We start from the raw sequence: 60,948 nt of genomic DNA, 5'->3' as shown, positions 1-60,948 counted from the left end.
TTATGTACCGCAGGTTGGATTTCAATTCATAAATTCTCCTGCTTCAGCCTTCAGAGTGTTGGGCTTACAGGTATATACTACCATGCCCAGCACTCAATTATTTTTAATTCTCTACCTCTTTCCCCTAATGAAGAATAGCCCACTTACACTACTGCCACATCAGAGCATTCCTTTTGGCTTGTATCTTCACTCCCTATCCAGGGCTCACACCATATATGCCTTAGTCTGCTCAGGCTGCCATAAATCATTATCAAAATTATGGAAGCTACTTAGTGCTGGTAGTCTGGTAATCTGGTCAGCTACTTAGTGCTATACACTAAGAGGCTTAAATAACACCAGTTAATTTTCCCAGAGTTTTGGAAATCTGGAAGTCCAAGATCAAGGCATCACTAGTTGGTTCCTCCCAAGGCCTTATATTGTGGGGTACAGAGGCCTCTTTCTCTCTGTCACCACTTTGGCTTTTCCTCTGTGCATATCTGTGTCCTGATTTCCTTTTCTTATAAGGACACCAGCCTTATTCAACTAGGACCCATTCTAATGACTTTATTTTAACCTTAATACTTTTAAGGCCCTCTCCATAAATACAAGCACTCTCTGAGATTGAGGGGGTCAAGATGCCAACATATGAATTATAGGTACACAGTTCAGCCCATAACAAACTTGACTTTAAGGGAGCCCCCTCTAAGGGCTTTACTCCTCTTCTAACCACTGCCCCTAAATTCATTTCTCATTCGTCTTGTTCAGAGACAGGTTTCTTGAAACAGGATCTCAAAAAAGAAAAAAAACACACATTAGGCAAGACACAGGAGACTAAATTGAAGAATAATCTCTCTGACAACTCATGAGCTTGTTTGTTTCCTCAGCATTAGGACTCAGTTCTTTGTGGGGCACTTGCAATTGCCATTGGACAAGGAGACTGCATTGGGCCCTTTCAGTGACAATCATGGTGCGATTTTCTGAGAAGCTGGAGGCCCAAGTGAAGAACTGCCTTCCATCAGCAGCTGCCAACAAGGACAGCTGATGATACACAAAGTATTTCAGTAGTAAAGGGGAAAATAAGCACTAGTACAAAAATCCGAACAAAAGTCCTTGTTTTTCCTCCTGGTTGAATCCTAGGGATTACAGAAACCCAAAGCTGGCAGCGGCTGGCTGGATCCCTAATTGAGGCCATCCTTCAGGGTCCACATCAGGTGTCAGCACCTGGGGTGCCTACCTGCATGAAGAATGGCCTTTAGTCAGGGCTGTGCCGAGTTATTTATGGCTCTTTTCCCTCACATAATGAAGGTATTCATGGGGTTGCGTCATCCCAGGGCCCACTCTGAGGAGCAACACAAGGCCTTTCAGCCCTTCCTTTCCCACCTGTGTGATAGAATTCAGCCACTGGGTGCTGGAAAGGGAGGCTCCCACCACACCACTCCCCTTTCTTCACTCACCACCCTCACTCCACACTAGGCTCTTCTTAGAATTCAAAAAGTATAAGGTGAATTCTATTCACTTTCATTTCCTCCAGTCAGTGACTGCAGCAAACTGAAGTGCTCCTTCACTGCCTGCAGAACCAGGACTGGATGGCCGTCCTACACACCCTCCTTGAATCAGGGAGTCAGGGCCATCCCCTAGTTTCTGGTCAGCTACTCTACTTCATGACACATCCGTAACTGTTCATTTTCTTAACTGTTCAATCTTTTTGTTGTTGTTGTTGTTTTTGTACCTGGGTTTGAACTCATACGCATCCTTAACTACAACAAAGAAATGCTCCTGTCTTCTCTCATTCTCCCTGAAAGAAAGGGTAAGATCTCTGTTTCTGGGAATCCTTATAAATAGGTGAGGAAATCATCTATTTGAGTAGAATAATCTGAGACTCCACAGAGAAAGGTCTCCTCTGGCCCACTGCTCTCCCAGAGTGAGGTGGACAGCAATGATCACCACAACTGGGATTCTCTGTACTGACCATAGACCATGTATACTAGGTGTGACTCGCCTGAAGTCCTGGACCTTTTCTCTCTCTTCAGCACCTATCTAAAATCATGACTGAGCTGTTCTGGGAATGTTGAATGCTATGATTTGAATGTGTCCCCAAAACATTCAGGAGTTGGAGCTTAATCCTCAAATTAATATGTTAATGATATCGGAAGGTAGGGCCTTTGGGAGGCAATGAGGACTACATGAGGCCATGAAGATAGGGCTCCCATGGCTTTTGTGGCTTTTATAAGAGAAAGACTGAGTTAGCATGTTTGTTCTGTATCGACATGTGATGCTCTCTACCATGCTTTGATACAGCAGGAAGACCCTCGCCAAATGCTAAGCAAATTCCAACACCACACTTTGGGACTTCCCAGCCTCCAGGACCTCTAAATAAACCTCTATTCTTTATAAATTATACATTCTGTAGTATTCAGTTATAACAACAGAAAACAAAGACATGGGCCACATGCTTTTTCTCAGTTACCCATCTGCTAGATTTCTGAGATGCCAGTGCTCTGGGTTCATTTGGAATGCGCTCCAAGGCCTGTGGGCCCTCTTAAGGAGCAGCATCAATACTTCAAAACTGCACATTAACTCTCTTTCAGATCTCCCATTGTGATCTTGCCCTGAGGTTCCCTTCCCAACCATAATACTTGTCAAAAACCATCTTTTCTCAGCCCTGACACCCTTTTAAAAATCACTTTATCATTCTTTTGCCTTTTATCACCAACTGCCTGCCTTCCCTCCTTGACCCCTGAAGGAGTGAAAAAATTTCTTTCTTCAGTCATTTCAAGGTTTATGGTGGAGACCCCTATAATAAAAGACAGATTAACAAGAGAAAAGTGTAACTGATTTATTTAATAAAAATTTTATGTGGTACAGGAGGCTTCAAAAAACTGGGAGATCTGTGCTCTTTTTTAAACCCCCTCCCACTGCACCCCCAAACCAGGTCCTTGTACATGTTAAGCAAGTGCTCTATCACTGAGCCACACCCCATCCCAAAACCTATGTATTTTTATGGCTAGTCATGCAGAACTATGATTGGAGGATCAAATATCTGATCAAATGGTAACACAATAACATAAGGTCTATTAATTCAAAATCTTATTTCCACCCCATATGGCATTCTTTCTCTTTGGGCATAGGGCAGGACACCTGTCACTTTGGGGGAGAAAAGAGGAGAGGTTACATTTGTTTCAGAGAAGAAAGGGAAGGGAAGAGTGACCTTCCCCCTTCTGCTGCTTTCTAAAATGCCAAGGAGCCATATTTTTAGGTAACATGTCTTGAACTCCTTAGTTTCTTCTGTACCCCTTCCACCTGGTTCCCACCCACAACAATCAAAATTGTTAACCAGTGAGTCCATTTCACGAGTGAGGTGCCAAAGGAATTGAATGCAAGGCCTGGCATCATTGTGATCTAAGAGTTTCTGGCTCCTGGGGTGCAGACCAGGACAGGTGCAGAAACAAAAACAAATCAGCACATTCCAAGTGCAGTGTGGTGTATATTATGGCTGAGCTTTAAAGATGGGCAAGATTTACCAGAGCAGGATGAGAACAGCTTGAGCAAAAGCCTGCAGCCAAAAACACAGGAAGAATTCTGAAAACAGTAGTCACAAACATCTGAGCAAAGGGCACAGCAAGGGATTAGAGTGAAGCAGAAAATTGGGAGCAGGAAGGGAACCATACACATAAAACGCCTGGGCCAATCTTTGTGAGCCAGTGCACATTTCTGATGGGACTTGGCTGTTCATCAGAGTGCAGAAACACGTTACAAATTTGGCCTTGTCTCTAATGTTTCTACTTATCAATAATAAAGATACTCATTAGTACAACTGCAACATACTCCCTCAAATTCTGTGAATTAAGTATGAAACACAACCCGCTTTCCTCTGTAAAATGAAGTGAATCTTAGGGTGAGGGGTTGGTTATTTCTCTAGCCCACTCTTACCTCTCAAAAATTTCGGAGCTGCTCTAGCAGTGTCAAAGGGCCCTGAGGTCACCCATCCCATCCCTGTCACCAATTCTATCCTCGTGGGACTTTTTTCTTTTTCCTTGTGGGACTTTTAAGAAAACTGGGTCATCATGTAACAATCTGGAAATGGCTGCCAGGGAGGCTTCTTCCCCAGAGCACACAAGCACTTGCTGCTCCTGGAAGGCAACCCCGGTGAAACGGAAGGCCTTGGAGATAGCAAACAATGCCGTCAGGGGATAGCCGTCTCCAGCTAGGGTGGTCAGCCTCAGGTGAGCGCTGAAATGTCACACTGCCTTGGCACATTCCAATCCTCCTGTTTCAGTTACGAGATACTTTTTCACTTATTTAAAGATATCCAGCTATTGCTAGCCTATATACATCTCTCTGCTGGGTAAGAGGATAAACCTATGTATTTAAAATATGTCTGGATATCCTTTTGGTCCCCAAATCCAATGGGATGGCTTTTCAATTATCTGATAATTGTTTTGCAGAAAAAAAATTATGGTATGTTATTCTATTACTGCATTGTATATATATAAGACATTTTTCCTAGCAAGCCCATGTACTAGCTAGGGTTCCTAGGATAGATCTTTTGTAAGCAAGCCACAGACTGAGGTCAGGAACTATAAATTTCTCTTGGTTGTCTAGAGTCCTTAGTTTCTCCTACTGAAAGTGGGATATATATAATGTCATGCAGTGAATGAAGTAAGTCTGAAAAGTATTTTGAGACCCAGGTATGAAAATTATTAGGTCCAGAGCCAGAAGTAACTCATCTTAACAGAAAGATGCATCTTTTCATAGTTATGTATAACCTAATTTTTTTTCAGGGTTAGGGATGGAGCCCGGGTCTTGCACATGCTGGACAAGCACACCACTGCTGAGTCGTATCCCCAGTTTCTGAATTTTCTTATTGAACCAAAGGATCTCATAATTTATAGGTTCCTTTTAGTGAATATATTCATGAAATGATAAGGTATTTTGCCCTCTCAGAAATGTCTCAACCATTTGGATTTTCGTAAAACAAAATTTCAATACAATGTAAGCTGAAATGAACTAAAACTATCCTTTATCCTGTCAACCACTCATTAAATTAGATGACTCCTTGTTAGTGTGTATTGAACTCTCAAGTCTGATATTGTGCTTACTTCAGCAGCACATATACTGAAACTACAGTCTAATATTAATTGCTTATCTTCTTCAACTTACGACTCTAGTCAGGCCTGTTCCTCTTTGGAGCTCATAAGTACTTCCAGGAGAGGAAGAAGGGACGGTCAGTGAAAATTAAATGAGTTAATTTTGCTATTTTTAGTGAATTGAGAAATGAGATGAAAGAATAGCCCAAATCAATTATGGAATTATATTTTATATAAATTATTACTGCTGTCCTCAAACAGGATAGGAAAATATACACATTTAAATACCCCATTGAGAATAATTATTCTCCCACCATAATACAGTTTATAAAGATGGTCCGTGAGTTCTGGCTGGGAGAGTCACAGAGGGAAGTTCTGGGCCCAACTCTGCCTGCAAAGGACAGCATCTGTCTAACAGCAATCCTGGAGTCTCAGCTCTTTTTTGCTTCTGTGGTTTTGCTTGAATGAAGGGCTTTCATCTGTCTGGAAGAGATGAGGCTTTACCTATGTTAGCTTTAATCATGGAATTACTCCACTTTAGATTTATTTGATATATGGAGGCACAAAATCTTTTCTTAATTACATAACAGCACTTTGTATTTGGCATTTACTCACCGAGTGCTTGAGAAAACTGTTTTAATGCTGTCTTCAAAAATTTTAACAGATTTTTATGTAACTATCGACCTTTAGCTTCCATTTTTTTGTTATTCCCTCAGCCCTTTCTCTGAGTATCTCATCAGTCACCATGATGAATATTTAATAAGGTGAGTTTCCACATTTCTAATGAGATTTCCACACTTCTAATGTTTATTACTATTCCTTCAACTCTCATAAAGGTTGTGCTTTTTCCCAGTACTAATTTAATAACTCTAAGAACAGTCAACAATATAAGCAAAAATCCTTAATTGGCTCTATAAAGAGAAAATGCATGAAAGCCACTGTTGTAACATAACCACAGAAGCATGAAGGGCAGGCAGTTCTAGCAAAATGAAAAGAGCATGGCTGGCTTTAGAATGATCACTCTGCCACTTTCCACATGTGTGAGTTGGAACCTTAGTTCCCTCATCTGTAAAATGGAGATCATGACAACTTCCCAGACTTCAATGAACATTAAACATATATGAATGAGTTTTGTATACTATAAAGTGACATAAAGTGTTACAATATTTATATCTCTGTAACTTTTAAAGTGCTTAAAAAAGAAGTTGAGGGTCTAAGAGAGAAGATTATGAGCCCAAAAAGAAGGTGGGTGCTGAGCTCTTAGTATTGCTAAATATAAGCTGACCCCAGAAATCTCTAACGTGTATGAAGAATAGGCACCTAATTCCGTGGGTCAGGGTTCTGTGTGTAAGACCCAAACATTCCCATGCCATCCAACTTCTTAAGTCATTTTTATATTTAATAGCAAAATAAAGTAGCTTACCGGGGATGTAGCTCAATAGTAGAACACTTGCTTCCCATCCACAAGATTCTCGAATTTGATCATCAGCACATGTGTGTACACACAGACACAAGAGTCTAGAAAACTCTCTCCTATTTCTCTAACATATTCAAGAGCAAGGGGATTTGCTTTCTTAGCCATACTATTGTTGACTTCTTGGCTGTTTTCCAACCATTACACCCAGCCTCTGCTTGCCTTCCTGAAAATAATAGGATGTGGCCCTCTTCCTGCACCCTGGGAACTGCTAACACCGGCTGATGTTACTGAAGCCTTAGGAGTAGCAGAGGGAGTGCATACATGGTGATCAACACTTTGAAATGAATATCAGATATTACCGATTTCTTAACATCTAGGGTATTTCCCACATATAGAACACATTATATCCATAGCTTTCCATAAACTCTGGATTCCTATCACATTTCTTGCCAATCCTCCCCTTCCTTGTCCTTTTTAGCTCTTCTTCAGGATTCTAATAACCCTCTTGAAATGCCAGTGGATTTTTGTTTCTGTGTCATGAAAAATGATTTTATCTGGTTTTTGTTTGTTTGGTTTGGATTTTTTGTTGTTGTTGTTGTCTGATCTTCTACCATCTTGATCATTCCAAAGAGAGACGCTTGCCTTTCACAACCAAATAGGGATGAAGGATGGGTGAATGAATTTAATGAATGTGATGCTCAACAGACAGTTAAAACAAGCTTTCCAAGCAGAACCGGAGTAGGCACTCTGCTTGTTACAGGAAATAATTAATGTCCAGCAGTGGGGATTTCTCAGGTCATCATCATAGAGGTAGTATCTCAGGCAAGGGTGATGAATGCCTTTGCCCAAAGAGAGCTGTCTGAGCTCTGTGCTACAGTTACAACTTTGGGAAAAACTCAGATTTCATAGATGATCCAAATTTCTAGATAAACACAAACTAGGATGAAAACTAAGAAAATACAGTATAGCTTTAGAAATAGTTGTCAGAATAGAACCCAGACAAGTTTAGGAAATAAATGAGAGATAAAACAGTAAATCCAATACATATATTTGACCTGCTACATTATTTTGTGAATCATTTTCAAAGCAAGCATTTTAAGAAAAAGCCAAGGAAAGGAGAAAATTCTTTTTACTTATTATTCTATTCCTATAACTGGTTTATTCAGAACTCTCAACTTATTGGGGCTATAACATAAAATGGTTTCACTGTAGTTGACACCAGTTCCCAACTATTTTCTGTGGAATTTCCATTTCCCACAGGTAGCAATGATCAGACTGGCATGATTTCACAATTTTCCTTCTTGAGAGAGAAAGCAGTACTATGGATTAAACCCAAGGAATGCAGAGCTACACTCTTACCTCTTTTTATTTTTATTTTTTTTTTTATTTTGAGACAGGATCCCACTAATTTGCCAAGCTGGCCTGAAACCTCCCTCTCTGGCTAGGATTACAGATGTGTGTTCTCATGCCAGGCTCCTAATTATTTTTTAAAGGAAAAAAAGCAAACATTAACAAGGATATGTAGACATTAGAACATTCATACAGGGTTGGTAGGAATGTATGACAGTGCAACCATGGTAAGAAACAGTATTTTCCACTGGCAAATACCCAAAGCCACTGAAAGCCAGGACTTGAACAGATAGTTGTATACTCACGTTTATAACAGTATTATTCACAGTAGCCAAAAGGTAGAAACAACCCAAATGTCCATTAGTAGATGAATTGATAAACAAAATGTGGTCTATATGTACAATGGTATATTATTCAGCCTTAAAATGCTACAAGAATGAGGATGAGGTTAGGGTGTAGCTATCAGAGGGCTAGCCACTACTGTTTGTTGACTGTGCAGTAAGCCCTGAGGGGATACGGTTAGCTAGTTCCTGGTGACTTTTTCTTTTTTCTTTTTTTCCTCTTCTTTCTCTCCTTCCTTTCCATCTTTTTTCCCTTCTCCTCTTTCCTCCTTCTCTTCCTGGTTTCTTCTTTCTCTACTCCCTCTAACTCTTGCTTTTCTCTTCTTCCTTTTCCCCTTCTCCTACTCCCCCTTCTCCTCTTCTTTTTTCTTTTTCTTTTTTTGTGATGCTTGGGCTAGAGTCTGGACCTTGACGTATCCTCAACCATCCTGGTGACTTCATGCCTTGGAATGTTAAGAGATGTACTGGGAGACGAGAATGTTAAGTGCTTGGTATTGGCCTTTAGGTTTGATTTGGTTTTCTGTTGCAATTTTAAGATAACAGGAAAACTGCACTTAATGTTTTATTGTTCACGGTACATGGGAACATTTGGTATGATTTCCCCTTTCTTTTCCTATTGTCTTTGCAGAAAGACAGAGTATGCTTATTTGAATCATATTTACCAACTTAGAGAATGAAATAAAATAGTTTAAGCATCTCAAAGAATTATCCACGAGGGTCGCATATGCTCCCTACCAGTGAAGCCATTCTGGGAAATACAATTAAGACCTCATGCCTAAGAGCCACATCACATCTACAGGGTCGGGTCCGAACAGTAAGGCAGACCTAGATCTCAGTAAAGTAGTGGGCAACTATCCTGACTCTGCAACACAGGCCTAGGAGCTTACTCAAAATGTAGGAAATGGGATTAAAATAAATGAAAAGATTTCTGCACAGCAAGGGAAACAAGTGAAAGACATCTTACATAACACTAGAAAATCTTTGCTAGCTATCCTTCCAACATGAGATTAACATCTAAAATATATAAAGAACTCAAGAAACTTAACACCAAAAAAAAAAAAAATCAAATAGCCCAATCTTAAAATAGACACTTCTCAAAAGAAATACAAATGGTCAATATATAAAAAAAAGTTTACTATACTTAAGCCATTTGAGAAATACAAATCAAAATAACATTAAGGTGGTGTATGCCTACAGGAGGCTAAGGCAGGAGGATCCTTGTAAGTTCAAGACCAGCCTAGCTACAAAGTAATTTCAAGGCCAGCCTGAACTGCATAGCTAGACTCTGTCTCAAAAAGACAAAAACAAACAAACCACCAAAAACATTAAATTAAGGTTCCATCTCACCCCAATCAAAATGCCTATCATCAAGAATTAGAAAAAAGAGAACATAAATGTTGGCAATGATGTGGGAGAAAAGTAACCTTTCTACATTGCTGGGGGGAATATAAATTAGTATAGCAAATATGGAAATCAGTATACAGTTTCTTCAAAAAAATTAAAAATAGAGGGCCAAAAGGCTGGGGATTTAGCTCAGCGACATAAGCACCTGCCCTGCAAGCAGGCAGTTATGAGTTTGATCCCCGGTACCGGAAAAAAAAAAAAAAGGAAAAAAAAAAAATAGAGGGCCAGGGATACAGCCCAACAGCTCAGTCCCTGACTGGCAAGTGCTGAGTTCAATTCCTAGTACCAAATAAATAAATAAAAATAAACAACAAATTGATCCATCTATACTACTCCTTGATATATACCCAAAATAATTAAAGTCAGCATAGCATATTACTACCTGCATACCTATTTATTGTGGCACAATTCACAATAGCCAACATAAGGAGCTAGCCTAGGTGCCCACCAACAGGTGAATGGATAAAGAAAATGTGGTAGGGTTTGGGATTTCGCTCAGTGGCAAAGGCGCCTGCTTTGCAAGCAGCAGTCATGAGTTTGATCCCCAATACAAAAAAAAAAAAAAAGAAAAAGAAAAGAAAATATGGTAAATATACAAAATGGAGTATTTTTCAGACATAAGGAATAAAATTATATCATTTTCAGCAGTATAAATGGCACTGAAAGATGTCATGTTAAATGAAATAACAGGCACAAAAAGACACAACACTGCATGCTCTCATTTGATACTTGTCAATATTCCCCCAACCTTTATTGAGCTATAAGTTCCATGTAGGAAGTTACCTCTGCTGTGCATGGCTGTGTCTCTGAGATTCTACCCAGAGGAACACTTAACAAACAGACCACAAATAACTTCAGCATAAAAAATGAATGTAAAGTTCACATTAGCTGTTGTCTTGTTTTCAAGTCTTTATTTTAATAGCTGCATAATAACTTAAACTTTTCCCTTCTTCTGGATATTTTGGTTATTTCTATTTTTCCAATAGTATATAAAAGGAGACATTATACATCTTTATGTATGAATCATTGTTATTATTTCCACAGGAAATAGACTTTTAGTCAATGCACATAAACATTTTAAGCTCTTGAAATATTTCAAAAAATTACTTTCTCATAAAGTTGTATCAACTTATTCTCAGTAGCACTATATAATATTGCCTATTTCATTACACTATGTCAGTACTGTATATTAGAATTTAAAAATACCAAAAAAGAATTTAAAGATATCTTTGTAGTTCATTAGGTAAGAATAATGTAGATCATTTAAATTTTTCCATTTTTAAATTTATTAGGTATTCCAACATTTTAGAATATAATCACATTTTTGTTGTATTTTACTATCTTCAAAATTAAAAAGAATATAATCACACACAGAGAAATTTACTGGACATTCTCATTTAGTCATTAAGAAAAATTTCCCATTGAGCTCTTAAGAGTTTTCTTATCAATTTGTATATATTCTTATTCTAACAATATACCTTTGCTGGTTATGATTGGTTCTCTGAGAACCTTCCCATAGTAACACTTGGCACATAACAAACCACAAGTAATTTTTTCATGAAAAATGAATGATCCTAAGGTTTACACGACAATTAAGAAATACATTGCTGGGGCTGGGGATTTAGCTCAGCGGCATAAGCATCTGCCTTGCAAGCAGGCAGTCGTGAGTTTGATTCCTGGTACCGATAAAAAGGAAAAAGACAAAGAAAAATGCAAGAAATACATTGCTTTGTAGTTTGAGCTTTCTTTTAACTTTTACATTTTTGTTCTGCTTTTGTTTGGCCTTGTTTTCTTTGAGGTACTGGGGATTGAACCTACAGCTTCACATCCTAGACAATGCTTTAGCACCAAAATACACTCCCACTAGATTTTAAATTTATTGTATTTTCAGTTGTCAGAATTTTTAAATTTTAATGTAATCTAATCTAATGGTTCTTTCCTGATTTTATCAATTATCTTCTTTCATCTTGAGATCATAAACATTTGCCTAAATTTTCTCCTTGTTTTATAACTGTTTAATGTAGTTTGCATTTCTTTCCGCGAGTGATGAAAGGTAAAGGCTTACCTTTATTTATTTATTGAATATCCCCTTTTATTGAATATTTATTTATTTATTGAAAATCCCCTTTTCACTTACCTGGAATGATTTATCACACATTAATGTACATGCTGCTGTTTTCTGAGTTATACTGTTCTATTCTTATATCTTTTCATCCTTTTGCCTTGTAGATGTTATAAATATAACTAAGACAATTCCCATATTTATCTTCATTTTCATAATTTTTAACAACTCTTCTCATCTATTATTTTTTCTGACAAAATTTTTTTTTTTTCTTTTCAGTACTGGAATTGACCCCAGTCTCTTCACACTGAGCTACACCCCCCACCCTTTATTATATTTTAAGACATGGTCTTGGTGATGACTAGATTGCCCGCAATGGGCTTGAGTCTCTTGCCTCAGTCTCCAAGAAGACTAGGATTATGGGCATGTACCACTGTGCCACGCTTGTTCTGAAAAGCTTTACAATAATTTTGTTTTACCCTCACAGAGTGATAATAGCCTTATACAGATAAGGAACTGAGGCTTACAAAGGATAAGCGACTTCAGACAACACATCTAAGTAGAAGAATCATACATCAAAATTCCATCTTTGTATCACCTCTTTTAGCCCCAAAGTGCTACAATTTTTTAGTTAAAAAACAAACAAACATGAAATTTGCTTATTAATGACCTTCCCTTACCAGTCTGCACCCCTCTAATGGCCACCACAAATATTACAGTCTCCTAAGTCAATTTTACATAGTAATAATCAAGTGTCATTATGACAAATGACAATTTACAACTTGATACATCACAGAAGTGGGTCATTAGGCGATTCTGTCACTGTGTGAACATCCAGCACGTACTTACACCAAGTAGGGCAGCTACAACTTAGAAGATCAACTTATGGCAGTACAATCTTATGAGATCACTGTCAAACGTGTCCTGTTGACTGAAATGTGGTTATGTGACATGTGACGACTGCCTTATAAAGTAAAAACATATTTAATTTTTAAAGCTTACTTTAAAAATTTTAAGTAAATTAATTTTTAATTTAGTCAAAATTCAAACAAACAACTAATATTTGGGATTCACATAGTGGGTTAGTCACTTTTCTGTTACAAATAGCTGAGATAAACCTGCTAAACGGGGAAATTTTATCTTAGCTCACTGTTTTTGGCGCTTTCGGGCCACAGGACATGGGCCACACTGCTTCTAGTCCTGTGGTGAGGTAGGACATCATGGTGAGAGCACACAACAGAAGCACCTGCTCACCTACCCGGAAGCACAAAGAGACAGGAAGGGGCCAGGTCCCAATATCCACCCCCCAGGACTTGCACCAGCTTCCGTCAACTAGGTTCTACCTCTTAAAGGTTCCACCTCCCAAAGGTTCCACTTCCCAATAATACCACAGGCTGGGAACCAATCCTCTCATTCGCGATTCTTTTGAGGAACTTTCCAGGTGTCAATTTTATAACACATATCAACATTTTCCTAGCACAGATCACCTTCAGAAGGCATGTGGTGGTCACCTGGAATCTAGGGGTGTAGTTCTGCGGCAGAACATGTCTAGCCTGTATCAAGCTCTGCATTCAATTCCCAGCACTGGCGGGGGGGGGGGGGGGGGCTGGGCCAATTGAAGTTTGTGTATTTCATGAGTTTTAAAGCAGTAGCAATTCAGTACTATATACAAAAACTCCAGAGGTTCCTTTGTTCCATTTTTCCTCCCAATGCAGTAAGTACTTTTATGAATAACTATCTTTAAATCCCCCCCCCCCAACCTCGTATTTTAACCTCATTGTGTGAGGTCCTTTCTTTCAGGTATTTTTTGTTTGTTTGTTTGTTGTTATTTTGGTTTGTTTTTTGGGGGGGTATCCGGGATTGAACTCAGGACTGGGTGCTTGCAAGGCAGGCGCTTATGCCACTGAGCTAAATTCCCAGCCCCTGTGTGTCCTTTCTTGACACATAATCCCTTTCTTGTGTTGTGTGTTCACAAAAGTGCCTTGGCAAGGTGTGCATCGAGATTATGAGTCAGTCTGTGTTCAGTAGTTAAGCTGGGTCCCTGGCTAGGTCTGCATCGGCTCCCAGGAAAAACCACCTGATTGTAATTCACACAAAGAGTTGGTGTGCTAACAGAGGTGGCCTCATTTCTCCTAATACCTCTGGGTTGAAACTTCTCTTCTGAGCCTCATTTCTATCCCTGTTCATTCACTCTCCCCCTCTTTTCCTTTTTCTTTTATCCTTCTTCCTAATTACATCATTCTTCAATATTTCTTCTTTCTTACTTTTTCTTTGTCAACAAGAAAAGATGCCCATAAAAGCTTAACCAATCAAAAAGAACAACAATAAAACAAGAAAAACAATTCTGGGAAACACCAAAATGAATTTTATTCTCAATTCAAATACATTTTATTCAAAGTGCATTTTATTCCGATGAAAATTTGAATTCCTAAGACAAGAATTATTTATTATTACTCTTTACTAATTCACTTCATGATAAGCTCATCCATAATAAATATACTATGGGACAAAAATTTAAGAGGGGAAAATACAGTCAAAAAGCTTAGGTTTAGCATTTCGCCAACGATTAGGGAACTGATTCTGTCCTGGATTTGGTTCAGAAAGAGGGGGATAATAATACTTGCCTAATTAACTAGCATGTTGAGTAGATTAAAGTGCTTAGTAAACATTAATTAAAGATGCAGGGAGTTAGGTGAGGCCAATATGTTATTACAGAAAAAGTTTTCTTCCCTTTAATCAGGTATCTGTTCCTGGGGAGGGCAAAGAAATGATCTAAAGACTAAGGAATTGGGCTCAGCCCTGAAAGATGTCAGTGACTCAGTCATTCTCTGCAGCCAGCTACTTCCTTCCTTAGTTTTCTGTAAAATGAAGTCAACACAAACATTTTTAGAATAAAGGTCGTTATAATGTTTGCCATTCCAGTACATTGCAAACCCTACAATTAATAAAATCCCTTATATCTTGCTTTCTCCCTCCCTGGTTCCACCTTTCTGAAACACTGCTAACGTTAATTCCCACCCACTTACAAAAGATTCCCACAACTACTTATTAACCTTATTAGTAGATATATCCACAGTGATAGAGATGAAAATAACAAGGAGGGGTTCAAAAACTCTCGAAGGAGTTTCTTCAACTCTCTGAACCCCTGTTTACTCCGCTGGAACATGAGGATAAGAAACCAGAGGATTCAAAAAAGCTACGAAAAGGGAGTTTTAATGTTTTCACCACAAAGAAAAAATGGTTTAAAAAGCTAGCTATGCATACCCTGATTTGAACATTAGACACTATATACATGTATCCAAACATAAGATGGTACCCCACAAATATTACAATTTTTATGTGTCGGTTTAAAAAGACACTATGGTTAAAACGGAAAATAAAGAAGCCATAAGATTGTTTTGCAAATTAAAAGAAATGATGTATGTATGTAAACAGTCAACGAATGGTAGTTACTGTCCATTAAATACAAAATACAACTTCTCCAAAGCTAATGACGGGGTGGGAAGAGGAGCCTCGTGTCATTCCGAGCTCCAAACGCAAATCCGCGGGGATCAGAGGTGGGAGCGATTGTCCCCAATGGGGACCTCTGAGAGGCGGCCTCTGGGACACCCGGGACGCCGGGGCCTGGCCCTTTAAGTGGCGCGGGCGCGCGCAGCGCGTGTCCAGGAGTCCGCGTCCCGGCGCTGGGAGCGCGCGGCGGGCGGCCGGGCTGGCGGCGAGGCGCGCGGGCTCGCGGAGTTGTGGCGCGAGGTTCCCGGCCGTGGTCCGCGTGGGCACCTACTGTCCCCGGGAGGGGCTCCCGCTGGGTGAGTGCGCTCCTCGGACCCTGGCGGGTCCCGCGCTGCGACATTCCCGCTCTGGTCGCGCGGGGTCCAGGGGAGCCGGGCGGGGAGGCTGTGCCGCGCTCCGCGCCACGGTCAGGAGAGCCCCGCGCACCTGCGGCCCGAGTGGCCGAGTGCGCCCGGGTCTCGGGGTCGGGGCGTTGGGCACCGCGCGCTGGTTCCGACGCGGGTTTCCCGGGAAGAGTGGGGCTCAGGGGTTCGTGGCGTAGTTTGAACTTCGGGAGCCGAGCGGCCCCCTGCGCCCTGGTTCCCCGCGAGACTCTCCACCCGGGACCGCGGTCGCTGCGCCGCGGAAAGGACGCGGGTCTCGTGTGGAGGGAGGTGGCCCCGGCATTTGTGGAGCCGAGGTCCCGCGCAAAGGGTTCAGGAGGTGTTCCTCTCCCCGGCCCGGCAAGTAATTGAATCGGGCAGGAACGTGTGTACAAGTAAACCCGGGCGAGGGATTAAACAAGTAAGAGAAGAAAATGTGGCGACAAAGGCCAAGCAAGTGAACCCCAGTATTCCTCCAGGGCTGTGAGATTTCCCGGTATTGTTTTACGGAGCCTAAATTTAAGCATCTAGCTTTTGAGATTTTTTTTTTTTTTTTTTTTTTTTTTGTCTTTCCTAACCGCAATACCCAACCTCAGAAAACTTTTCTTTGCCTAAACTTAGTTGGTGCAAAGCAGAAAATCTGAGGAGAGTAAAGAAAAATGATTTTGTGCGTCTTTTTACGCCTTAAAAAGAATAAAACACTAGAGATTGTAGGAAGGAGAATCCATCTGCTCCTAATTTTAATGAACTTTTAAAAAAAAATTTTTATTTCAGAAAGATATAAAACACCAAACCAGTGTAAATGTGCACTGGAGGAAAATGCTCACAGGAGAAACTCTTTAAATTTTTTAAACTTTTTATTTTTTTTAAGTAGTATATACTTAGGGCTCTAGTATGCACTAAAACTTTGCCCTCAGAGTTCCATGTCTGAATGTTGCAGATTGTTTTTTTAGGTGGAGGAGGTGTTTTCCTTCATGCAGCCAGTGTGGAAATACAAACAAATGCCCTATTTACTTGGGATTGGGTGGGAAGGATGGAAGTTGTCTAAAATCTTTCTTGCCAGACCTGACAGCATGTGTATGGAGAGATCTTGTATGTTTTCTTGTCCAGACTAGTAATACTCACTTATAAGTGACTGGGTATATTCTTTGGTAAGCAGCCCTTGATATGAACTTCTCTTTTGAAAATTTTGGATGCTGACAATTTAAAAGTAACACATTTTCTCCATGACTAGTGATAACTGAGAAGAAACTAGAGAGAGGAGTGATGATGCTCTTGAGAAAAGTTGAGTATGTGTGACTTGGCAGCTCTTTGTTGCAGAGATAGAGTGGAGCCTGGAACCCTGCAGCTGTGATGTGTTCATTAATTCATTTAGCAGTTTATGAACTGTTTGACCACTTACAATGTGCTGAGTCCTCACTGGTCTTTGGACATACAAACATTTCCAGATAACAGCCATATGGCCCAAACTGACTAAAAGGAGATCAAGTCAGCCTTCCTGTCAGCTCCGAAAAGAAGAGATGCCTGGCCCCAGTTTCACAGTTCTCAACACCTAAGGAGCCTGTAGTTGGCACCCAGTGTGGATTCTGAAGATCAGTTCAGATAACTCCAGAGATAGAGTGGAGCCTGTAACCCTGAAGGGAGAGAAGTGAAAGTCTTGGGTGGAAGAAAGTTAAGCACAAGGAAGCCTGCAGAACACAATTGCAATTGCTTGTTATCAGTAGTGTTGTGGGACCACTGCCAGTGGCATCAAGGTCGTTTGGGAGGTGCCAGGGGAATCCTGGGAGCATCCCAGAACTCAAGCTCCTTCCTCTGATGGTGAAGGGCAGCATTGTGTTTCAGTTTCCACTGTGCTTTCTGGTGTTGGTGGGGGTGGCTCTCTCACTGCCTGTGCTAGGGCTGGGCTCTTCCCTGACAGACTGTGGCAGTCTCCTGTCATGGAGTGAGCCTGCTGGCCACTCTCAGAAAGCCTCTGACTACACAGGCACTGCCCTCTACACCTGTAGTGTCAGCATAGAGACATCACTGGTAACAACGTGTCTGAGAAGGACTGGCAAAGCTGCCTCCCTAAATAATGCTCTCATCTCCATGCTGGGCCAGCAGCATTAATCTTGAAACTGAAGAGTATTTTACGAAAAGTTTATGCTGAGTTTATTGTCTGTGCAGGGAGGAGAGGTGGTAAAGAATGTACAGGTTGACCAGCTAGCCTTATTGGAGAGGGATCTGTGACCTCCATAGGAATGCCCATCTTTGGGCTTTTTGTTGCTTGTTTTGTTTTGCAGTGCTGGGGATTGATACTCAACCCCCATCCTCATCCTAGGTAAGCACTCTCCCACTGAGCTACATACCCATATTTTGAGATAGGGCTCACAAAGTTACCCAAGCTGATCTTGAACTTGTGAGTCTCCTGCCTTAGCCTCCCAACTGTCTGTGGGGATTACAGGGCTGCCTAATTGTAATTGTGCCTGGCATGAATGCATATGTCTTCATACTAAATATTTCCAAAGACCTAGCGCTATGGGGACTTGACTCTTATTTTTTCTTGGAGCAAAATAACATAAAATTGACCATTTTAATGTGCACAAAGCAATGACATTAAATACTGTATATCCACAGAGTTCTCCAACTGTCATAACTGTCTACTTCCAGAACTTTTTATCACCCCAGGAAGGAACCTGTAACCATTCATCACTCACCACATTCCTCCATTACCCTAGCAACTACTAATCAGCTTTCAGTCTCTGTCAATTGCTTATTTTGGATACTCATATCAGTGGAATCTTACAATATGTGGCCTTTTCTTTCATTTAGCATGTTGTTTTCAAGACTCATCCATGTGGTACCCCCTATTGGTTCTTTATTCTTTTTAATGGTTGTGTGATATTCCCTTTGTGTATATATCACATATTTATATTTTCGTCTCAGTTGATGGACATTGAGTTGTTTCCACTTTTGGCTATTGAGAATAGTATTGCTGTGAAAAATCATATTCAGTTTTTTGTTTGAACATCTATAGTCAGTTTTTTGGGGGGGTTGGTACTGGGGATCAAACTCATGACCTCACACTTGCCAGGCAGGCACTTACCCTGCTGAGCTATATCCAGTCAGTTCTTTTGAATCTACACCTAAGAGTAGAATCCTGGGTCACATGGAAACTGTTCAACTTAAGGAACTGCCAAACCGCTTTTTCAGCATCATTGTCCCTTCTCACCAGCAATGTATGAGGGTTGCAGTTTCTCCACATTCCTGCAAACACTGGCTATTTTTCATGTTTTCTGGTTGTTGTTATATTAATTATGGCCTTCCTAATAAGTGTAAAGTGCTGCCTCATTGTGGGTTTGACTTGCATTTCCGTAATGATTGATACTGTTGACCACCATGCATGTGCTTGCCCGCCATTTATTGGTATAGTTGGCTTCTCCCATCTGCAGTTTTGCCTTCCTCAGTTTTATTTACCTGCATGGTCTTGAGAGTGCCCTGAGCAATCAAAGGTATTCTGAAAGTGAGAAGCACATTCACATAGTTTTGTTATAGAATGTTGTTACTAGTCATTACTGATTCCTCACTGTTTCTAATTTGCAAATGAAACTATCATGATATGTAAATCTAGGAAAAAACATACCGTATGTAGGGTTTGGTACTAGGCACAGTTCCATACATTCTCTGGGGAGTCTTGCAAAATATCTCCTGCAGATAAGAGGGGCAATCAGTGTATATGTCTTCTGTAGAGAAATGTCTATTAAGAACTTGAATTTTAGTACTAGATTTTTGTATCACTAAAATGTTGCTTTGCATAGTGAGGTTATTTTTATAGGATTTGTTTGTATTTTATGTCCCTTTTCAACTCTGTTGTCTTGTGTTTTTTCTGCTTTCTCTTTTAGGCAGTTGCTCCAGGAGGCCAGTTGACTGATACTGTGAAATATTTAATATTCTACCTGTTTTCATGATCCACAATCCTGAGTGTGCATTGGTTCACTCAGCAAAATCTGTAGACTGTCTGACTACCTGCCATGTGCCAAACCCTAAGTAGTCATTGGGCATAGATGCAGATGTGCACAGATTATGTTTTATTTTTTAAACTGACAGGTTAATGGGTCATGGAGGAGAACCATGGAATTGAGCGGATCTGCCTAAGATTTCATGACTGGATAGCTGTGACCCTGGGGTTGACTCTGTTACGCTCTGGGGCTTGGTTTCCTGGGCTGTAAAATCTGAGAGCTAAATGACTTTTCAGATCTTTCTTAGACCTTGAAACTGGTGATTGAAAATTAATGATTCAGGGGCTGGGGATTTAGCTCAGTGGCATAAAGTGCCTGCCTTGCAAGCAGGCAGTCGTGAGTTCGATCTCTGGTACCAATAAAAAGGAAAAAGACAAAAAAAAAGAAAGAAAATTAATGATTCACTATAGCTCTCCTGTACAAACCCCGTTCTCTGAGTATTTAAAATAGTTTATTTTGCTCAAATTATAGTGGTACCTTGGTTTGCAAATGCTTTTGTTTCCAAACAGTTTGGGTTGTAAACAGAGGCATTTGACATAATTTCTCATTTGCAGACTCTGCATCATGACTGTAACTATATTTCCCTCATGAACAAGAATGTAGCCATCTTTTCCAGAACTGTGGAGCAAATTAAGTTTGTGAACTGAGGCACCACTGTACTTAAAGGAATTATGTTGTGTGGGGAAAAGTCTTCTTCTGTACTAAGACTATAAACAAGTATAGTTGGCACATTGCAGCCTCACCAGATGGTCATTTGGTATTTCCTGTATGAAGATGTGGAAGGCTTGTTGTCATGCTAGACACAATTCAGAAGAGGCATGGTGCCTGCTTTAAGAAGTTTCAGTCTCATAAAAAAAGTTAGATATAAAAAGGTTAGATATAAACAAAGAAATCTACACAGGGCAGAGGGTGTTCCTTTCCGAGTTGTCACAATAGCTATTGCAGAATCTAATGTTGGAGCTGGACCAACTGAAGGGAGAAAATGAGGCTGAGCCTGTGTCCTTGATTGTCATGCTGAAAGAGGTTAGCCTTTAATTTTGGGCACTAACCAAGGAAGGCATAGGAGTAGAGCAGTAACAGCAGATCTTGGTTTCTGGCTTTACTGTGGCATAGACTTTTGCACAGGGAGGGAGTAACAAGCAAAATATTCAGGAGTGAGGAGGAGAGGTTGGAGATGTAAAGATACAAAGGTGAGATGGCACAAACAAAGGGAAGATACCTGACTGAAAATGTCAAATGTTGAAGAGTTCTGAGTGCAAAAGTAGTTCTAAAGGTGTAGTGCTCAGGTAGAGAGCTCTAGAAGCAACTCTGGGAATCTTGTCGCAGATGGTATGTACCCTGTTGTGTGTGTGATAAAGATAAATCATCCTCTGTATACACTGCATGAGCAGTGACTCTATTGATTGAGCTCCTGCAAGGTAGGCAGGTTTTCTGCATCAGATTCTTTGTTGGTGACATAAATATTGTGTTCCTGGGGCTTTTTTCTTGTTGACTACTATTTTGACTTAAGAGATACTTTCTGTGGAAAAACTTGTAAGTGTCAAAATGAATAAAACCATAAGAAACACTTCACTTTTTTACAGTGCAAATTATCAGTTTCAACTCTACAAATACTAGATTAACCAAAAAACAAAACAAAACTGATTCAACTATGTCTGAATCCATCTAGTTGTTAGACATCCTCTTTTTGACTATTCTATTAAGAATTTAATATCTGATGGCATGGGCAGCTATTTCAAAGATAACAAGAAGCCCTTTTGGATTTACTATTGTTATGTTTTGAAGTCCTTTTTATTGTGTTCATTGTTTTTCTTGGTTCTATCCTGTTGTGTTTTGTTTGATTTTTACTGTGTCCAAAGATATGGGCAACTATTTTGAAGACAACAAGAGGCATTATAGTAACCATTGTTGATTTCCTGTTATCTTATTTTGAAGTCCTGTGTCACTTATACTGTTTTGTTTTGATTGACTTTATTCTGTTTTATTTTGCTTGGTTTTATTCTCCTTAAAATAAGAATTACAAAAAAATTTAAAAATTCTGGGCCAATTACAAATATGACACAGTGTATTAATTATATTAGAAACAAAGGCTTTCTTTGGAGAGTAAAAAAAAATGGAAATTTTTCTTTAAAAAAAAAAAGAATTTAGTCAGTGACTTTTAAAATTCACAAAAAAAATGTGTATTTAAACCTTGTATTTCTTAGCTGAGTCTCATTTCATGGAGAGGTTGGTTTTGATTTTGTTTCCCAATGTGTGGACAGGTTACAGGGCTGATCCTCCGCTGCCAGCTGACTTTTTTCATTATTTCAATAATTATCAAACTCTACTCTTGCACTTAATGGTGCCGTGTTTTCTTCCCAGAGAGATTGGCAGGCAATTTTTGAATTTACAGAATATTAATATCTGAACTATTGTTTGAAGTCACCAGTTTTTTTCAAACAAACATTTGATTGGCGCTAATTTTTAAAAAAATACTGAGAAGAGATGGGCATTGTGGTGCATGCCTATAAATCCCAACATTCAGGTGTTTGAGACAGGAAGATCATTGTAAGTTTCAGGCCATCCTAGGCTTCATCTTGAGTTCAAGGCCAGTCTGAACTACAATACTGAGACCCTGTCTCAAAAAAAAAAAAAAAAAAATGCCGAGGACCCTCAGTCTCCTTCTGATTACTACTGGGGTGTGTACAGAATTTCTGCCTCAAGGTCTGGATTTGAGAAATTTGTTATTAAGTTCCCAGAGGAACAGGATGAGCCTGAAGAGCTGAAGGAACTTCTGTGTGTTCCATCCCCAGGAGAAATCTCATTTCCAGCCCCTGAGCAGGGCCGCGGAGAGGTTGTGAAACTTATGGTAAGAAGTTGGATGCAGTGAGCTGATCCAGCAGGAAGTCTTGTATGAGCTTTGCTTTCCCCTGGTTTTCATTTAAACCTGTTGGATTTGAGATAAGATATGTAAATGAGATCACTGCTTCTGGTCTAACCAGGTGCTATATGAACATGAACTAAGTCCCTTTTATTTTCATTGTGAGGATGAATGAAAAATTCAGCTAAGAATTTTAAGCTTCCCAGACAAAAAGGCACTGTAAACCTATAAGATGTAATTAACCACCTCCATGTAAGAAATACTTACGATCATACCAGTGTAGCATGTAGTGCGTACTTAGTAGTATTTGCTGAATAGAAGTACACAGAATAGGGCTGGGGATTTAGCTCAGCGGCATAAGCACCTGCCTTGCAAGCAGGCAGTCGGGAGTTCGATCCCTGGTACCGATTTTTAAAAAAAAGTACACAGAGTTCTTTCACAAAGAGAGAGTAACTTAAACTGGAATTTTCTTCTATTTTTAAAAAATTTATTTAGAAATCTAGAAATAATGCGGTTATATTAAATACCATTTTTTTTGTTTTTTGTGATGCCCCAGGCTATAAAATGAACTGATCCTCCTGCCTCAGTCTCCAGAGTGCTGGATTACAGGCATGTGCCATCACACACCAGTTTAAATTTCTTTCTTTTTTTTTTTTGTCTGTTTCATTTTTATCGGTACCAGGGATCGAACTCACGACCGCCTGCTTGCAAGGCAGGTGCTTATGCCGCTGAGCTAAATCCCCAGCCCCTACCAGTTTAAATTTCAATTTTTAAAAAAAAAGAACTAAAAGTAAAAAATTTTCAATGTGTCTGTTTTGCAAAAGTTTCATTAGATAGAACTTTTCTCACTAGGTTTTCATTCTTGCTGATAATTTCCTGTTTGCTTCCTTGTGAACCATTACATACTTTTTGTTAGTACGAGCTGATCAGACATCAATCAAAGTATCTTCAGGTGATATTTTACTCTAGAAAAATCTTATTTTCATATCTTAATTCAGTCCCTGAGAGACTGTTAACCATGCCTACCTAGATGAATCTCCCTGCTAAACTTGTTTGCTTAAGTGTGGGTGAATCAGTTACTTCTCTTTGGTATATATGGCATTAATTAAATTGTTGCCTCCTATTAATAGTTGAAGCTGTTCACAATGCAGTTAAAATAATCCCTGTTTTTCTAGCTTACTCAGAAACAACTTTAAAAAATCTAAATGAAAACACCATCATGTTTCCAGAGAGGTAAAATTACTAGCCTGTTAAATTTTGAATTATGTTTAATATCCTTAATTGCCAGTTAGAAATTAAGGTCCTAATTTCTTATATTTCAGAAGTAAGGGAAAACCTACTTTAGAGAAAGAGAAAGGAGCTGATAATGGAGCCCAGGGGTGAAGCATATCCATCATGGCCCAGACTCCAGTGCCCAATACCAAAAAACAAAAAGAACCCAGGAAAGGCAAAACCATACAGAAAGGATGCTAAGCCATTGACTGCATCAGCATTTTCAGACTCCACTCCCTGAGTATCCCAGCAGCGGCCAGCTCCTACTTGAGGGAGGTTTTCGCTGACCTGCAGTGCTGGTGTACACTGCTGGTTTGTATAGAGAGTATGTTTGGAGATATGCTTTTCTTTTCAAACTATTTATTTTTTAAAATAACCAGCCCAAATTAAAGAATAATTACAATTTATTTGACCTGTTCATTTGTGTGGAGGCCCATTTTGAGATTAACACAAATTATTTGTGTTGATACACAATACATTCATATTAACATTTTTACACGTTAATATTATGTGGAATGTGCATCTATTGAAGGCTTCTGTGTGTGTGTGTGTGTGTGTGTGTGTGTGTGTGTGTGTGTGTGTATGATACAAGGGATCAAACCCAGGGCACTCTACACTGAGCTGTACCTCCAGCCCTCTTTATGTTTCATTTTGTTTGAGACTGGATCTTGCTAAGTTGCCTGGGCTGACCTCAACTTCACAATCTTCCTGCTTTTACCTTCAGGTAGCTGGGATTACAGGGATGCATCACTGCCCATCTTTTTAATAAATTGTTATTAAGCTAAGTATATCCTATATTGCTGTGTTAAAAGTTACTTCCCTTATATTTCCCATTTGCCCTTGATTGAAATTCATAATGTAATTAATTTTCCTTAAATTTGAAGGATTTGACTGTAAAGATAATAGAGGGACAAAGAATGGTTATCACAACAGTGGTTTTTGTTTGTAAGTTTGAAAGTGCTGCAGAGAATTGTTAAGCTTTTCTTTTAGATCAAAGGTTTGTTTTTATCATGCTTTAATTTTTTTTCAAGGAAAGTGACTTTAGAGTTTGAAATACAAATTTTGGTTAAGTCATGAATATTGATTAATTTATGACAAGTGGTATCCAGAATATTGTAGCTATATTTAAACAAAGAACTCGGTCTATAAAAAAGTTTGTAATCTAACTGAAGAAAAAAAGAATTACCTGCAGTAACCTGATGTGATCAGTTGCATCACAGTGACAGAAATGGCATCTTGTAGTTACCAAGTGGTGGGATGTAAACAGCTAATCCCAAAGCAGCCAGGTGCAGAGCTGGGTACTGGAATCACAGAGGAAAGGATTTACTGATTCATTCTTTCTGAACTACAAAGGCTAAGAGAAGGACAGAGGGGAGGCAGAGATGGGCACTAGCAGTTGAGGGGGACATTAAGGTGGCCTGGGCTAGGTAAAAGGGTTTATTTGTGGCAAGTGAGGTAGAAGAGGTGAGATGAAGCCATACTGTAGAGAGATGGTTTAAAGCCTTGTATTCCTACAGGTGAGTTCCTTGGCATTATAGAGTGGAAAAATAAAAACTCTGCCATTTGCGGTACCAAAAGCAGGTATGGTTTTAGGAAGTCAATTTAAATACCTGGCAATTTACTGCTGAAATGTTCTATTGAGTATTTGTTTTATTTTTTAAAAAGTTTTTGAAAGTAGAAATACTTAGAAGAAGTGAAATATAGGACCAGCAACTGCTTTTACCCTTCTGTCAGGCCAGCTTTGTAGGCTTCTGTCTGCATGTGCAGCTTTGGTGAGGCAAGGCACAGGCGGGGACAGCCATGCGTTACAGATGTAAAGTTGAAGACGAGCAGAAAATTGTGCCCAGTGTTCTCAGATGGATTGTGGTAGCTAGTATAAAACCTTGTCTTTGTGGAAGTAGTCTATAAGTTACTTTTAGGAAAAGAGGGAATGATTAATTTAGTATAAAAATGTGTTTAAAGCCATAATTAAATTGAGTAAGAAAAAAAAAAGATGGTATTCAGTTTCCTTTTAACTTATGAAATGATAAAAGTGAGAGTCTTGGCATCCTTCATAGCTTTATTTTCTAATAAACTTATAAAACTCATTTTGGGGTGTGGGGGTAAGTTGTAGAACACTTGCCTAGCATATGCAAGGCTTTGGGCTCAATCCTAACACAGATATTTAGATGCAAACAGGAGTTATCACAGAATAGTTTGAAACTATAAAAACGGGACTCCTATCTTTGAGAAAACCGGAGCAAAGTGCCTGTCACTTAGAAGTCACTCAGTGCATGTTCATATGAACAAATGTTATCGAGCCATGAGAGGACAGACCCACAATGACAGTTTTGTGTTGCCTGATCTTTTATTTTCACCCACTGTTTAACTGTATGAAAAAGCCCACTCATGGTAATGAGCTGTGGTGGTTCAGAAACAGTTCCCACTGCAGAGCTCTTTGATTTGGGGTGTTCTTGAAGGTCATGAAAAACATATTTTCTAAAATATGTTTGGCTGTTAAATTATTATATTGTGATTTCTCAGGATGTAGTTTTAAAGGTCATTTCTTTGCTAAAATAGTTTTTTCCTAGACTTTGGAACAGGTCTTCACAAAATTCCTACGAATAGAAATGAGAGAATGATAATGACAAGGAAGACCTGAGTGACTGTCAGTTCTGCCTCATCAAGAAGTGTACACCTTGAACCTGCCCCACTCTGCTGAAGTTTTTCTATTTGCCTCATTGATGTTCCTTGTTTTTTTTGTTATGTCTATTCCACTTACTTTGTTTTTTCCTAACTTAAATTAGATGCTTTGTTCACTAAATTTTACATGCATAAATTTTAGCCCCATCCCATAGGTTTTGATATATAGTGTTTCTATCATTTGTTCTAAAGGTCTTCAGATTTCTAAACTATATGTGTGATCATGTCATTCCTTGAGTATAACCCACCCCCTTGGCTCCCTGTCTCCTCCAGGTGAAGTTTAAGGTTCCATCTCCTTTGCTCTGGTCCAGTTTACCTCTTCTCTGCATTTGTACTTCTATCTGCCTGCATTCATTCTGTGCCTTGTACCTTAGCTAAGGTCAGTGCATTATTCTCTCAGTCTCCATTATTCAAATAATTCAAATACCATTATTTTCTGTTCTCTGTTTGGGATGCCCACCAGAATTTAACAGTGGTCTCCTTAAATCTTAACCATCTCTCAGAGCTTGGCTTAGGTGTTCTTGTTTGCTGTGAAGTCTCTGAACCCTCCAGAAAGTGTTAGCTCTCCCTCCTCTGCGCTCCCATTTTTCCTGCATTGGCTCTGAACTTAGTTACACATCTGTCTTCCATTAGAGTTGATTAGTTATAAACACATATGCCCAGGCTTTGCCCCTTAAATGTACTCAGTAGATCTGGGTCAGAATCCCAAAGAGCTTCTGATACATTGCCTCGATGAAGAAGAGTTCTCCCATTTATTCTTGACTGTTTCAAGTACCGACTCTGCTCGGTATGAGGTAGGAAAATAATAAACACCAAACAGCTTGCTAAGGCTAGAAAGGAAGAGAATGTTCAGATTGAAACAAGAATTGATCAGTATAATAAAACTTCAATTCTGGAGTGGATTGCTGGGAGTGGATTAAAGGTGGTTGCCTAGGAAAATGGTGTTTTGATGCTAATTCAGCAGAATAATACAGTGAAAGTATAAAGACTTAGGTGGTTGTGGCAACGCTGCAGTTAGGTGGTTGTGGTAGCAATGCAGGCAGGAGACAAAATGGTTCTGCCCTGTGGAGTGGTACCAGAAAGGAAGTAGATACAACTGGCATTGTACAGGGAGAATCTGAGGGCTGGCAGCTGGGTGAATGTGAGTGGTGGGAAGAGGATGGAGTCCTTGATGTCTCCAGAGCTTTGTGTGATAAGGCCATAAGTCCTTAGGCCTATCGGCATCTAGCATAGATCAGCTCTGGGATTCAGCAGCCCAGGGATTTCAGGTAAACAATGAGAAGATGCACAATAGTTACTTGGGCTGTTCTGTACACCTGACTAGTGAGTTGGTTGGCCATGGTGGAAGGAGGGCTTTATGCATGCTTTGTAGGTCATACTGCGTTCTTCTGGAATGTCCCGGGGAAGATGAAGAAAAGAGTACCTTTCTCTTCTGGCTCCTGCCCAGTCATTTCAGGACAAAGCATAATATTTTGTAGTGGTTTAAGTTTTCATCTTTCATCAGAGGGTCCATTTGCTTCACTGCCACAGCCTAGTGGGTCATCTGGGATCTTTCTCTCCTGTGAGTGCTGTCCTCCTGACCAGACATGCTGGACAGACGCAGGATCACAAAGACTGGGACTTTGTTCTCTTTATTCAAACAGTAAACTAGACTTTACCCCCTAAAAAATGATGTGTCTAGGAAATAATGTGAAATAAACACAAGAACAGTAAAAGAATTAAAGAAAGCACATGTGCCTCATATTTGTGCCTTTACAGTGTGAATTTGTGATTTCTTGGTGAATCTTGTTCTCTTCCTTGGTAGCAGTCAGTTTCTTCATCATGAGACTTTCGAGGACTAACCTCAGTCTTGCTTTTGCAATGTGCACCTTTTAAAACCCAGAGTAAACCTTTGATTAGAGGAGGAGAGTGAATATTTTAAAGTGGTAATGACCCTCATGGATGCACAGCTGGGGTGGGTACCGCCAAGCCTGCTTGCTGTGTCTCCTGGGTCCTTTTCTAGAGAAGACACCCGTGTTCTTGCCCTATCCCTCAGAAAACTGTGCTGGGCAGTGGATCTCCTGTGCAGTTCTGTATTTTCATTTCCTAGCAAACCACAAAATCTCCATCCATTGAGAGATTACAACCACATCCTGAGGTTGTAAAGGATGTGAAACCAGGATTTTTATGTTCTCACTCTCCACTCTTACCTTCTGGAGGATCCTGGTTAGATTCCTCGTATTCTTTCAAGGAACTTATATATAGCAATCTAAATACTATAGCTTTACAGCTCTTAAAGTTACAACAACACAGGATAAAGATGTACTCTCAAAAGGTTGACACTGAAGGTCCCCACACACTGCCAGATCCCCAGCTCCAGAGCTGTGTGGGTAAATCAGCACTCTCTGCATGCTCCTTCTCACTGGGGTGTGGGCAGGGCAAGACTTATTGTCCCATAGCCCTCTCTTTTCCCCGGGAGTGATTAATTATGAAAGTTGAGTCAGTGGGTGGAAGTTGGCAAATCAGGAAGAGTTTAAGAAGCAGCCTGTCTTTTCCATGTTACCTGTCCCACCTTACACTGGCTCTTCTGGGACCCAGAGACATAGCTGCACTGCCTCTATCTACTTTTGCCAGGCGTTGGTCTAGCCAGTGCTGTCACCATATTTGATATGACCACAGTGAATGTATTAGATTCATTTTAGGCATTTAGTTAACATTTTAAGTCTTTCTCTCTTTTTACTATTTGGAATAATGATAACTTACAAAAAGTATATATCCTCAGAATGTTGTGATTCTATGACTTTGCTCTTGTGCTGCCATTTGACCGGTACTGATTCTCCTGAAAAGTAAAGAGGGATGAAATGAGGAATAGTTTTTAAAATCTGTTTTTAAACCAGGCATGGTTAGTGCATGCCTTAATCCCAGCACTTGGAGGATGAGGCAGGAGGATCACCATGAGGTTGAGGCTAGCCTAGGCTACATAAGCAAGTTCAAGGCCAGCCTGCACTGCATAGCAAGACCCATAGTAAGACCCAAAAATAAATAAATAAATAAAAATGAAATATGTTTTTAGAGAGATGTCTGCAGGGTTTTTCTAAGAAAGTTTTCATAGGGTTAAAGAGTTCCCCTAAAGGTGTTCATGTGTCTATTATATTAATCAACAGGAGGTATTCATTTTCTTTGGTCTTCTAGAATGTTCTGCCGAACTCAATTCAGGAGCTGAACTGAATTTCCTGCTATAAAGGGATCAGAGAAAAGTATGAATCTAAGGAGCTTAGAAAGAACACTTTTGATGTCTTTGATCCTGGAAGTAAAACAGATATGAACGTCCTGATAACTATTAACTTAGGGTCCTTTACTTTTTATGTGGAAGTTGCGATAGCATCCGGTGTCCAAAGTCCTCAAGCCTAAAGGTGTCAGACGTCCAGTCCATTGGTAACTTAGTTTTTGTCCCTTTCCCTTAATTCTGAGCTGCAGTGGGCTGGAGAAAGAGCCAGTTTTGTGGTGTCTGAGGTTGGGGGAGTCTGAGTGTGAGCAAGCATGAGAATGCAGAACATCATTCCACTAAATGATGCTAAAGCACCCTAACACATCCGTCCTTCCTTAAAAATTATTCCTACATCTTTAGAATGGGTAGCAAGATGAAGGTGAAACAGAAACCAGCACCCCTAAACAAGTTATCTTCCTGTTTCCTGATTACCTTTGCCATTATGGTTGAATATGTCAATGCAGATGAATACTGCACAGGCTGACCTGTTTTCAATGAATAAGGCATCTGTGCTATTTAATCTTGATCATTAACTTGGACTAAGAGACTACAGGGAAGGTAATTAGATCATGAGGTCACTACCCCATCAATAGGTTAACCCACTGGCAAGTTCATAGCAGAACGGGGTATGAGGAGATGGGGCCAAATCAGAGGAAGTGAGTCATGGGGGCATGACCCTGGGGCTAGATCTGGTCCCTAGCCATTACTTCTCTGGCTTTTCTCCTATGTTCTGCTTTCCCACTGCCATGAAGTGAGCACCTTTCCTCCCCACCACCCCTCTGCCATAATATTTCTGCTTTGGAGCCAGTGGACCATGAACTAAAACCTCTGAAACTGTATACCCAAATATAAACCTCTCTTCCTTCAAATTGTAGGTGTCAGCTGTTTTGTCCCTGTGACAGAAAGCTGACCAACATAGCATTTTACTGGCGAAGTTCACTAACTGTTGCCTTTCCGTGCTTGATTCTCCAGAAGTACTCTGCTACTTCAGGATGGGATACTGGCTGCCACCCCACTTCCTGTGAACAAGCCAGCATCTGAGTTGTCTGTGGGGATGCCTATCAATCACCACAAGTCAGACTCTTTGGAGATGGACTCTGACATGTCACCCAGCTGCCGACTCAGTGACTTGAGCAGAGGAGGGAGTTTGGAGAGCCGGAGCAGCAGTTCTCGCTCCAGAAGTTTCACTTTGGTAAGTTAGGGTTTTCTTTAATGCTTTTATATTATTTGGTCAGTTGATTTTGCCACAATGCTTCTCTCCTTTAAGGAATATCTTACAAAATTCTTTTGTGTTAATAATTAGCTCAATGTTTTACAGTACTTTGTGAAATGGCATTTGTCTTTTAATTATCTTAAGTTGTACACAAACACTAGCATTGCCCATAACAGTGGATCTCTTGCTATAATCAGCAATGTAGGAAAACTTAGCACCAGAAAGAGCCAGACCTGAAGGCAGTAAGAAACCCAGGCAGGAACACTGCTGCCTTGGAATTCAGATGGCTGAAACAAGAGAAATATCTCAACGGATAAAAATTTTCACTCAAAAGCAACTTTATAAGTCCTTTTAGTCTAAAGAGAACCTTTTAGAGATGAGTAACCAAACTGCAACCCAAAACCCATTTATTTATCACAAATTGTTAACACTGCAATCAAACCTAGACACTGAGGTTCAGTTCAGTTCATATATTAATATCTTTTGTCTTAAAAGAGAAACAGAAACACCCATAACATGGGTCCACTACCCCTGATCTAGAGCCTTACATAGCATCAACTAGCTGGGGAATTTCAGTCTTCAGCTATAAAAAAGGTGAGCTTTTGTAAACCCCTCCCTGTAGGATATTCATCCTCAGGAGGGAGAGAGACATTGTACTTACAGAAGGACGTGCAGGAGGGAACTGACCTTCAGACCCCACTAGTAACACACATCTCAGACCATCCTCTTCTGGTGGGAGCATCAGTAATAACAATTCCAGGAACTCCTGCTTGGATATTTTCTTTTTTTAAACCATCACAGTACTATGTAATAAATTTTATTTGATTCACTAAAAGAAAAATTTATAGCATTATCCTCTGAATGTCTCAGAGACTAAGAATACATAAGAATGGACAGTCTAAAACTAATATTTTTAGGGCCTAGGATACAGCTCAGCAGCACAGCATCTTCCTGGCAAGCACAAAGTCCTAAGTTTGATTCCTGGCGCTGGAAAAAAAGCAAAAAAAAATAAACTTTTATATGCTGGGTACAAAGGGATACACCTGGAAATCTCAGCTATTTGGAAGGCTGAGAGGCAGGAGGATCACAAGCTTGAGGCCTGAGCAACATAATGAGACTGCCTCAAACACAGAAACAAAAAAACCCAACTTTCTAATTTTCAAAAATAATATAAAGAACTTTAAAAAGCATATTATAAAATATAAAGAAAAACATAGATTAATATTCCATAGATTAATATCATGGCATAGTGTCTCTAAACATAATTTAAAAGGACACCTGCTGTGACATAAAAAGGTATTTCAGGCCGACATGGTGGCATACTGCTGTGATCCCAGCACTTGAGAGGCCGAGGCAAGGAGGAGCAATGAGAGTCCAAGAGCAGCCTGGGTTACAGAGTGAGTTTAAGAACAGGCTGAACTGAGTTTAAGAACAGGGTGTACATCCTGAAACCTTGTCTCAAAAAGATAAAAAAAAAAAAAAAGAAAGAAAATGATATTTCAAAACTTGGTGAGGCTAAAAGACTGTTTTGTGCATATCATGATGAAACAGAATTAAAAATTTTTGTCAGATGACCTTTGTATCTAAGTGAATGTGTGTAGTGAATTAGGTACAGGCAAATGGGTATAAGGTCTGCCACACGGTCTACTGTCAAGATGTGCAGTACATCTTCAGAGACTATATCCTTGTTGGAAAGGAAGTCCGTAAAGAAGTTTCAGCTCCAAAGTCACAAAGAGAAATGGTTTAGCCTAGAACTTTTTGTGCTTTTTTTTTTTTTTTTTTTTTTTTTTTTTTTTGGTACTGTGGATCTAAGTCATGGCCTCATGCTTGCCAGGCAGGCGCTTATGCCACTGAGCTAAATCCCCAGCCCATCTTGACTTTTTTTTTAATAATACAAGAAATCGCATTAGGTTGAAGATGGGAAAGACCACAGGCTTCTTCCTTAATAATTGTCAGAAACAAAATGAGACTAGCACTGTGCTTCTTAGCCATTGTGGAGAGTTACTTTGAGCTTTTGATTTAGGCTACGTGTGTTTTACTGTGGGCTGAGTTAAGTAGCATCAGAGAAGCATCTAAAACAAGCCCTTGTACATTTTAAAGTTGCCTTCTTCTTTACTGACCAGCTCGTATCCTGACATGATAACTAGTCAGTGTCTTGAAATGAGCTCAGAGTAGTAAATAGCACAAGGATACTGAAGACAGTCTCAGGTTCTTTTTTTAGGAAGGTGGGGTACCGAGGATCAGACTCATGACCTCATGCTTGCCAGGCAGACCCTTACGCCACTGAGCTAAACCCAGCCCAGTTTCAGGTTCTCATCCAGATCTGTGTACCATTGCAAGAGCCCATTAGTTTGGGTTTTTTTGTTTTTGGTACCGGGGATCGAACTCACGATCTCATGCTTGCCAGGCAAGCGCTTTATGCCACTGAGCAAAATCCCCTGCCCATGAGCCCATTACTTTCAGCTTTACTTTTCATATTAGGTAAGAAAGGGGGCAGGTGGGGTGATAACTCTCCCTCAAGGGCTGTCGTAAATCTGAACCACCTGGTACTAAATCAGCCCTTCATTCCAGCTTTCCTTTTCCTTTGTCTCCGCCTCATCCCATGCTCAAGCTTCTCTGTAGATGCTTCTCACTAGACTCTTTCTTGTATCAATTATGTCCAACATTATTTTTCTTTGACCAGTAAAGGTTAACACGGTCAAAGGAAAGTATTTCGTATCTTATTTCTCAAGAGGGTAATTGTGAGCCAGGTGTGATGGTGTATACCTGTAATCCCAGCATTCTGGGAGACTGAGGCAGGAGGATTAAAGTTTAGTGACTTAGTGACTTAGCAAGACCTTGTCTCAAAATTTAAAAAAAAAATTAAAGACTGGGAGTGTAGCTCAGTAAAAAGTTCAGTGAAATTTTTAAAAAAAATTTTAAAGACTTGGGGCTGGGGATTTAGCTCAGCGGCATAAGTGCCTGCCTTGCAAGCAGGCAGTTGTGAGTTCAAACCCTGTACTGATAAAAAGGAAAAAGACAAAAAAAAAAAAAAGTAAAAAAAAAAAAAAAATTTTTTTAAAGACTGGGAATGTAGCCCAGTGAAAAGTTCCCAATACCACCACCAAAAAAAAGAAAGTGTGCAGGGGTGGGGGCAGTAACTGTGTTTATGGATTTTTAAGTTTTCTTATTTTTCTTTAAAGATTTCTTCTAAACATGTTGTAAAAAGCTATAATTGGAACTGAAACCAACTGGCCAAATCTTTGGTTACCTGAGTATGTTTTTACCTTTGAAATTTTAAAGACAGATCTTTATTACAAATACAAAGCACATTCCTTTACAAACCTGGCGCCATGGTTGAAGAAGTTACTGCCTTACCAGGATGCAAACCCAAAAGGTTTGAGAAGAATTTAGAGGCATTCACAGATGATGGCTTTTTAGTGCTACTGAAGGAAGCTTTGATGTTAGGCCATCTGTACAAATGTTTAACCTCTCATGTTGAGTCTCAGATACTCATGCCATTTCATAAATCACCCTGGTGCCACTGCCAGGGGCAGAATGCTGTCCTCTGCCAGTATCCTAGATTCTTACTCTGCATTCCTAAAGTCTATCCTCCTAAGGGTTTACTTGAGTCTCTTCTAGAAAATAATGTGACCTAGCTGGCTGGAAAGAATGAGCAGCTCTTCATATTTATAGTTAATTCCTAAGGAATTTAACTCACATATTATGTCTACTTCTTTGCGTGTCGGTTGGGGACATCTTAACCATACTTCCTCTTAATTTTTATCTCTAATTTAGGTAGAAACCATGATCCAAGTTCACTGGTGAATTTTTGGATGTAATATTCATTTAACTGTCTTCACCACACACCCCACCCTCAGTTCTCTCTAAGCTGATAAATGCTGTCTCTCTAAGTGTGTCTCTTAAACTGCCCCTTCCTTCTGCGGTACACTTTAGGTCTTTTTGCCTCACCCACTAGTTCTAGAATAAGGAGGTAGAACAGGCAGTAGGGAATGCTTTCCTCATGGCTAGGTTAGGCTTAAGTCCAACCAGTGTACTAGAAATTTGGTACACTGCTGGCCCAGTGATTTGAAGAGGAAAAAACCAGGGAGTAAGAAAAGAGAAGCTGACTTGTTGGTAAATAACTCTCTCTTTTCAGGACTGGCTTTGTACCCAGCACTGGATGCAATGCTGGAATCAGAAACTATCCTGGTTAAAACAACAATTTAAGATATAACTAAATAGCTACTGGGAAGGTTTCATTCAGTAAACATTAGTAAATACCTGCTCTGTACAAGAACTGAATAAAAAGCAGTTTAATCTGTTTTAGTACTTACAGTTTCTTGACTTTAGCAAGATAGACCTGTAGAACTAGGACAGAGTCACACAGCTTACAAGACTCAGCATCTACAATGCAACACATTTAAGATAATTCTGCCCTCAGCAGGATCTCTTTACAAAAGATGTGATGATGGCTGGGGTGTAGCTCAGTAGGAGAGTGCCTACCACTGGTAAGTGAGAAGAGATTTCACTGTCTAAGTTTCTTCTTTCTGGCTTTATTCCACTTCAGCTTTTGGATCGGGGCAGGGCATCCTCTCATCAACTTATATTATTGAGCTAAGCATTGCTCAGATGTCAAGGAGATCATTTTGGAGTCTATAAAAACATATGCAGGCTGGGGATATAGCTCAGTGCAAGCATGAGGTCATGAGTTTGATCCCTGGTACCAAAAGAAAACTGGGTATAGTGGTGCATGCCTGTAATCCCAGCACTTGGGAGGCTGAGGTAGAGAGATTGTTACAAGTTTGAGACCAGTCTGGGCTACAAAGTAAGCCCAAGGCCAGCCTGAACTGCATAGTAAGACCCTGTCTCAAAACACACACACACACACAAAGTCATATGAACATCAGATCATACATTGCCAAAATAAATACCTGGGCCAGTGACCTAGGATTTTGGGGTGAAGTCAGAGAGGGGGAAGAAGTGTTGGTGCTTGACTCATCAAGAAATTGTTTTTAGTCATCATTTTTGTAATTTTGAGAAGGATCTAGAATACAGGTAAATTTTGCTGGTTTCTTTTTTAATACCTCACAATAAGTTGCCACTTTTGTCTTAGTCTGTGGTTACAGTAAGGTCTGTGTTTAAAAGAAAGCCAAAAAGAAAAATCCTGAGAACTTAATGATGGGAAAAAGACTTAGTTTTTCTTTAAGTAGGGATTATTCCAGTGTGTGTACCTTTGTCAGGTCTCTCGTTAAACTAAAGGTTTTTGGTTTCTGGTCTTTTTCTTCACTCTTCACTACCCTCCGTTCCTCCAAAAAATGCCTTCTGTCTGAAATCTGTTCCAACATAGACATGTCTGGAATAGCTGACATTTGCAAGTATTGTTAGGATTACTTTTAAAAGTTTATCATCAGACTTTTAATCTAAATCATCTTCTCACAGCTTGAACTGGGATAGAAAGATCTTTTTCTGCTACTTTTGTGCAGAAGAGATCAACAAGTATTTTTCTCTTCCTGGGAGGCTTATTCAGTGTGCATTCTGATTATGTTAACCTAATTAGCCTTTTATGTTTTCTGGCTTAAATACACTAGAAATTATTTCTTCAAAATGTGATGACAGTATGCATATTAGGGAAGAAATATGTTTCTCACATCCTTGAATATAATGTCTCCATCAGAGACTTGTAGACAATACCTGAAGTGAGGGCAGTCGGATAGAATAGGAAAGGTATAGTTTTTTCAGTAGCTTTTTAGTGGCTGGAGATTTATAGCTCTAAAAGGATTTTTTATGCCATGTATTTATGTATTAAAAACACTGTTTATGAAAAGGGATTTTTAAACATTTCTGCTGTCAATTGGTAACATCCAAATTAATAGTGCTAAACATTTTTTCTAACTCATTCTTTCCTTAGAAAGCTAGTGTTTCATTTGTCCCCATTTCCTATCAACTTAGTTCTTGGGAGCTAAGTGAGTAAATAGCACTTCCCAAAGAACCACCAGCCATGTAAGGATGACTTTATGGGCTCCAGCTTTCTGTATCCCACCCTCCCTACCCCCCACAAACATATTGAGCCACTGCCCTTGCTTTTTAAAAATTGTGATAAAATCCACACACCGTAAAGTTCACCACTAAAAGTATACCACTCAATAGTTTTAGTATGTTTACAGTTGTGCCACTCTCACCAGTGTAAATTTTAGAACATTTTCATCCCATCCTAATATCTATTCTATTCAAGATAATCTACACATTCATTGTGAGCTATATCAAAATATCAATGATATTTTTCACAGAACTAAAAAAAAATTCTAAAATTCATTTGAGAACATAAAAATCCTGAATAGCTAGAACAACCTTGAGCAAAAAGAACAAAGCCACAGGCATTACACTACCTGGTTTCAAAATACATTATAAAGTTACAGTAATCAAAGCAGCACAGTAGGCCTGCACAGCAACTGCATCCAGCTGTGCAACCTTGGCACCTTGCTTGGAATCTGGTAGGGCCCTGCCCAGTGTTTCCAATCAGCTCTGGACTTTCAGGTAGGTCCCTTGGAGCCTGGTTGGGCCCTGCCCATTGACTCTGAGTGGCTGAGGAATCACCTGCACACAGTGGCGTGAACTAAAGGCCTACATATCCCCATCCAGCCGTGCAACTTTGGCACCTCGCTGGGAACCTGGTAAGGCCCCGCCCAGTGACCACAGACAGCTGCGGAGCTTTGGTATGCACATGGCATGAGCTGAAGGCTTGCATAGCATATTCCATATAGCTGTTCAGCCTTGGAATGCCACTCAGAACCTGGTAGAGTTCCACTGAGCAACCACAAGCAGGCAGGGAGCTTCAGAATACCACATGGGGTATACTGAAGGCCCACCAAGCATACTCCCCACATTTGAGAAACCTTCATGTGTCACTGGGGACCTGGTAAGGCCTGACAGACCACCTCCAATCAACTGGGGAATCTCCCTGCAGTACTGCCAGATATCCTCAACTGAGACCTTGCATTCAGGAGAATACAGGAAAATGACAAAACGAAAGAGCAAAATGCAATCTCAAATCTCCAGCCCATCCCAAATAAGCCTAGGAGACATAGACACAGAAGAAAATGTAAGCCATACACCTGAAACCTCTGAAATAACAACTGAAGTAAAGAAACAACTCCAGGAACCTGTAAAGGAACTCAGATTAGAAATAATCTCCCAGACAGAAGAAGAAATGAAAAACGTAATAAAAGAAATGCTGAACACATCTAAAGAAGACATATTTTAAAAAATTGAGGAGCACTGCAAAAAGATGGAAACCTTGAATGAACAATATAAAAAAGAAACAATGCATGAAACAGATTCAAAAGATATCCAGGAAAGCAAAAATTCTGTTGAAAGCTGACAAAACCACCTCAATGAAAGTGAAAATAGACTCAGACCTTGAAGACAAGATTGCAGCTAGCCAATAGGAAATTTAAAATATTTTTAAAATAACAAGGAATCGAGAGACTCTGGAGAACATGGCGGACAGACAACAGCAACTACTGAACGCTCTCTAAAGGCTCGGCTCAGAGGCCAGGAATGAAGCGGACTAAGGAGATACGAACCAGTAGAGATATGCTCTGCTGACTCAGGAACGAACTGGGCTGAGAGAATCCAACTTGGAATACAGTCCTGGCGCTAAAATAGGAACAGAAAAATCTCGGTGTGGAGGCTCGACTCCGCGCCATTGGAAACCGCGGCTTGGATTTCCCGCCGCGCGGCGGCCGGCTACCTCCACAGCGGCTCAGCAAGGAGAGACGCGACCCCCGAGCTCTGGGAACGGGCGTCTGGGAACGGTCTCGGAAACGTGACGGGCAGGAAGGAAGGCTGACTGGTGGCGAGGTGAGCGAGGAACTGACTCCCTACCGTAGTCTGACTCCAGCGGAGGATTTTCTGGGCGCGGGCAGTCCTGTAAGAGCAGGGCGCGGTGGCAACTGCAGCCGCGCATTTCCCTCTCGGACGGGATTGGTGAAAGGTGCCTGGCCGGAGGGACGCTGCTCGCGGACTCCCTAGGCTGGCCTAGCCCAGATCCCAGAGCCTGACGGTGGCCCGGAGGAGCGACCGACTTCCGCGTAGGCTGCCTCCTCCGCAACTCCCTGGGGCGCAGCGGTGAGCTGGAACAACTAGCCAGCGCAATTCGATCAAGCTGTAGCTGACAGGCAGGGAAGCCGGGCCTCCTGTGTAAGATTACATTTTATAAGGAACAGAAAATATGGGGAAGGGAAGCAACAAAAAAGGCTCCTCAACCCCCAATCCTGAGAATCAGGCAATAGTGGACACTGTACCAATATACATTAAGCGCCATTTAGAGAGCCTCATAGACCAATTCAGGAATGAAGTTATCAATGACCTGAAGCTAGAAGTATGCAGAATAGTTAGAGAAATGCTAAGCACCACCCAGGAAAAAGCAGATGGTGGAGTGGAAGAACAGAAAAAGAGGGGAGAATTGCTTGATGGAGAAAACAGAGAAAGCATTGAGTATGTGAAGCAGGTACAAAGGGACTATCAAGAAATCAAGAAGTATACCCAAGACTGGCATAACAGCTTGAAAGAAACTAAGGACAGACTATCTGAATTGGAGGGCAGACTTGAAACATGGGAGAATGAAATGAAAAACTTCTTAAAAATAACAAAGAAACACACAGCAATAATACAAAGACAAGAAGATGATAAGAGGAGCCATAACTTAAGGATTAAGAACATAAAAGAAGAAGTAGGGACACAAACAAGTGAACTACAAAAGCTACTCACAGAAATAATCCAGGAGAATTTTCCTAATTTAGCAAAAGGTAAAGATACTCAAATGTATGAGGCATACAGGACCCCAGCTACCTACAACCCTAACAGAGAAACACCCAGGCATATAATAATAAAAATTCCAGAAATTCAATACAAGAACAGAATATTAAAAGCTGTAAGAGATAAGAAACAGATCACTTACAAGGGAAGACCCATCAAAATTACAGCAGATTTCTCTTCACAAACCATCAAATCACGAAGAGCATGGGGAGAAATAATTCAAGCTTTGAAAGATAATAATCTCCAGCCAAGATTGAGATATCCTGCACAACTGTCCCTGGAAATTGATGGAAAAACGAGGTGCTCCCAAGATAAAGAGGAACTGGGGGAATTTGCAACCACCAATCCAACCCTACAGAAAGTATTGCAGGATATTCTAAAAAAAGAAAAATACAAAGAACCCAGAAATAGGGGCGGGGAGGCCACAACGAATAGAGCAGAGACCAAAACGAAGAAGACAAACTGACAGCTACTGACAGAAAAAGAGCTCAACAGAAATGAGACAGAGAAGATTGGATGATAGGAACAGCTTTTTTTGGAGAAAATGACATCTTAATAGGTAATGCTGATTTAGTACCATCTTGTTTTGAAGTCTCATCTAGCTTTTGTTCTTCTGTCTCCAATGGTCTAAACAGGTTGTATCTTATTGGATTTTACTATGTACGATAGTATAAGAAAAAACCTTTTAAAGACAAGGAGATTATACAGAGACCATTGTTCATTTTCTGTTAGTCGATTCTAAATACTCTATAATGCTGTTATTCTCTTAAATGGATTTACATTGTTTTGATATACTTAATGCTACAGTATATGAAGTTGTACTCAAGGACTTCAGGGAGGGAGTCAATATGGTAACTATTTTTGGGTCAGGATTAGCTGGTGGTGAAACAATATTCTGCTTAAATGGTTATGTTTTGATCTGCCCTGTTTCGCTGTTATGCCCTCTTTTTTTCTCAATCTCCACTCCATTATTTACTTTTTTATTTTTACCCATTTAATTACAGGGAAAAATATAGCAGGATATAATATAGTAACCCACTTTGACTTTCTATTATCTCGATTTGAAGCCCTGTATTACTCTCACCATCTTGTTTTTGACTGAGGTTCCTATATTCTGTTTTGCTGGATAGTATCAGGTTCGAAAGTTTAGGCATCAGCTGAGAAGGTAATGAGATTCATTATAACGCCCATTCTCGTTGACTTTTATCTACTTTTGAAGACCTACAATGTCTCCAATGTTTTGGTTTTGTCGGTTTTATTCTTTACGGTTTTGTTCAATTGTATTACAACTAATGATATAGGCAATTCTATTAGAAATAGCGGGAGGCATTAGGGTAACCATTGTTGATCACCTTGTATTATGTTTTTATATTATCTATTATGTCCACCCTTTTGACTTGACCGATTCTGTTCTGTTATGTCACATTTGGTTTTACTCTCCTCCAAAAAAGCAACAAGAACCGTGGGAGCAATGAAACCCAAAATGTGTAATAGTCACTGTACAAAAGAGAGGAAAAGAAAGTGCTCTAAACTATATAACTGCATGTATATTTAAAAGTATAAGATAGAAAATGATATCACAGAGTTTTATTGGATCATTGAACAGAACTGTTTGCAGTATCATTGGTGGAATGTCCACTCTACAAGCTTTAATTTTGTGACTTGAACAATTATTTCTAAGATGGCAATATGTAATCCATTAACTAGTGATTCCTACTGCGCATTTTTTTATTCTGTAAATCTGTATAACTTGTACCCCTTCACTGTTTTTTTTTCTTTCTTTTCTTTTCTCCTTAAATAAAAATTAAAAAAAAAAATAACAAGGAATCAGGAAATAACAATTCGACAATTACAAGATGATGCAAAGAAAACAATGTAAGATTGATAGGGTAAACAAAAGAAGTGACAACGCAAATGATATCAAAACACTGGGAAAGGAACTGACATACAGATAAGTGAAGCATATAGAACTCCAGTTAGCCATAACCAAAATAAATGTATACCCAGACATACAATAATCAACATCCCATAAATTCAACATAAGAGCAGAATATTAAAAGCTGTTAGAGAGAAAAGACAGATCACCTATAAAGCCCATCAGAATCATAGCAGACTTCTCAATACAAACAATGAAGTCAACAAAAGCATGGAGGGAAGTATTTCAAATTCTAAAGGATAATGACTTCCAACCCAGATTGATGTACCCTGAAAAACTGTCCTTCAAAATTGATGGAGAAATAAGATACTTTCACAACAAAGAATAGCTGAAGAACTTCATGACCACCAAAGCAAACCTGCAAAGATTACTGAAAGATATTCTAGATAGACATAAAAATAACTATGACTTCAAGAATAACAACGGAAAAAAAAACACTAAGCAAGGTAAACAATTAAGCAGGGGAAAAGTAAAGAACCAATAGCAGAAAGATAACATGACAAAAATAAGCCAGTATATATCACTTATAACCATTAATGTAAATGGCCTTAATTAGCCAGTTAAAAGAAACAGACTGGCAGACTGGATCAAGAAACAACATCCAACCATATGTTGTATACAAGAAACCCATCTAACCCAAAAGGAAACTCATAGGCTGAAAGCCAAACGATGGAAAACAATACTACATGCAGCAGGAACAACAGCAACAAAAAAAGGCACAAGTAGCTATTCTGTTTGCAGACAATATGAACTTCAGACGAAGAATGATCCAAAGAGATAAAGAAGGTCACTACATACAGTTAGGGGAAAACTTCAAGAGGAAGAGATAATAATGTTAAATACATATACAACAAATACAGCAATACCCAGCTATATAAACAAATATTAATAGAAATGAAAACTTAAATAAGCAATAGCACAATTATAACAGGAAGCCTTAACACCCCATTGACCCAAAGAGACAGATCAACTAGAGAGAAAATCAGCAAAGAAATAACTCAATCAAACTTGTGAAGAAATGGACTTAGTAAAACTGTACAGAATGTTCCACCCAACATCAAAATATACATTCTTCTCAGCTGCACATGGAACATTCTCTAAAATGGACCATAGACTAGCCCATAAAATGTGCTTAAGTAAGTGCAAAAGAATTGAAATTATATGCATGTTTTCGGGTCATAGTGCCATGAAACTAGAAATTAATGACAACAAAAACAGCAAAAACTCCATAAGCACGTAGAAATTAATTAATACAAGTCTGAACAATTAGTGGATTGCAGAGAAATTTTAAAAAATAATACCTACAAGCAAACAAAAATACAAATATAACTTACCGGAACCTGTGGGATGCAATGAAAGCAGTCCTCAGAGGGAAATTTATGGAAGTGAATTCCCACATCAGAAAAATAGAGTGAACACAAATAAACAATCTCATGCTACACATCCCACATCTAGAAAAAGCAAGTCAAGCCCAAAGCCAAAAGAAGGGAGGAAATGATAAAGATCAGAACAGAAATTAACACAATTGAGACTAAGAAAACAAAAGAATTAATGAATCAAAGGGTTTATTTCTTTGAAAAATAAATAAAATTGATAAGCCCCTAGCCAACCTCTTTTTTTTTTTTTTTTTTTTGTCTTTGTCTTTTTTATCAGTACCAGGATCGAACTCACGACTGCCTGCTTGAAGGCAGGCGCTTATGCCGCTGAGCTAAATCCCCAGCCCCTAGCCAACCTCATTTAAAAAAGGAAAGCAAATACTCAAATTTAAGCAATAAGAAATGAAAAGGGCAAAATCACTACAGACCCTGTGGAAATTAAGATCATCAATACCTACTTCAAAAATCTTTACTTCAATACCTACTTCAAAAATCTTTGATAACACAGAAGAAATAGATTCCTAGAAACATATAAATTATCTAAGCTGGATCAAGAAAATGTAAAACTGTTGAATAACCCAGTTTCAATTAATGAAATTGAAAATTAATTGAAACCCAACAAAGAAAAGCCCAGATCCTGATGGAATCATTGCTGAATTCTATAAGAAATTCAATGAAGACTTAATTCCAACATTCCTCAAACTCTTCAGTGAAATTGAAAGGGAAGCAAGTCTCCCTAACTCATTCCTGAAAGCAAGTATTACCCTAATTCCAAAACCAGAGAAAGACCCAACCAAAAAAGAGAACTACAGGCCAATCTCTCTAATGAACATAGAGGCAAAACTTCTCAGTAAAACACTGGCAAACAGAATGCAGCAAATCATCAAGAAGATCATACACCATGACCAAGTGGGATTCATCCCAGGAATGCAGGAATAGTTCAACATACTCAAATCAATAAACGTAATACACTGTATCAATAGAGCCAAAGATAATAAGCACATGATCGTTTCGATAGATGCAGAAAAAACTTTTGTTAAAGTCCAACACTCATTCATGGTAAACCTACAGAAAATTGAAATAGATGGTCTATACTTCAATCTGATAAAAGCCATCTATGACAAACCAACAGCCAGCATCATATTAAATGGTCAAAAACTGAAGGCCTTTACTATAAATCAGGAACAAAACAAGGATGTCCATTATGCCACTCCTATTCAATATAGTGCTGGAAATATTAGCCAGAACAATTAGACAAGAAAAGGAATAAGGATAGGAAAAGAAGTTAAATTATCACTATTTGCAGATGACATGATACTCTACATAGAAGAGCCCCAAGACTCCATTGAAAGATTTCTAGGTATAATAACCAAATTCAGTAAACTAGCTGGATACAAAGTCAACACTCAAAAATCAATAGCATTCCTCTACACAAACAAAAACTCACTGATAGAGAAATAGAAGAAGCCACACCCTTCACAGTACCATCCAAAAAAATGAAATACTTAGAAATCAGTGTAACAAAGGAAGTAAAAGATCTGTTCAGTGAAAATTACAGTACTCTGAAAAATGAAATCAAAGAGGATCTGAGAAAAATGGAAAGACATTCCTTGTTCATGAATAGGAAGAACATTGTGAAAAAGGTCATTCTCCCAAAATTGTTATACATATTTAATGCAGTTCCAATCAAAATAACATTAGCATACCTCACAGACCTAGAGAAATCATTCCTAAAATTCATCTGGAACCAGAAGAGACCTAGAGTAGAAAGGCAATTCTAAACAGCAAAAAGGCAGAAAGCATCTCTGTCCCTGACTTGAAGTTATACTATAAAGCTACTGTGATAAAATCAGTATAATACTGGAATAAAAACAGACCTGAAGATCATTGGAATAGATGAGAAGACACAACCACAACTACAAACACACTCAGCCACCTTATCTTTGACAAAGGGGCCAAACATGTTCACTGGAAGAAAGACAGTCTCTTTAATAAATGGTGCTGGAAAAACTGCCTCTCCATATGCTGAAAACTAAAACTAGACCCGTGCCTATGCACTAAAACTAAAGTCAAAATGGGTCAAAGATCTAAATATAAAAACAGAAACACTAAGTCTGCTGGAAGACAAAGTAGGTAGAAATCTTGAAGACGTAGGGGTAAGCAGAGAATTCATGAACAAAAGTCAAACTGCATGGTAAATACTTCCCATAATAACTGGGATCTCCTCTTACTAAAAAGTTTTTGCATATCAAAAGAAATATCCAACAGAATGAAAAGAAAACCCACAAATTGGAAAAAAATCTTAGTCAACTGTCCCTCAGACAAAGGACTTCTGTCTAGAAAATATAAAGAATAAAAAATCAGACCCCAAAATTCAAAGACCCAATCCAAAAATGGGCTTCTGAGATGAATACACAGTTCTGAGCAGAAGAAATACAAATAACAAATAAATACATGAAAACATGTTCAGCATCATTGGTCACTAGAGAAGTGCAAATTAAAACCACACTGAGTTTCCATCTCACTTCAGAAAGAATGGCCAGAATCAAGAAATCCACCAGTAACAAGTGCTGGAGAATCTGTGGGGAGAAAGGAACTCTTCTACACTGTTGGTGAGGGTAGACGGGTGCAACCACTGTGGAAATCAGTCTGGAGGGTCCTCAGAAAGCTGGGATTGGAAGTCCCACTATTCCACTTCTGGGCATATTCCCAGAAGAACTGAAAACATCATACCACCTTGACACATGTCACTCATGTTTATAGCAGCACAATTTGTAATAGCCAAATCTTGGAAGCAACCTAAATGCCCATCAACTGCAAAATGGGTAAAAAAAGATGTGGTATTTTTATACAGTGGAGTACTACTTAGCTATAAAGAAAGATCACATTGAGGTTTTTAATAGGTGAATGGATGTGAGTTGGAACCATACTCATAAGTGAAATAAACTCACGTGTAAATACTGCTTCATCTTCCTATTGTAAGAAACTGAAAGTAAATAAAATACAAAATCTTCAACAAATATTGTGAAAGGTTTAAGAAACTGCTCAAGGGGCTGGGGATTTAGCTCAGCGGCATAAGCACCTGCCTTGCAAGCAGGTGGTCGTGAGTTCGATCCCCGGTACCGATAAAAATGAAAAAGACAAAAAAAAAAGAAAGAAAGAAAGAAACTGCTCAAAGGGGAAAAAATAACTGAGAGAAAAGGAGAAAAGAAAGAAAGGAAAAGAAAAAAGATACAAATTTGTACATACACACTTAAGATAGCTAAGATGATTGTGCTACTAATTCTATTAGTTCTTGGAACAAAACAGTTAACTTTCATAGGATTAGATCAATTTTGCATGTTTATATCCGGTAATCTGAGTAACTCTTTTGAAGATAACTATGCAAAATAACAACCTTAGTTATGTTCCTACCACCTGTTTTGAAAGCCTATATTGTCATTGTTTTGGGCTCCTTGTTATTTGTCTGTTTTGTTCCTTGTTTTTCTTGTAATTTGTTTTGTTTTTTTTTTCTCTGTAATACAGAAAGGATAGATGTACATGTATAGGCTTATACATGCCTAGAACTTCTCCTAAAGCGTTCACAAGAATTGATTTTATTATGTGTGATGGAATGAACAGCTACTTTGAAGAAAACGAGACATTATGGTAGCCACTGCTGATTTCCTAATATCTTGTTTTGAAATCCAATAATGCTTTTATTCTTTGTTTTGATTGGTTTTAGTCTGTTTTGTATTATTTAATTTCACTATGTTTGATGGTATGGACAGCTATTTTGAAGAGAACAAGAGACATTATGGTAGCCATTGTTGATTTTCCTATTGTCTGGTTTTGAAGGCCCATAATGCTTTCATTCTTTTGTTTTGAATGGTTTTACATTATTTTGTCTTGTTTGAATTCACTGTGTGTGACGATACACACAACTATTTTGAAGAAAATATGGTAATCACTATAGATTGTTGTCTTGTTTTGAAATTCTGTGTTGACTACGTTGTTTTGGTCTGATCTGCTCTATTCTGTTATTTTGTTTTATTCTCTTTAAAAAAATTTTTTAAAAGAAAAAAAACCAGCATGGTATTGGCATAAATACACATAGACCAGTGAAACAAAATAGAGAACATAGGGGCGGGGGATTTAGCTCAGCTAAGCGCCTACTCAGCAGGCATGAGATCATGTATTTGAACCCTGGTACAAAAAAAAAAATAGAGAATTGTAAATCCCACACATCTGTAGGCAATGGATTTTAAACAAAGGTGCTAAAAACTCACATTGGAGAAAAGACAGGTTTTAATAAATGGCACATATAGGAGAGTCCACCAAAAAATGTATGCATACATCAGGTAAAGATAAATTTGTATAAATAATTTAATACTAAATTTGTTCAGACATCATGAGATTAATACCAGTTACCTTTGAACTCTACAATTGTAAGAGGTGTTCAAAGTGGTGGCCATTAGCTTCTTAGATATTTGTTAGTACAGCAAACTGCTGCTTATGTAACTTGGGCATTCCGAGTGCTACACTTACATTTTCAGTTTCTTCTCTAAGGGCCAGCAAGATAGTGAGTTTTCTGCAATATACAGCATCCTCTAGGGTTCCCCTATATAAGGGTAACAACACCATTTGTTGAGAAAACATCATAATATTTTTATTTGCCTGGTCTGTGTATACATTTTTTGGCAGACTGTTATCTGTTTTGGGCACTATACACTCTGTATACAGTTGAAAATATCTCGTTACTCCATAAATATGCAGAATTCTTAATGTCTTTATCAGTTAAACAATAAAATAGTGTATATTTAATGGTTTTTGATTTGTAAACTTTTGTAGCCATTATAAAAGTTGGTTTTAGACACTTTTCATCTTTCCCCCAACAAAACCTGCATGCCCATTAGGCATCATTCCCTGCTTCTCCTTCTCCAGTCTCTGCCCACCACATGACTTCCTCTGCGCCTTTTCTGTCCAAGGAAGCAGCTGGCGTTTCAAACAGGAGTAGTAGACACGAACTCCTCCAGCCTAGGTCCGTTTCTTATTTACCTTCCTATTCCTGAGACACATTACCAACAGTCACATCTTAAAAGAAGGAAAGGTTTATTTTTGCTCACAGTTTGTAGAAGTTTCAGTCCATCTTAGGTGGTTCCAAGGCAGGGCAACATGGCAAAAGAGAAGCAGCTCATGACATGGCAGTGGGAGGTGGTAGGAATGATAAACCTTTTTAGCCACGTCCCCAGTGTCCCACCTCTTCTGATCAGATCCTGCCTAACAAGTCAGCTATAAACTCATCAGTTGACTAATCCACTGGTAATTATCAGGCCATAGCCCTTGTGCCCCTTTTGGGGCCCTGAAGCATGTACCCCAAGCCTTGCCTTTAGGTCTTGCTCCCTTTCTGCCTTCTTTCCTCTCCCAGGTGCACACAGAATCTGGGTTCATTGGGAAAGCAGGTTCACAATGAGGGGTAAGCAGCAAATTGAGCCCCCAGCACTTTTGATCTTGCGTCGAAGTCCAGGGCTCCTGACCAGGCTGATCACAAAGAAGGCTTTGGGTGTACATTCCAGGCATCCCACTCTGACCCTCACCCTAGAGAAACCCATGAAGGAGAAGGCAAAACTCCTAGGAGCCCAGGGTCCTGCTCACTGACCAGGCTATCTGAAACGTATTTGTGTCTCATATCGTGCCAGTAAGAACTGAGCAGAAGTAGGAAGGAACTTGGGAATAAAACTGTAGGGCCTGGCAAGCGCGAGGTCCTAAGTTTGATTCTTGGTACCAAAAAGAACTCAAATACATAAACTGAGGAACCCCAGGATAAAATGCACAAGACTTTGCAGGCATCCAAGCAGGATCTGTTGCTACTTAGTAGTATATCAATTAGAGAAATAAAAGCAAAACATGTGCTCACTCAGCAGTACACTTACTAAGAAGAACAAAACAAAAGGCTACTTTAGAATTTAATTCTAGCCCCCCCCCATGAAGTAGTTGTGTGGCTCTCAGAAAGTCATTGTGTAGCTCTGAGAATACTTTTCTTTTCTTTCTTTTCTTTTTTTTTTTTTTTTTTTTTTTTTTTTGTCTTTTTCGTTTTTATCGGTACCAGGGATCGAACTCACGACTGCCTGCTTGTAAGGCAGGCGCTTATGCCGCTGAACTAAATCACCAGCCCCTCTGAGAATACTTTTCACTGCATAGCTCAGAGACTAGTTTTCACGTCCTCAGGTAAGAGAGCTGGATGAACCAACGTGTGCTATGTACTTCTCAGCAGCACACAGTATACAAATAGGTGGGCAGGAGGCTCCCTCCTAAGCATATTTTTTTTTGGTTACCAGGAATCGAACTCGGCATTTTTCACTTGCCAAGCAGGCACTGGCCACTGAGTCATATCCCCGGCCTCTGGCATGGATTTTATACAGCTATTATTTTGTCGTTCCCTTAGTAGGGAACTGGCATGTGTCTAAAGTAAAGGTTCATTTTAGGCCAGTACTACACTGTTACATTACCATGCCGGGATCCACCCCTTGCTTATGCTGGCTTATGCTGGGCAAGAGTACCACTGAGCCACAGCTCAGGTCAGGCCAAAACCCTTTCATTGGACCGTCTCTACATCAAAAAGAACACTGTTATATCTACTCAAACTAGGTTATCTAAAAAGTAGATTATCTAAAAATAATCCAATTGAAGCATGGCATGAGGAAGGTCACAGGAGAAGAGAAAAGAAGGAAAAAGGCATTAATTTATTCTCCTAGACTTTTTATTCCAATAAAAAAGCCATTGTTATTCCTGGAGATTGAACTGTGGGCCTTCATGCTGAGCTACCCTCGCCATTTATTGTTTATTCATTTAATTTTGAGACAAGGTCTTGCTGAGTTACTAAGTTGCCCAGGCTGGGCTTGTGGTCCTTCTGTCTACCTCCCAGAGTGCCATCAGGCTCCAGAGATCTTTCTTAGGGTTGTTACCACAGTGATGTCAGCCTAACAACATCCATAGTAGTTGTATCCATTCACTAGGGGAAATTTAGCTATATGAAAAGCTCTCATTTTACATTTAAAGGATTTTTGCTGAATAATTGAGGAAACAACTCTGTGTGGGTAGAAAACATGTGAACTGTCTTAGGGTGTCTAAAGAGCAAAAGGTGTTTAATCTAGCAAAATAAGATGTGGGAAAAAAGATGAGGCAGAAATGTTTTATGCTTCTGATGACTCCACCAATTTTCACTACAGTATTGAAAAAACTTCACGAAATGAATCAAAACAGACACCTGATGAAGAGGTGACAGACATGCTGGTTATAATAATTACCTAGACAGTTGGGGCTTTAGCTCAGCAGCATAAGCACCTGCCTTACAAGCAGGCGGTCGTGAGTCCGATCCCCGGTATTGATAAAAATGAAAAAGACAAAAAAAGGGGGGGGGGCTGGAGATTTAGCTCAGCGGCATAAGCGCCTGCCTTTGCAAGTGTGTGGTCGTGAGTTCAATCCCCGGTACCGATAAAAAAGAAAAAGACAAAAAAAAAAAAAAATTACCTAGACAACCTCTAAACTTGGTGAAAATTCAAACATCTGTCAAACATAACTATTAAGTGTAATGTCTAGTTGAGGTAGAAGACATGAATGATGAGTAACTATAGTAAAAAATAGAATTTATCTAAGAAATTGATTCTGCTTTTTAAATTTCTCTCAAATCCATCTCTTCTCTCTTATCAGCACTACTCTAATATTTTTTAACTCTGTCTACATTGTCTTCTACAATCTATATTTTCCACATTATAGCCACTGTGTCTTTCTAGCATGCATATTTAACTGTGCTTCGTTCCTTTTTGGTTCTCTCTCTCTTCCACACACACACACACACACACACACACACAAATGTGTTTTTTCTAAACTGTTTGAAAGTGGTTGCTACCTCATATCTCCTTCGATATTGAAATCTGTGCATCCTAAATACAAAGAAATTTTACATAACCACAGTGCAGTTATCATATTCTGACTCTTTGTTGTGTGGGACCTGCCTTATTACTGTGGGAAACTTTCAGGATCTTTTTTTTAGTTTTCAATATGTTGAAATTTTTTAAGATGTACTTTGGTAGGAATCTCTTAGTTTTGTTCACTAGCTTCCTCCCCCCCCCCCATTTTTTTCAGAAAATTTGAGAATTTGTGTACTTCTCTTAAGTGGTTTTTCTTATTTTGTTCATTTTGATAATTATTTCTTCTTCTTCTCCTTCTCCTTCTTCTCCTCCTCCTCCTCCCCTTCCTTTTCCTCCCCCTCCTCCCCCTCCTCCCCCTCCTCCCCCTCCTCCTCCCTTTCTAGGACTTCATTATTCAGATGTTGGCTCTCCTAGACTTATTCTCCAGTTTTCTTCTGCTTTTTGTTTTTGGGTTCTAATTTCTCAAGATTATCTCAATTCATTTTTCAGTTTTCTATTCCATTTATTTCAAAGAGTCTTTGTCTTTCAACTTTTTTAAACTAGCACCATTAGGGGCTGGGGATTTAGCTCAGCGGCATAAGCGCCTGCCTTGCAAGCAGGCAGCCATGAGTTCGATCCCTGGTACCGATAAAAAGGAAAAAGATAAAAATAAAATAAAATAGCTTCATTGTTTATGGATTTAATATCTCTTCATCTTTCTAGGATACTGATGATGATAACCTTTTTGAAATTTTCATTGCTGGTAGTTTGCTTCTTATAAGTTCCTTTTTAAAATGTCCTCTTTATTTTTTTAATCTGATTTTATTTTTAACTATTATGGTCATATACAAATTTATGCTTATGTTGTATCTTCCCCCACTTTAATCCTTCTAATGAGCTGACAGGAAGCACCATACCAATCACACACAACAGTAGTTTCAGGCTTGTGTTTTTAAAGAGCTGTTTAAATACCATCCTGAATAATAACTCTGTCTGACCTAAAGAATTCAAAAATGAAGTCTAACTTGCTATTATATCATGCTAATGTTTAAAAGAATCTGAACTTATAGATCAACTATACAATGTGAGAAATGTCAAATATCTTTATTTGATATTATATGTATAACACATGGAAATGCCTTTCAGTCAGTGAAAGGCAGCACTTTTAGATACAGGTAATTCTAATTAAATTGGCATAGTCAAAACAAAAATATAGATGTTGCTTCCTTGTCTTCAGTCACACCCTTTTATAAACGCAAATTGGAATGGGAGTCTTATTTACTTTTGAGAATGAAGGATTTCCCTAGTATTTAACCAGTTATATAAATCTAACTCTAAAACCAACCTTTAGTAGGTTTTGAGATGACATTCTCAGTCTTTGTGAAAAGTCAACCATTACTAACCAAGTCCAACCATATATTTAGAAAGGGAAAACAGTGACAGTATTTACTGAACTGGAATTACTATCAAAACTTTTTTTAAAAATCCATTTAACTACAAGCCAATTTTATTTAATCAGGACTGTCCAACAAAAATACTCTGTCACCCACTCATGATCTGAATTCTAGTGTATGGTACACATAAAAAAACCACAAGACATTTCTGTTCTGTAATAAGGCACTGACTATTACTCATTAGTAGCTTTTTTGAGGTAAGCTATTAAGTCTACTCTTTCTCCCTTCTTCTTGATGCCAGCAAAGATCATTTTTGTTCCAGGCATGTACTTCTTGGGATTCTTCAAATACTTCATCAGTGTATCCTCTCCCCAAGTGATGCCTTTGTTCTTGTTGGCATCTGTGTCAGAGACTCCAGCAGCCTGACATGTCTTCCTCCCAAACAGACCATGAAGATTTGGCTGTCTTGTGCTTGCTGCCCTTCTTAAAGGTGTGGCACTGGGCACATTTCTGCACAAAAATCTTTTTGCGTTTCTCAACATCACCTATTTTTAAATTTGCTGTGGCTTCTGCGCCAAAAGGTCACCACTCTTTCCTCTTTACCACAAAGAAGGTTCCAGTTTAGAAGCCAGACGACCTCCTCTCTAGCCCAAGAACACACCAATTTGCGGCTAAGTACTGGTGTTAAAATGCCCTGTTTATTACTTAGATAACTCTTGTGTGGAAAGATAGGACACTAAAAAACTGATGAAAAATTCTACCCTGCGACTTGACTGGTACTCACTTGTAGAGTGCAGTTGCTAAGCTGTTCCTTGGGACATCTCTGGGCTCTTGGACCTTTCAGATTCCCTAAAGAAAGGCTCACTGTCCTCTGCTTCCTGGAGTCAGTTTGGCTTTATTTACTCTTCCCATTTTCAGTGTGGTTCCTGACATCATCAACTGTGCTTCATGGCCCACATTTGAAAATTTTTCCTTTTACCTTTTTAAAGAATGAGCCCCTCATTTTCTGCTGCAGCAGTCTAATCACTTCTGAAAGAAACTTTCAACCAGCTCTGCTGTTTTCAGCCTCACTTTTACATTTCTGCAAGGGCTTGCTTCAGAATGTTCTCAGCACACCAGTGCCTGAGCTCCAACGCTCATTGGCTCTCACTGAAAATTCACCTTTCTTGGGTCTTCTTGGTTCATTACTGCCTGCCCTTCTGCTCTTCAACTTCCCTTATTTTGTTGGTGTCATCTCTTTTCCTGTTACTTTTGTCCTTGTAATTTATCTATTAAAATAAATAAATAATTCCCTTTACTGTCTTAGTAGTGTTTCTGGAGAGAGAGGAAATAAACATGTGAGTTCAGTTCACTTGTCTTTAATTAGCAGTTTCCCCTTCTTATTATGAAAAAAAGAAGCATGTCTGACAGCATTGAGTTACTGAAGGAGTGTTGCTCTATTGTGTTGACTCACTAGGACAAGCCAGAGGCTGCAATAAGGTCTAAGATCCTGTGTCCTTTATACCTTTTGTATGTTTGTCCATGTGAGTAAAATGGTGAGGACTGTGCATATAGCTTGTCAGTGGAGTGATGCAATTGGCAGGGAATGCCCAAAATGTGTTCTGATCTGGCCTAGATACTGACCCTGCTTTGTTATGACTTTCTCTGCAGTGATACCACTGTTTATCTCAATTCCCAACCCCAATCCTATCTTACAGGATGACGAAAGCCTCAAGTACCTCACCCATGAGGAAAAAGATGTCATCCTATTCTTTGAAGAGACTCTGGATTCCCTGGAAGATGACTTTGAGGAGCCAGTCCTGTGCGACAGTGGCATTCATTGCCAGTCTCCACAGTCTCTGGAAGACAGCCCATGCAGTCACTCTGAGCCTGAAGATGTCATTGATTTAGTGCAGCCTGGACCTGCAGCTGGGGAAATGGGGTGCCTTCCAGACATGTCTCAGATAGCAGGTGAGGGGTGAAGAACAGATCCTGGCCCTGTAACCTGGTATCCTGGTGTCCAGGACAGGCTCTTTATACTGTGTCCTTCTGTGTTTGCCAGTAGAGCAGCGGTTGGTGGCACCTATTCTTGCATAGAGAAAACAACCCTCTTGGTCACTTGATTGTCTAACAAGGGGGTTTCCAAAGGACTAGGATACAGAGCGAGACCATCTGAGCGTATAAGTAGATTTTATGTTTATGTATATATGTGGAAAGAATTTAGAAGTGACTTCCAGGTAACAATTCTATTGTTCAAAGAAAACATAAAAGGCCCTTCTTTATTTCAGTGCAAAACTATACACCAGTTCTGTGACATTATTTTCCAGTGTGGAGGCATTTGAACTGAAAATCAGCTGGTTCAAAAGATCAGGACAGAAATTCAGGTCAACATCTACTTTGTACATTTCACATGGCTCTGAGTGGCATCAAAGGATACATAAGCTTCTGTCTACTGAAACCTGTGATAAAATGAAATGGACAGAGAGAAATTCCTTCCAGTTCTCTTTTCCTGATAGGAAAGGATGTTGAAAAAAAAGTGGGCAATGGTATAGGAGTGAAATGATAAGGAAAAATAAGAAGGAAACTTTTATTTTTTATTTTTATTTTTTTGGCAGTTCATTGGTTCCTCAGTTCATAAAGTTGGTTGTTTCTACAATTCTGATCACAAACCAAATTGATCTCAAACAGCATCAGCTTTCTCAATAACATCAACACTGAACCTAACAATTTGATTTGGCTCATGACCAATTTGGTTTATAACCAGAATTGTGAAAACAATTAAGTTTCTGAGCTCAGGTACTGCTGTACTAGGGATTGAACCCAGAACTTTACACTGAACTGCATCCCTTTTCTCATTTTTTTATTTGAGACAGGGTCTCACTCAATTGCTAAGTTAACTTAGGCTCAGCTCGCACTTGGAATTCTCCTGCCTTAACCTCTCAGAGTGATAAGATTATGAGTGTGCGCCACCATGCCTGATTTGAGGGAAATGCTTTTACTCTGGTAACTATAAAATATTGCTATTTGTCATAAACCTTCAGAAATGTGTGTGTGTTTTAAAGTAATATTTAATGATATTCACAATTTCATACTCTATAGTTATAGGTTCCGTGTAAAATGGAGCTTGGTTTGTAGCCAGAGAAAAAGCAGTATGAATTTGGTTTTTATTACACTTTTACTTTGAAGTATCATTCTTAAAAGTATTTGAACTGGTAGATCCTTTAAAAATACCAGATCATATAATTGTGCCAAGGAGAACACTTCTTGAAAATACGTCATAGGAATACCATTTTCATAGAGACCTGCTCTGTGTCAGGTATTGCACGAAAATCTAAAGATACAAAGGGTAAAAACACCTGGTGTACTTACGGCTTTGTAGCAGATAGGTGTAAAGAAGTGTCCATAATCTGTGCTGGGTGTGCATTGTTTAGGATGATGGACCCCCAGGAGCACATCTTTATGGCTGGATCCTACATGCTGGCCATTTCTATTCTGACTTACAATTTTGACAGTCACAGATCTGTTTCTTGCATGGTCCTGAAAGTAATAGACTGCCTTTCCTCTCACTGGTCCAAGGAGCAGGAATGGGAGCAGTTTGCTTACAGGAGGCACTGTGGAAGTTGGTAGTTATGTCCCTTGGAGAGTCTCTTAAATTCCATGAACAGGAATGTAACACATTTATTTTTATATAAGATGGAAAGCTTATGAGGTCTTTCCCTTTCTTCAGGGGCTGGACCTGTTGGGACAGAGGACGATCCCATCCCTGAAGGCAGGAAACACAATGCTGAGAAGTCCCCGCCATCAGGCTCCACAGTTCCAGAGACCATTTCCTTGCCCCCACTGTCCCCATCTAGTGCCCCAGCCCATCTTAGGAAGGAGCTCCTCCCTCCTCCTCCAGCAGAGCACCCAAAGCTCCTGCGCTCTGTCCCCACTCCTCTTGTGATTGCTCAGAAAATTTCTGAGAGGTTAGCAGAAAATGAAGCTCTATCCCCCACATCCTCCTCCAAAGAAAGTAGGCCAGGAGATTGGAAGATACTTGCTTCTCTTCCTTCTCGGAATGGGGACCACTTCCTGTGGCACAGACATACAGCACAGTCCCCACCTAAGATTCATCGCTTCCCCAGCAACATCAGTGTGACCAACAGCTCAGGGAAGGAATTCAATAAGACAATCTCGAAGGCAGCTGTCAATGTGCAGGAGCGGAAAGCCCAGGTCCTGGCAAACATCAATGGCGTCTCCTTCCTCACCCCAGGAGACACAGAAGACCGGTCACAGAAGAGTGACCTCACGGAGCAGAGGAGTGTCTCTCCAGATCAGACAGCACATTCCCAGAACACCCTAGGCCTGGCCACTGAGGCTGCAGGCCCCCAAGCAGCAGGGCTGTCCAGTGGTCAGCAGTCTAGGGGCGTGCAGACAGAACAGCCCCCAGCACTGGCCAATGGCTTCCAGAGCATCCACGAGGCCCTCAGAAGTGAGCCTAGTAGCTTCATGTCCACTGGAAAGACCATCACCTTCCGCCCAGACCCCACTCTTGCCAGCAGACTGGCACGCCAGAATGCCAGCAGAAGCACCTATGCATCCCAACAGCCAGACTGCAACCAGGATGCCAGGAGGCGGGGGGGCTCTCTCCCCAGGGCAGTGGGCTTCAGACCCCAGGGCATCACTGTGCAGTTCGCTGGCCGGGGCTCCACAGAGGAAGCCCGGCGGGAGGCCCTCCGTAAGCTTGGGTTGCTTAAGGAAAATGTATGAAGCTGTCGACTGGCAGAATGACTGAAATGTACCTGCTTTTCCCCTCCATAAAGAAAGGATGAAATGAAACACTATTATTGGTGTAGGGTTGTATCTCATACTGTAAATCCAGGAGCTGGTTGGTATAAAATGCACACGCCTTCATCCCAAATGCTGTGCCCAGTGCAGGAAAGAGCCCAGTGGCTGGCATCAGGAATCCCACAACTGAGCAGGTCCTCTTCTGTGAAAGAGAAACCATGCCATATCTTACCATATTTCTCAAAGGTCCCAGAGAGACAGAATAATCTTAAACACCTGTTTGCTTCCACAATTTGTTAATGCTGTATGATTCAGGAAGAGAGAGAGAGTACCTGATTGGTCATTCTTGAGTCTTTGCTCAGACTTCTATCCCAAGTACATTACATGAAAGCCATTTTAGATTGTACTCAGAATTTTTCCCCCTTGTTTTCTACAAAAGTAAAAGAGAAATGCTTGTTAAATTTTTATAGTGTCATGATACTTGTTTGGCTTTTTGTTTTTGAAGGCTGAAAGATGGTATTTTGCCCCTAGATATTTCTTGATATAATTTGGTTTGCTTGGTATTTTAATTGAAAAATTAAAATGAAACTTTAGAGTATCATTTACTGTAATTTTGAATTATGAAAGTAAAGTTATGAGTTGAGAAAAAGTGGTAATTTGGAGAAAGCAAGTCTCATCAGATTCCAAAACCTGTTTTCCTAGACCATGTATATGAGTCTGTGGTGTGTATATATGTACATAATGTGTTAACATACACAGAGGTATTGTATGTTTGATGTGCATGTTATTACATACATATATAAACTTCTGAAAACCTTATTAAATAACTACAGGATATGAGCACTTCCTATTCTCCTGATACAGTCATCTCAGCACTGTGATGAATAACATAAGAAATTACTTCCTAATAAGGAAGTCTTTAAGGCCACAGGTATGTGCAAACATGGTTTTTCCTTAACAGTGTATTCTGTTCCCAATTAAAGTAATATTCCCTGATTCCAAATAAGCCAGGTTTCTTTTCCTTTTTTAATGAAGAACACTTTTAAAAACTGATCTTTGTTTTGTTTATCACCTAACTTTCGTTTTGTGTATTCCAGGGTAACTAGGAAACAAAAGATTCTCAAAAGATCCTTTGTTGATTTTGTTTCATGAGTGACATTTCAGAATTAATTTAAAAGGGGAAAACAGTAAACTAGGTAAAAAGCATGAAAAGAACTGGTTCATTTCCCAGACTGTGTCCTACGTGCTAAGTTGTGACCACAAGCATTATCATCAAAATTGTTTAAATCTGGAGTCTTACACCTCTAAAAATAGATGAGGAAGGACCATCCTGAGCAGTCACACTTTTGTTGTATGTCCTGCCAGCACCATAAATGTTTCTTTCCTGTTGAGTATGACTTAAACTCAGATTAAAATGTACTGTGAAGGGCATTTTGTTCATAGTATTCTACTTGCCTTGTAAGTTACACACAAAAAAAATGATTATGGTTTTTTTCCCTTTGAAGCACAGTATTTAGTGTCTCATCCAGTTCATGTTTTTATGAAATAATCTCAGATTCTTAATGATCTTAAGTAGGTGCTTTGATCTTTTTATTCCAGTTGGTTGGATTTGTTTAAAGGATTCATGAGTTTCCTTTTTACAAAGTGAGATGCCATATACAGTGTTTAATAGTTGAAGGTCTTGGTAGAGCTAATATTTTAAACATCCTTTATATAAGGATTATTTTTACCTTACCCTAGGATTTCATTATGATAGGTAAACTTGACTGTATATTAGTGCATTTGTTCTTCTAGTGACATTTTTGAAAATAAGTTTAGTTTTATCTTACATATAAGCAACTTTGATTTTGACATGTACAGTGTCTTTATTTTCTTTTAAATGGTTATCTTTTCTATTTATTCATAATTCTATTTATTCATAATTATACTATTACTCAAGTCATTTCTTATCCCCATAATCTTTGTGATCAAAATTTTCTAAGAGCTTCAAAGGACAGTTGCTAGTGACATAACCTGTATGTGTACATAACATGTTAACAAAAAAATCTAGTTTGCCAAGAGGCATTAGTTTTCTTGCCACAACTATGTGCTGTTACATTCATAAAGGCCGTCAGGTTCAAGGTAATTTGAAGGACCTTTTTTTTTGGTACTGGGGATCGAACTCACGAGTGTGTGCTTACAAGGCAGGCACTTATACTGCTGAGCTAAATCCCCGGCTACAGGACCATATTTCAAAGCAAGATTGTAATGAAAAGGAAGATAAATCTGAAATGTACATTTTTTTAAGTGATACTTGTAAGCCATTCTCTATAAAGTTTTTTAATGTTTGAAAAACAGAAAAAAATCTCCATTGTTTTTATGAGGGTATATAAATGCCCAAACAAGAATCTTAAAACAAGCAAACTGCACTACTTTGCAGGTATCAAGATGAGAGCATTCACACCAGTTCTCTCCCCCTCATCATCCTTTCTTTGACATTTGGTTCCCAGTGTACATACTCATCTTCACAAAATTGACAGAATTTTTTTTCTTTGTTCCTCCCTGCTGAAGTGCACATTTTTCTGTAACGCTGTTTGTAGAGCCACAGGAGATTTGAGGATGCCACCTACCAGGACCTTTGAGGGCACTGCTGTCCACAGTGTTTAACCAGAGAGCCCTCTGCTCTGCTTCTTGATCTGAGGCAAAGCCACTGAAGGACAGGCAGTAGCCAGAGCTCAGTGCCTGAGCTGTGTTCCTACTTTTTGCCCCTCTTGGACTGTACAAGCTGACTTCAATTGTATAGGGTTCTTTCTTCAAATCTAGTGAGTAGCTCCCATAGTAGGATCCCCCCATTGAGAAATAGCTTTCATGAAAAACTTAATAGAATTGATAAATGAGGCCTGTGGAACACTGCATTGACCTTTTCATTAAAAAAAAAAAAAAAAATCAGTCTTGCAGAGTTCTCACCCATCATGCCTGAAACTTTGGGTCTAGATGCCAGGCAGGGAGGAAATCAGTAGTTAATTCTTTTTAACCTCAACAGCTCTAACAGTGAGGATTTGACCTTTCAGAGAATTCAGTAATGGTTTTTTTTTTTTTTTATTTAGGTGATCTAAGAAATCAGCTCTTAGCAACGTATGGCAGTGTGTGTCTATAATCACAACACTTAAAGGCCCAGGTAGACAGATTGCAAGTTTGAGCCCAATCTGGGTGATTTAGACCCTGTCTCAAAATTAAAAAGGGCTAAGGATGTTAGGACTGAAGGCGTTGCGTTCAATCCCCAGTACTACAAAAATAAAATCCATTCTTTAATGGAGAGAGAAATAAATGTGACAAGTTTTATCAAGAAATGTGTACCTTCTGTGTTGCTGATGTTTTCCAAATAATATATGAGAGCATTGTTTCTCTTCGGGTGTATTCTGTCTTTTTAACATGACAAGATCAATAAATTTTTTTTTTTTTGCCTCTAAATTACTCCCTTCATTTCTTAAACATACCCAGTAATGGTGTTCTTTGCCCGAGTGGGAAGCTTGTTTTCCTGTTTTCCTTGTCTTCTACCGTGGTCTCCAGCCAAGGCTGCTGGATAGGAGGAGGAAGGGGAGGAGTTCAGAGGAATGTTAACCTGCGAGAAGTTGATGTTCTCACTGAAATGACAAGTTACCAAACAGGTTTTGTGTCTTCTTTTCACATCAAGGCTTTTTTCCCTGTTTTAAAATACAGGGAACAAGTGCCCATATCCTTTTCTAATCTACTAGTTGGACAAGCTGAGCTTTCAGATATCTGAGGAAAGAGGACAGAACTGTTAAGCTTCCACATCCTAGGAAAATTGGAACTCTTGGTAGCTGAATTTGAAATAGAGACTTGGTCAGAACTCTTGTTCATCCACTGGCCTTCCATGTTGGAGACCACAGGAAGCTGCTCTGAGCAGGATTTAAATTTTACTAATTGGCTTTCTGAGTTTATCTGTGAATCTGTCCTAGGCCTAGGCCCCTTGCCTGGCGATGGGAGCTAATTCATATTGTTACCCTCTATGAATCACTGGTCC

The 60,948-nt window shown here is 39.4% G+C and overlaps 1 protein-coding gene, 1 long non-coding RNA gene and 1 pseudogene across 3 annotated transcripts; 1 reads left to right on the top strand and 2 right to left on the bottom strand.

The window, feature by feature from the left end:
* Positions 1–15,325: 15,325 nt before the first annotated feature.
* On the top strand, positions 15,326–60,374 carry Proser2 (proline and serine rich 2). 2 transcript variants are annotated; one of them, XM_063260149.1, is made up of 4 exons: positions 15,326–15,446; positions 30,544–30,763; positions 53,876–54,128; positions 55,885–60,374. In XM_063260149.1, the coding sequence occupies exons 2-4, from the start codon at positions 30,626–30,628 to the stop codon at positions 56,904–56,906; spliced, it is 1,413 nt and encodes a 470-aa protein (XP_063116219.1). In that variant the 5' UTR covers positions 15,326–15,446; positions 30,544–30,625; the 3' UTR covers positions 56,907–60,374. The 2 variants fall into 2 exon arrangements, with proteins under 2 accessions (XP_063116219.1, XP_003473454.2); XM_003473406.3 differs by lacking the exon at positions 15,326–15,446 and adding an exon at positions 22,220–22,358 and having other exon boundaries at positions 55,885–60,253.
* On the bottom strand, positions 22,282–29,329 carry LOC134478548 (uncharacterized). Its single transcript, XR_010051256.1, has 3 exons — positions 29,067–29,329; positions 24,829–24,943; positions 22,282–22,436 (listed from the first exon to the last, which is right to left on the bottom strand). It is a non-coding gene; the product is annotated as an uncharacterized LOC134478548 (long non-coding RNA).
* Positions 52,197–53,701, bottom strand: LOC106028433 (cytochrome c, somatic-like; annotated as a pseudogene).
* Positions 60,375–60,948: the final 574 nt, after the last annotated feature.

Source organism: Cavia porcellus, unplaced genomic scaffold (assembly GCF_034190915.1).
Source record: "Cavia porcellus strain 051 isolate PalLab524CR breed Dunkin Hartley unplaced genomic scaffold, mCavPor4.1 scaffold_13, whole genome shotgun sequence".
NCBI lineage: Eukaryota > Metazoa > Chordata > Mammalia > Rodentia > Caviidae > Cavia > Cavia porcellus.
The sequence above is the reverse complement of the archived record's forward strand: the minus strand, read 5'-3'. Positions and strand labels throughout refer to the sequence as shown.

Excerpts from the sequence above, each read along its gene's own strand:
- Proser2 (XM_063260149.1), top strand. The coding sequence starts at position 30,626 with ATGCCTATCAATCACCACAAGTCAGACTCTTTGGAGATGGACTCTGAC. Across the intron at positions 30,764-53,875 it reads GCTCCAGAAGTTTCACTTTG|GATGACGAAAGCCTCAAGTA; the intron begins GTAAGTTAGGGT and ends CCTATCTTACAG. Across the intron at positions 54,129-55,884 it reads AGACATGTCTCAGATAGCAG|GGGCTGGACCTGTTGGGACA; the intron begins GTGAGGGGTGAA and ends CCCTTTCTTCAG.